Below are 70,286 nucleotides of genomic sequence, written 5' to 3'. Positions count from 1 at the left end.
CCTTACAGTGCTGTCACTCTGTCAGGGGTGAAGGACCACTTTCACCACAAACCCACAAGGCACCTTCCCTTCCCCTCACTGGCCATGCCTGGTGGGGGAGGTCACAGAGGTCTCCAGCAGTCACTCACTGTGGACAGTCATCAGAGAATTCTGTACCGATGGCCAGAGTAAAAAGGTGTCTTTGTGGGTAAGTATTTCCAGAGCATTACCCTGACCCTCCATCTAGGAGAAGGGCACTGAAATTCCATGCTCTGTAAGGCTCCCTTCCATGCAGAGGGAACTTAGAAGAGGAGCAGTGAGAACGCCTGGCAAAATGGGAAACATCTTTGAGGAAACCAAGGTGCTTCTGTCCCACTTCCTTGTTCTCATCTGACCAACCTTATGTTCCATGCACACAGGTAGGGCTGGATTTGTTTCCTTTCACTACACATGGAACTGAGAGACAAAACAATAACAACCCTGTTCTGACACAGTTATCTTGGGGAGTCAAAGCTTTCACCTATGCTTCGGTTAATGGGGGGAGGAACACTAGGAAAGGGGATATATTCACTTTTCAAAGAACGCTAGAATTAACTTCACCACTAAAAATGAATAGTAAGCACGATTCTCCACTTCTTCTCTCCCTGCTCACACAGAAACAAATGGTGCTATTGAGGAGTAAGTATTTGGAATTAATCAACATAAAGCCAATTCAGCACCATTTTGCTGCAAACTGCAGCAGCCTCATCCCCACTCTGTGCTGAGCAGAGCTGTGTCTCTCTACCACTCTGTCAGGGAGGAAATGTCAAACAGATGAAAAATTAATCAGTACCCGCTTTGAGACATTTTTACTCTGCCAGAGAGATATGAAGGTGCACTTTTGCAAACCAGACCTTGTGCCCAAGCTGTGCCAAGCACCCTCTGCAGGAGACCAACTCCTGATTTACACCCAGCACCTGAGTAACACCTGCATCATGGGCAAGCATTTAACAGCCCTCACCAGCCAGGAAAAGGCCACTGCTCGCAGGCATCCCCACTCACCACATCAGTCATTAAATACTTCACACAGAGGTCAACCATCCCCAACATGGGCCAAGCTCAGTGCAGAACACTGACAGAACTCCAAAACAAATAAACCAAAACCCAAATAATCTGGTCATTGTTTCTGTTGTCACTTAAGAGAGAACGAAAAAACCCTCCAAACTCTTCAATGCTCCATAACCTATAACACTGTGTGTTACATCATAAATGCAACTCTTGGATCTCTCTCATTCAGGTAAAGTCACTGAAAAGCCCAGGAGCTTGATGTGAGCAGTCAGCTTCAAATGAGATGCCTGCCAGCAGAGCCAGGGGTGTGGAGACAACATCCACATGAGCTGGTATGATCAGAGCAAGGGATCCTCCAAACCGTTTGGCAGAGATTTTAACAGAGCTGGGCAGGCACCAGGCAGGGCCTGAGTCACTTGGCAGGAGTCACCCACTATGAATCCCTGCCAGCAGTACTGGTCTGAGGGTGGAAAATTACAGGTGTGTTGCACATCAAGGCTGTGTAACAGGTCACTCTGAGGGGCTGTGCTGCAGCTGCTTCACCAGGTGTCAAAGTGCACCCTGAAAGTGTAAAGCCCTCAGAAAATGCGTAAAACAAGAAGCACTACACCTTCATAGTAACAGGCTAGAAGCACCCCACACAAATATCAGTGTGATCTTCCATGACATTAGCAGCTGAACTTAACTTTCATCAGGTGATGGGCTGTCTCTGTGTGATATCCCTTACTCTGAGCCCGTGAAATGAAAGGCAAATGCCTGCAGGGACTGCACTGCTCCTCCTGGTCAGCAGCAGCACAGAGGAGTCAGAACAAATGGCACAACACTGAGGCTGGAGTAGTTCCTGATTTGTACAGTTCTTTTCACAGTATTACATCACGTCAGTTCACTTCCTCAAGCGGATTTCCTCTCCAAGGTCTGGCACCACTGCCTTGAATACAGATTGCAGCATACAAACATCCCTTCCTTCCTGTCCTTCCTGATTGTTCAGCTACATTTAAATCCCACCTCTGCACCTTGCTAACTGCTGCCCAGACTCCCTTACTGTTGACTATGCCCTATACAGACTATTCTCTATGTTAAAAAAAAGAAAGTACAAAAGAATTTGGGAGAAATATCAGAAGGAGATAGATTCATCTTAATTACGATTTCTTGAGGCTTTCGACTTCCTAGTGAGGAGCATTTGTTGTATTCCCCTCTTCTATTTGCCAAGAGAGAAGACTGTATGTAGGCAGTTTCTCCAAATGCCTCTGTGTTGCTAAGGCAAACATCCTATGACAGCTTAGAATAAAGATGTTTTTGTCATAGCTGATCAGGCATTGTTTGGACAACTGAGGAGAAAACTTTTGTCTCTATAGAATAGTAAGTCTCCAACTTCATTTTTCAATTACTGTAGAAAAAAGAAAAGTGAAAGAAAATCCCTTCTCCCCGCAGACTACAGATGTAGGACTCACAGAATCCAACCACTAGCTACAGTCAAAACTAGATGTCTGCAGAGATCTCTGAAACTCTCCTGCAGCTGATTTGTACCTTGGCTATTGTTTCCTGATTACAGCTGCTTCACCTGCTCCTGCAAGTCACCCTCCTGTTTGGACTGCTGGGTCAGGCCGTCTAAGACATCTGAAGGCGTAAAATGAAATGAGACTGTCAGAGAGAAAACCTGCTACTGCAGGCTCCTCACGCTCCTTTACAAAGCTCCCTTGGTTTCCATTTCTCCCTTTGATACATTGCTCCAGAATCTCACTACAGGGTTGAAAATCTAATTTCCGGGCTAAGTTTATTAATAGCAAATTTGTACCACTTTGTCCGTGTGCCAGCATTGATCTTTATTACAAAGGACTTTTCTTCCCCCCTAGTACTTACTTGGCAATGAAGTGTTTACAGAGAAATGTCCCATTCTTTCCCAGGCTTTTTTTGGTAGGCAAAAAAAATTCCTCTCTTTTGGTTTTCCCTCATCTGCCAGGCTTTCTGTCCTTCATTCCTCCTCCCAGCCCTGTCCTGCACCTGCCCATTTTTGGGACTGAACCCCATGCAGAGTCCTTGGCACACTCCTGGCAGCTCTGTGTGAACTCCCTGTTTGCAGCAGGGCTGTCTCCATGAAACCATCCTACAGCCATGTGAGCCCCAGCTCTTCTCCACCACACATTCATTTGAAATCTGGAGCTTCTCTGGGCTCAGGCAGTGGTGACAGAAGGACAGAGTGTCCATTAGACCCTCAAATCTCAGACCTGTCCTACTCAGAAGTTCACAGCCTTACTTCCGCAAGTTCTGAAAGGCAGCTGAACACATAAATCCATGGAACTCTCTTTGCTGCCATGAACAATGGGAACATCCTACTCCTAACAGGGCTCAGTTTCCCTCAGGCTTCCCTGCCAATGAAACATCTGTTCCCTACTCATGGGCAAATTCCCTGCTGCCTGCATTTCACTGCAGCTTCCCTGCAGTTTTTAATATTACGAAGCTACGCTCTCTCCTAGATCCCAGCCTTTGCCTTGTCTTTCCAAGATCCACTTTCAGTATAAACCCAGGCTGGGAACAGTAGTATATGAAATCCCAGTTAAGAACAAGCAAAGGCATTCTCATACATGCTTAAAGAATCAATTTGGACATAGCTAGACTCAGATCTTAGCCTAGGAAATAAATTCTTCCACAGCCCAGATCTGCTCCTCCACTATGGATGCTTCTCCCAAGCTGAACATGTTTGTTTATAACAAACAAGCTGTTTCTGCAGTACTAGGTCATTTTCTTTTACCTACACAGTATAGTAGCTGCATTAAGACTGATACACCCTTCACCTGTGCTGAGATCCACACTGGAATTTGGTTCCCCAAACCATGGACTCCCAGCAGTGTCTGTAGGTGACAAAGGCTGCAAGGTAACCACAGGAATACTTTCCTCCAGAAGAGCAGCCAAGGCCCACCCACCAGACATCTCATTTCAGTGTAAAGCTGGACAGGAAAGGAAGCTCTGGTTCCATTAATTTTGTGGCCTCCTAGCCATGCAAGAATCTTCCCTGCTCAGGACATCCTGGGGTTTTAGGAACTCACTTGTGCTGAATGCTTGGGCAGCACTTTGGAGAAGCAAACAGGCACGGTGACATTTGGCATTTCCTGCAGGTGGAGGAGGCTCCATGAAGGAGTCCAGCAGGGAGAGCACGCTGTCCAGGCCCCTGTGAGGGGCAGGAGGAACAGCAGCTGAGCAGCACATTCCTGCCACGGGAGAAGGAGGATTACCTGAATTCCCTCACACTGACGGGATGGGCCACAAGCAGTGCAGAGCCTGGGAAGGGCAGCTGGTGCAGTGAGGGGATTTTCAGGACTTTCACTATGGAGTCTTGGGTTTAAGTGAGAACATCCAAGACTTCTCTACTGCCAGGGCTCAGGAGAGCAACAAAGAGGCCTTTGCTGGACAGGACAGCAGAAAAACCTCAACAAAACAACTTCTTGGGAAGAACTTCTTATAAGATCAAACCTTTTTTTCTTTTTTTAAGAACGTTGATAAAAGTTTCTGCCAAAGCTCTTTGGAACAGCCTTGCTTCTGGCAGCTTAGAATCTCCATTCCATAATTTCCAAATTTTATCTTTAAGAGGTCTTTATCCCACATGCATCATTATTACCTTGTCCCAACATGATAAAAACAGTGAAGTATTTTATTACTTTTCAGCTCATTAAGATGAATTGCTCTCTGCTCCATAATAAAAATGTTACCCAGTGTTCTAGATTAAGCTATTGCTGTAACGACAGTGCCAGATTCTCATTACATTGCAAACAAGGCAGTTCTTGTTCTAGGAAATGAGATGTTTCAATCATATTAAGCAGCTGCTGTTCTTTTACTGATTAAAAAAAGGTAACTATCTACCAATTTTTTTAGTATAATACATGTACTGTGACCTGCTACTAGGGTTTACTTAACGAATCAACAGGAAGCATAACCAGTACAACAACTTAAAATGGATATAACTCAAAGCAAGATCTCAGAAATTCCAGAGCAAAACACTTCTAAAACTCAGAATCTGGGACACAGTGTCCTCATAGGAAATTTTAAACATTATTTCATTCAGATTACAAGGAAATAATAAAAAAAAAGAAGTCAAACAATCTTTATAGCATCAGAACTTCCCAGGAAACAGCAATTCTGAGATAGACTAATGTGCCTTAATTCCAAGAAGCCTGAGCAGGATATTCTGCTGGGAACAAAGTCCAAGAGGATTTGGATGGAGGGAATTCTGCAGGGATCCACAGCACAAACAGGGAGGTTATTGCAGGGCAGGCACAGCTGGCCCCAGGCTGAGCAGAGCCTTGCTGGAGCACTGAGGCACTGCCAGACTGGAGAAGAAAGGAGAACGGGGGCTCCCGTCGCCCCTCTGCCCAGCGGCTGCAGAGAGCAGCAGGTCACACCTCGACAGGGAGAAGTGTTGTGCTCTGTGTGGGATCTACAACCCCATCCACAAGGGAGTGCCCATGGCTCTACTGGGTAAGTGCCCACAACTTCCAGACGGGATCAGGAAAATGCCCAGCATCAGAGAGGGACGGGGCCACTCCTCCTGCCTTTCCAGACTGCAGAGGAAGGTGCCAGCAAGCATCAACCCCTGCAAAGACGGGATTCTAAGCAGTTGTTTTGTGATCAGGACTCCAGCAGGCTACAGGACACTCATCTGGACACCTTCATCTTCTAATTTTTGTGCTCATGACTACCCTGACCTTAACCCTGTCCCTCCTTAGCAACAAAATTACAGAATTACTAAATTAAATACTTATTTTAATACTTAACTAATATTTTAATACTTAACTCATTTATTAACTTATTTTAATACTTAACTAATGCTATTCAGCTTGCACAAGTTACCAAGACTACCTCTCTAAAGACAAAATTTTCATAAAGTACTTATGGCCTTTTTCTTCCCCACACAGGAAACAGCAGATGGAAAAGCCAAAATAAATGAATAAGTAGCTACCTCCATACTGTTTGCTTTATTGCTGGTCAATAGGGCACACAATCAAGCCCTGAAGTGGAACAATGTATTTGCTGGGGTTTATTGCACAACTCAGGACCTGCATCACGTGCATGTGTGTGTTGCTGAGGTGGAAAAAGTTGTGCTGCTGAACAAAGGGCTACTGTCTGTCAACACAGACAGGACAAAAAAACCACTGACCTGGAAGTTAAAGTACAAAATCTACTTTCAGCCTGAGTGCCTGCTGCTCAACCACATTAAATGAAGAAGCCTTGTTTGAGTGGAGAATGAGCTTAATCTTCTCAAGCAGAGAGCACAAGCCAGCACCCAGCAAACCCCACCAGCTGCCAAATCACTGAAGGACAGTGCAAGACTCAAGTGCATTTTAGAGGATTTTTCTGTCACAAGGTTACTCCAAATTAACTGGCATCAAGAAACTTATCTATGCAAGCCAACAACATTGGCTGGGGGAAGAGTTACACAACAAGATACTGGCGGGGGAGTAGAGAAGGGAAAACTTAAGAGAGAAATGGAGCAACCTGTGATCAGTTTCTAAGCACTGCAGCAAAACAAACACATCACAAACTGCGAAGGCTCAGAGAAGGATTCCAGAGAGGCAGCAAGCTCAAAGGCAAAAGGTGTGGTGAGAAGGTCACTGCTGGTAAGTGGCACAGCAATCAATACAGGAGAGGAAAAAAGATTAACAGCTTAACAGCCTCTAGTCCCTGGAAAGACTTAAATCAATGCCTGGATGCTGGTTTCACAGAATACAAATAGCACACAGCACCAGGTGTGCCAACTGGAATGACTGGGATGACTCCACTGAGGTCAACACAGTTGTAACAGCTTGCTCTGGGTTTACATCTAGAACATCAAAGTACTACACAAACCTAAGTAATTAATCATCAGCCAAATATCAGGCCAGGAATTTTATAATAATTCAAGCCTTTTTCAACAACCCATGCAACTGTGTTCACATTTCAGACAGTCTCACACGAGTATTCCAGTAAGAACAGAGATGCTGGCAGAAGCCACTCTCCCACCAGCACTGCTGGGTATTGCAGCTCCTGCAGCACTCAGGCTGCCAAGGTAAGGACTTCATGGCCACAGGCACTGTGCTCCCAAGCTGATGGACATGTCCCACTGTGAGCATGCTGCACATGTACAAAACAGGGGAGACAAGCTGACCACCAAGAAAGGAAGAAGCAGCAGCTGAGGAGCTAGAAATATACGAAGCAGCAGGCATAAAGTGGGAATCAAAAATCTCCCACTGCTGAGGACATGCCTCGAGAAGCAGAGTTCTGTCTCCCCTATACTCACACCCAGCCTGGCAACCTCCATATAGAAGGAGGTTTATAGAAACTCAGGCCAGTGGCATCTTTGTGACACACTGAGAGTGCTCTGCTCTTGATGAACCAGAGTGCTGTGCTCTGGCCACTGCTGCTTGCTCCTGTGGTCCACCAGGAATCCATCCACACTGCAGAAGGGGTTCCACTCACTTGCTGAAGTGCATTGAGCAGAAATGCTCAGTTTGCCTCCTAAATACAACTTGCACCTTATAGAGTCCCACACTTCTACTTACGATTTCAGAGTGGCAAAGCAGGAATGTGGTAGCACAGGCCTTCCCTCCTAAAACCCCAGCTTCATTTTAACACACCCTTTCCCAAGAATATTGTTTTCCATAGATGAGCTTCATGTCATGGTTTCTTCACCTCTCCCATCCTCCATACAATCTGCAATGTGTGTGCCTCCAGCCATTTAGCAATGGCTATGCCAACAACACACTGTCAGAGTTACCTTCCTATCACATCTCAACACCACAGCCCTCAAAATCCAACATTTCTCTGGAAACAATCACTGCTTTCTGCTCTCAAGGCACCATTATCCTTCCAAGGAACAGCTGGGATGGACACTATTCAAAATACCAGTAAAGGGAGGGACAAGTACTGCTGCAGCTGGGTTGGCCAGAACTGCCACTAAAAGCATTTGAGTTCTTGCTGTGACTCTGCCATGGCTCTTCTTTTTCGCTGTGCCTCAGTTTCTCACCACACCTGTTGCCACTGGATATCTGGATGGCAAACTCTTCTTTGCCATGTTGCAAATTTCAGCCCAGAACCTGATCCCTGCCACAGACACGATCTCAGAACATCCCAGCTGTCACAAAAGAAAGGATGAAGTGTGAAACTACTTCTGTAGACCTTTGAAGCAAGTTGAACCCAGAGCAAACATTGAATGAGGCCAAGGCTCCTTCCTCCTCAGGCAGCAGTTTGTTCACACGCAGTGGTTCTAAGGCCTTCCACCCTGGAGTAACCTTGTGATGCTTATCTCTGTAATGCTGACAGGGCAGCTGCCACGGAAATCACATCAATGCCCACTCTGCCCAAAATGCTGAGATGAGCACACAAAACACTGAAGGGTGACCATTCAGGTGTGCTGGTGAAGGGAGCAGATGAAGCAGATCTCCAGACCTACAAGTTCCTGCTTAAACAAAACTACAGTTCTGACTTCAACCACACTAAGGAGACAAACCACAGAGACCACAGTATGTGGCAGCACTTCTCTGCACCTGTGTGCAGCACAGCACATTTGATCCTCGTGCACTGTCAGAGCAACATGAGCTGCTCTGTACAGCATGGACCTTCCCAGCCCTCCGCAGCAGCCCCTGCCACGCTCTCATCGCGCTTAGAGAGGCACCTGCTGCAGAGAAGTGACTGCTGGAGCTCTGCTCACTCCCCCATCCTCTGGGTTTGCACTGGAAAACAGCAAAGCCAATCTGGTTCATCACACTGCAGCAGGGTGCTGAATCCTGTCACCAAGCAGCAGATGAGATGAATTTCATAAAAGTGCCCTCTGTGCTCACCAGAGACTGGACCACACTGAGATTTGCCAGCAGCTGCCAAGGAAAAGAACATGTGACATGACCCTCCACAGAACAACATCTGAAACTTCTGACACTGAACTCAAAGCATCTCAAAACATCTACGGAAGAGGAAATTGCCTGAAAACTGGATTAAGTCTCTCTTGGTACCTCATTATCTTCTTGAGTGTGAGAAAGAAGCCTTTGTATTTGTTCCTCAGGACTGTAGTTTATTAAAACTTAAATAATTTCAGGTAATTTTCCCAGACAACAACAACAACAGCAGCAACAACAAAAACCACACACACAAAAAACCCCAACACTCCCCCCCACCCCCCCCCCCAAAAACCCCAACCCCCCACATAAAAACAAACAAAAACTGTCTAACAAAAAAACCCAACAACAATAACAACCACCACTTAGACAAAAAAAAACCCCTCGAAACTCACAAACAAAAATCCCACTCAAACAAAAAAAACCCCAGTTATTGCCAAGTTTTGGCTTGGTCTTCACTTGGGAAACAACTGCTCTATAACAGGGTGAGTTCTAGCAGCTTTATTATCCCACTCACCAGAGGAACAAGTATCACTCTTAACAAGTCTGAAGCACACACTGTAAGGTCCCCCTTTCATTTCACAAGCAGGGAGGGAAGGATGTGCAGGCAGCCTACAGAAAGAAGTGCTGGAATTCTTTGCCCCAGAAATGAAGACTTTGAGGAAATATGGGAGCAGACTACCACATGGAAGATGCTCTAAGGAGAGAGACAGCTGTTCTCCACCTTAGAACACCTCAGAAGTTCTCAGCTTTAGTCACAGCAGAGGTATGACAAAAGAAAACTTTTTAGCTTTTTTAGGTTTTTAGAAAGCACCAGGACAGATTGCACACTAAAGTCCTTACCAGCAATGGGAGCCTCTGGGTCAGGCTGGGCAAACATTTGTCAGGAATGATGTAAGGCAAGTTGATGCTTACTTGGATGGGGAAATTGGGCTAGATGACTGTCAAGTTCCCTTCCAAGCCATTTTGATATATGGCCCTACACTGAGGAACTGAGTGCTGGCCAGTAATCCACACATCCAGAGTCATGTGGGACCCCAGAGATGCCCTGTGTCACCCTAATGCAGTCCCTCTGTGTCTGTCAGTTCTCCTGTGGAAAGAGCCCTACAAGAGCACAGGCTCAGCAGAGAATACTGTAAGGATAAATGTCTGTCTCTCTAAGATCCTGCACCCCATATCTCGGGTGGAGACTGAAAGCACGGTCAGTGCTTGCACTTCAGGATGCTCACATGGACATTAGACCAGAACAAGAACAGGACAGATCTCTGACCTCCAGCCCTAGGGGGGCTTTGGGCCTCCTATTCACAACAGGAGGTACAACCCAATCCTGTGTCACAGCTGAGTCCCCTTCCAGCCTCCCGATATGAGCCCAGTGTGGAATTTCTGTCTCCCCAGCACAGGAGCTGGGGTTAAAGCCCCATGTGCAGCTGCACCTATACTCCAGCGCCCTGCTGACCCCTGCTCTCACTCCCCTTGGGCCTGCACCTTGCCCAGAGCAGGAGGGCTGAGGCAGGAGTGTCTCCAGCATGGACACAGCTAAACTGGGGCCGCAGCTCCATCTGCAGGGCTCTGCCAAAGCGGCTCCTCCTCGGGGAAGGGCAGCGTCACTCTGCAGCAGTGTGGTGATGGACGGTGGTTGCTGCTACCTTTCCCCAAAAAGCATCTTTTCTCAAGAAGCTGCTCGGTGGGCACACAGCAGTCACACAAGTTCACACACACACCCAGCTCAGTGAGGAAAGATGGGAAGGGTCTCCTGCAGAGAATGCCAGCAAAGTTTATTTTGCAGATTCACACTGAAGGGTCCAGGGACAGAAAGACCCACATCAAAGGAGTGCCCAGGGGTAAGTACGGGGTCAGGAATCAATGGTCTGCAAGCACAGGGGCGATATGAGGGCAGGGCAAAGGGCAGTGACCTACAGGGGATGTGGGGGCAGACCATCAGTGATACCACAGCCAGTGAGGAAACGGGGAAAGGAGAAACCTTCTCCAACTGAGGACACATATGAACAATAGAGGTGGGCAAGGCCCATGGGAAAAACAAAACTGAGGTAGATTAACCTAGTGCTGCAGAGCACCCTGGAGAGAACCTTTTTCCACACCCTAGGCAATGTGGCTTTCCTGAAGCCTATGGTAGATTCTTCCAAGGCATTGCTCTAGAAGTTTCCCTTCGAGGCTCAAGGGCCTCCACATCACCCCAGCAGATACCACACGGCCGGTAACCCCCAAAACACAGATGTGAGCACAAACACAACTGTGCTCCTCAGGGTCCTGAAAGCAAAATAGCCTCCCTCTGACAGCATTACCTCGGGAATCAAATCACCATTTTGACACAGTTCCCAAGACCCAGTAAATTCAATGTGTCAGATACTGGATAATGCAGAATGTGAAGCCTCAGCCTTTGTGGCTCCAGGGAGCAGCTCTGCCTCTGCAGAGCTCACATGCCCAGGGCTCTGCCAGTGTCAGCTCGGCCTCCTGCCCTCAGGGAGCACAGACACAGCCCAGGGCTCCACTCAGGCTCCTTAAAATTTCCACACAGCTTTGCAGTGCTTCTGTACCACAAGGAGCCCTGTGTAAAGCACCGAGGAACACGCTGTACTACACCAACACATCCCCTCGGATGTGAGTCCAACGAGAACGTCCAGCCTCCTGGGAGGAGCAGCAATTTTTCCTTTTCATAAAAGGTCAGCAGCACCATGTGATTTTCCAAGATACAGAACCACTATGCAACACAAATACATAGAAATGCAAGTGTTTTAGTGATAAATATAGGAATTTAACACTTGTCCTACTGGATTAGACCAACAGTCTGTATCACAGCGGATTTGTCCTGCACAGCGCTCAGACAAGGGATTGACTGATGCTTCCAAGAAAAAGCACACTGCTTCCTGCAGTCCAGCCACTGGCACTCCTAGAGGACCACCTAACACCAGCCTGCTGCAGGGGACCAGCCCACCCCCTAAAGAATGCAGCATGCTCTTGCTTAACATTCCCATCAGCCATGGACTATCCAGCTTTCAAGGCCTCCTGTAGAAGCAGACTGTGTATAATGCTCTGTTTCATACACAAACACCTGCCAACACCCAGAAGAAATCTGAGAACTAATTTTTTAAGATTTCATTTTGAAACAGAGTCTGACAAGCTGAACTTAAAAAACATCCCCAATTACTATTTTTAAAAAATGCACAACCACACAAAATACAACCCCTTTGACTGTACTTTGTACTCATGGCTCTAGGAGACCAGAAATCAGCTGTCCTGAAATGGTATTTCCAAACCTATGCTCAACTGCACTTTAACTGACCTATTTTTGTTCTCTCCTTCCCTACATTTCCTCTACTGTGTTTAATCAGGGTAGGTACTGCAGGCCAGAGAAGACTCACAAATTCAAATAAAGAATTACAGGAAACTGTAAACTACTGGGGTGGATGCATGTAGTATGAGATGTACAGTGGGTGAAAGGCAAGTCTGTGAACAGAGCTGTGAGTAGGGAAAGGTTCCAGCTGGAACCCAAGTGCTGGTTCATCAGAGAGAACTCAGGTGTCTGTGGGAAAGCAGGGCCAATGTTCAGGAGTTAAGGGGATGGAGGAAAGACACAGTTGAGGAGTAAGAGTGTAGAAGAGGCAGAGGGAAAAAGGAGCAGATGTATCAGGGCTCATACAACACCCTCTGAACCTGCTGCAGCCTTCCAAGAGACTCAGTCTGCTGCTGCGTGTCCTGCCTGATGTCTGGCTGTGCAGCCCCAGGTTGGCCTGAGCACAGCAGGGCCCTGTCTGGACCCTCCCACCCCTCCTGAGTGCTCACCTCCACTGGCCCAGCAGCTGCTTCCATCTGGATGGGCAGAGCAGACCCTTTCCTTGGCTTGCTTTCCTTCCTTCCCTGGCTAGCTATGGTCTGGAAGGGAACCTTCATCACTGGAACCAGCAGCAACAGTGAGCAGCAGCTTGGATTTAACCCTGCCATTATTTACACTGACATGATGTTGACTGCCCACTGAGGGACTCCCCTCGGTGCTGTTTCAGGCAGCCCCAGGCTGAGTCACCCTTCCCAAAGAGACAGACCTCAGCTGTTCCCACGCCTGTCAGCTGACTGTGTCCTACTCCAAACTCAGCTTGTCAAATTTTGTGCAGGTCATTTCACCTCCTGTCTTTCAACTCCTCCATCTGCAAAACTGGGGTAGTGACTCTGGCCTTCTCTGCAAAGTCTTGCAATTAAATGCCTCATGTGGAATTTAGGCATTTGTACTACTATCAGAGCAGTGTGTGGGTGCCAGATGTTTATTGAGGCCTGCCAGCATCTCTGAATAGTTGCAGTGAAATTCTTTTAAGGACCCTGACCTAAAGCACTGTCTTTATTACAATGCTTTAACTGTTTCTGGCAGCCTCCACCAAGTGTCAAGGGCTGTAAATTTAGGTGGTGTCACATGTGCACTGATCCTTCAGGGACAATCACTCAGCAGGAGTGGGAAACAAAGGCTGATTTGCTATTGGAGCATCAGGAACTCGGAGCAGAACCGCATCTGAAATGTGCACACCAGTTATGTCCTGTTATACTTGCAAATCCAAGTGCCAGTATGAGCCAGGGTTTGGGCTTATCATCCTATCTGGTCACATTCTACATAAATGTATCTCAAGATCAATTTAAAAAAATAGAATTCATTTCTTTCTAGGCCAAATGGGTGATCTGGCACGTTGAGAAGTTGTATTTTTAATCTAGAGCTGTGAACTCTTCTGTCTTGGGTCCTGAGATGATTAGGTCACTTTAGCAGAGCAGACTAAAATGTTTCATGCAGTTCCCTGAGGAAGGTGAAACACTTCCACATGCTCAGCTGAATTTCTGCATCTCTGGATGAGGTCTGTGTCAGAAAATAAGGGATCTGTCACTGTATGGAGAGTCCAACACTCTGGAGAATGGAGATCCTTTCACAAGGCAGAAGGAGTTTTCAACAAGCTGTTCAGCTGGGCTCAAGAGCAAAAAGCATCCTGCGAGGAGAGTTATGTCTGACACAGCTGTCAGCTGCTCTGTTTCTGGATGTGCAGAAACCTAGGCCTGTGGGAAAAAAGAAAGACCAGAGCTTTAAGTCTCACTAGGGACAATATGCCTCTACCTCCATCCTATACAAGCAGTAATTTTCCAATGACAATAACCCCACCAGAGCTAGTTACCCCATCAGAAAACTCACCTGTGTTAGAATTTCTGACTCAAACACTTGCCACGCTGTCTCAGGATATCAGAAGGCTGATACTACCAGGGAGCCCCAATTTTGTCAAAGATAAAAGGACACAAAACCTCTGAAAATGCAAAAGCAACAAAAGACTTACTTGCCACAAAAGTCCTTGTGAATGGCATGGAGGGTGAGCAGTAAGGATGGGTGTGCCTGTAGCCAGTGCTTCACCATATCTGGATGCCTGGGATCAACTTCCAGAAACACGCTTCTGAGAAGACACATTTGGGAGCAGAATTGGGGAGATGCCCATTTAGGTTGCTAAACTGATAAAAATGAAGATATTTCTTTCTGTATGACTCTGACCAGTGCAGGAAATGAAAAGGTCAGTAAACACAGTGCAATCCAACAACCCTAAACCAGACCATAGCTGTCCATGTAAGATGCAGATCCCAGCTGTCTCCTTTGGGGCAGGATCCTGGGGAGAATTCTCATGGTACACTGTGTGAGCAGTTAAAGCCTTGTATCGAGATGTAATGAGCCCTTCTGAAGCCCACCCAGAGATACCACCAGCAATGTGTTTCTGAACCCCCCAAAGATTTAAGGGCAGAAGGCAGTTTTTATGATGCAGGAACACTGAGCACTGGCCTGGCAGCCTGAAGTCTCTCTGTGTACAAGCAGTGAGAGACCTAAAGTAGAAGTCAGAACACACATGTTTCCACAGTAAATGTCTCCATAAATCAGTTATGAAAAAAACACCAGCATTCAGGCCTACATAGAACTGATCAAATTTCATCAGTTAGGGCACCAGGACCAGGCCTGGATGCTGCAGGGCTATTTCCAGGCTTTATGACACTGGCTCATTCCCCATGTCCCCTCCTGTGACAAAACAGAACCACCCCAGCTCACAGGCGTGGGGAGTGATGGGGCTGGTTACGGCCTAGGAACACAGCAAGAGACACATTTAGCAGGCAAAGGACACAGGCCAAACCCCATCAAATGCTCTCTTGAGAGCTCTTAAAACATCCCACACTGAATACTCCCTATAAATTCACCAGGCTAACTACAAGCTGTGTGTGGATCTCATTTCTGACCTCAAAAAACTTCCACTCCTCAATGTGGGCTCCACCTTATTAAACGAGCAAAAAGAGAAGGAAAAGAAATAATGTTAACAAACACAGGACCAGTCTCTAAAGCTGGGAAATTCTGAGGAGCATCTTCTGCTCTTGTGGCCATGCAAAGCGTGAGGAATTAATTCTGCATGCACTATGCCTCTCAATATTCCCATTCTTCCTCTCAAACCAGCAGATTTTCAACGACCTCTTTTATGGTGGCCAAATGTCAGGAATATTCACCAGGATGTGTGAATACCCTGGCACATGAACAGTACACTCAGAGTTTTGGGTATCAGCACGCTGACCTTCTAAATGGATCCCACATGACAGAGAATAGGAACAATCAGTCTTGAATATAAATCATGGAGAAATTTAACATTTAAGAAACTATCTCTGATTGACCTTCTTTCTCCTGGGATATTCAGCACTGTGTATACTGGTACAACAAAGAAGTTTGCCCTAATTAAAGGGTGGGAGGGAAGTGGAAATCATCATCCACCCTCAAAGAGTTCTCCATTGCTTCTCCTTCCATCAGTTACTCACCTTAGAAAGCTCCCCTGCTTTCTGCACTTTCTTGGCAAGTCTCTTTCATGTTCTTTTTGTTGCTGCTTTGACTTTCAAAGATTCTCACTTCACTAATGACCAGGAAATAGCACCAACAGCTAAGAAAAGGGCTCATAGCACTTTATTAATCAATTTCAAGCTAATTTTGCTTACACACGTGACATTTTAAAAACGGCTATTATTAACTCGGCAAATAAGGGGACAATTTGGCAATTATTTTTCCTTCTGATTTGTTTTCATATAGGGAAGTACAGAATTTACAGAAGAGGATGGATGAAAGACATGAAATTCAAAAGAGGGTAGTGCTTACCCAGAAACTTTCAGAAGAGAAGGAGCCAAAGCCAGAATTGTTTTGATGACTCTCATGCCATCATCTCCCCCATCCAAGGCATCATGATCCTCATAGCTGGAGTGTGGGAAGAAAAAGACATTTCACAGCAACTCCTGAGGCCCTTGAGAATGTATCACCCCAGAAAGGAAGGTGCACCTGATACTCCTAAACTCCAGTGCTCCAGAGCAGGTGACAGCACTCACCCCTTTTATGGGAAATACAGGGAGGGAGAAGGCAGCTACAACTGGGCTGGGAAACCCCACATTTATCACAAGCAGAAAACATCCCCTGAAGTATTTCTGAAAATTAGGAGCCAACTGTAGCTGGGATCTCACAGTTCCAACACATAGGTCTGTTCTCTCTAAGCTGGCCAAAGAGCGAGGGTGTTGTACAGCAATTGACTGATTTGTGCCAAACACCACTGTGGGCTTGATATTTTCTGAGCTTGAGAAGAGCTAGTTCTTCTCAAGGGAAACTCTTCAACAGTTTTCTTTTTTCTAAAACAATCTTGTGGAAACAATATTCCTTTCCCATAACAACAGGTGCTGTTTGCTATTCTGTTATTTAGCCAGTAAGAGAAGTGTCAGTCCTATCGACCAATAACGTGCCTTTTAGCGCAGCATGTTGTAAAAGGGCTGAATAAATTGTAAATAAAGTTTCTGATATCTACTGCCTTCTGACTAGAGTCAAGCATCTTTATTTTGTGTCCCATTGTGACATACCACTTCAGGCTGTGGCTAACCCAGCAGAGTCAGTTGGGATGCAGAAAGCTCAGCTGTCAGAACCTGCTCTGGTGCACACCTCACACAGAGGTGGGGCAGGACTTTCTCCTCACATGCATGACAATCAGTTTTGGATTGGGAACTTGCTAATTTCAAACTCTGCGTTTTTTCCATTTTAATAAATCTTTAAAACAGTTCCCTGTTGCCCCATGCCTGTAGGCAAGCCTGTAATATTATATCCCAAATAAACACACCTGTATTTTGCATGCGTGTATTACATTTGCATATTTTGTGTGCAATTGTGTGCAGTACAAGGAAGCAGACAGAAAACCTTGCTTCAAGGAACAGGAGAGGAAAAATCTCTTTGTCTGCTTACCAGAGGATTTCTGCATCCAAGGAAGCCATGTCTTCATGGAAAACATATGGGGGGTTACTGACTATGACATCTATGGGGCCCCAGAGCAGCAGCTGTTTGGCAGAACCTAGAAAATAAAAAGAATCACAGCATCTTCCCTATAAGCTTAGCGCCAAGACCCTGTCCAGGAAACTGTCTCCAGGCACATGTAAATGTGTTTGGCCCTGCTTTCTGATAATAAAATTTTATCCTATTTCTTTCTGCAGTAGCGTGCCTTGTTCCCTGTTCCAGGAGTGCAAGAGTGATACAAAGGAAAGCACAGGCAAAGTATCATTTTTTCACATCAAGAGCTAACTTAACAAAACATGTTAAAAAGCACAGGAGCTTAATGCCCTGGAGCTCTGTGCCCACCTGGATCTAAAGCAACAACCAGAACTCAGAGAGCCCACAAAGGCCTAAGTGGGAGCTCAGACTAGCTGTCCAGAACATCCTTCCTCTTACAGAGCTGCAGCAGGACCTCCAATGAGCTGCAGAGCCAGGGCCCCTCAGCAAAAACAACAATGCTCTTCTGCAGACCAGGAGCAGCTCCCTACACTCCCGCTGCTGCCTGACAGAGGCCAGCCCTGAATCAGACCTCGTGGAGCCACGTGAGTGTGGCACTGTCCTCAGGCAGCCTCATGGCACAGGGCTTTCAGCTCTAAGAGATAGCAGAGTGTCAAAAACAAGCGTCAGAAAGATGTGCTAATGAACCCACAGTGCTGCAGCTCCTGGCTCCACAGCTGCTAACAGCTAAGCACTACTGGCCTAACCGGATAGGCCCCACCAAATATTAGTTTTAACTGGTTTTGGCTGGCTCTGGGGAAGAAAAGGATCCTTTCCTGGTTGAACTAACCTAATTTCAGGTGAATAAGGTTGGGCATTTAATCTAAGCTAAATATATGAGCTCCCTCTAACATCAATGGAGAGACAGGCATGTACAAGTTTATCTAAAGCCCCCATGTCAGCATGGAACGATTTCCATTTTTTATATATTTGCCTCTCCCCAGCAACAGTAAGGAGCAGCTGGACTCCCAGCTCAGGTACAGCCTTGGGACACCTAAACCCAGGAACAATTCACTTTCTGATATAATCAGGGACTTCTGTCAGCTGATCATCTGCCCTGGAAATCTCTGCAAGGAAAAGCTCAACTGGCTCACTTCTTACTGACCTTTTTCTCTTTTAACTTCAACTCTCTTCTGCCCCCTTCACCCCAGAGTGGTCCCTTGGCTGTCTCACATGCCTCCCTCCACCCATCAAAGACACAAAGGGAAAAAGACAAAGGGGATTATAACAGTGAAAAGAGTTACTGTGTGAAACATCTTGGTGGATGATGTGAATCCTTTCTTGGAGTTGCAGCCTGTAAAATTCCAGATGCAATAGAAAGAAGAAAGATTAGGAGGTGTATTTGTGTTCATGAACAGTACATTCTACAAACAGATCTTTCAACATTGCATCATCTCTTATCTGACACACATATATTCACAACTGCCAAGACCTTTCCAGCATATTCTCTCCTCCCACCACAGTGGCCTCACACCCGAGTTCTACTCCCTTTGCTGAGGGCCTGTGGTCCTGCCCTATCAGGATACACAAGTCTCAGGAAAGGGAGGGATTCCTGCACTGTGTGCCGTGTGTTCAGGTGGATCTGGCACTGGGATTGAGCCAGTAAAACTCATATAAGCATCTAGAGAACACAGCTGGGATAAGGGAGCTCTGAAAAGGAGGCAGGATTTAAGCTGGGTTCAGTCAAGCAGTAACACAGCTTATCCTGCTGGCTTCTCTGCCAACAGCTACAGGGCACCATGCCACGGACAAGATCACAAAGACACAATTAAAATATCCATGGGGATATTTGAAGCTCTCTGACATGGCATTTATACTCCCTCATCCACTCTTGAGCCATCAAGCAATGTTAATAACCAAGACAATTTCCCCCAGAGGCCAGAGTTATAGTTTATCAAGGAGACAAAGATCTGGCCAGCTTTTATTATATCTATGAAAAATTGCAACAGAATTTGGTTTGACACTGACACACGAGGAGGAAACCTCTGCTCCCCATTCCCTGTAACTGGGCTAGCAGGCAAAGGGTAATAGTGAGGTGGCCAGTTTGGGAAGGGCTTGCTCCTACTCAGCCCTTCCGACTCACACACAAGCTGGGACTTGCAAGAAATGAAGAAATGCAGCCCAGTGCAGCCAGCACCAGAAGTAGCTGCCCCCAGTGCTGGCAGCAGCTTGGGAAAATAAGGATATGTGGGGTGGACAGAAATCTCAGTTAATGAGCACCTCTTGAGACTCATAGCTGTACTGGACTCCATGAGAAATAGCAACAGGAATTCTCTCTGAGATGGCTCTAATTAATCGTAGGGCCCAGCAGTTACTGAGGACATGGATGCAATCTGGGGTTCATTTGACAAAACCTACAGACTCAAAGCATACTGAGATTCCAGCTCTGAGGTCCCCTGTGGTTGTGATGGTCCAGAACAACCTGACAAAGACCCAGCTGAGGAAACTGAGCCACTAGGAAGGACAAGGACAAACATCTCTCTGACTTCAGCACAAGGTGCTTGTTTGAGCCAGCAGCTCTGAACATCCATCCTGCCATAGCACAGGGGTCTGAACTGCATGGGATCCAGCAGCACCATTCCCACCAAAGCAAACCAAGACTGCAGGGTGGATGCTGAGGGACACCAAGCAGCACATCAGAGGAAAAGTGCTACTTGACTGTTGTCCTGGGTTGCAGTGCAAGATGTGACCAGCAGTGTGTATTCTATTGCCATCTGTTGAAAGCAGCTGGGGAGGTGTTTCCTTTATCTCTTCTATGGCCCATTCCTCACCACTCACAGGGCAGGGGGGTGTCTTCTGTCAATGGGGCAGCTGTTAAACCAGCTGGGGCAGTGTTCTTTGACCCATCCTCCCTCCAGGGGGAATCTGCTGTTCATGGGCCATCCAGGCTCACTGCAGGGCTGAGACAATTCCATCATCCCACTGGGAGAGGCTCCACCCAGGGGGAGGAGCCAAACATTCCTACCTGGATCAAACCTGGGATTCAGAGCACCAGCACAGCCTGTTTGCACTGGATTCCCAGAGGGAGAGCAGACCCATCTCACCACCACTGGGCCTTCAGAGGAAAACTACAGCCTTCTCCAGGATCATCTCAGCTCCAACAGAGCCACATCTGTCACTGCAGGAGGACTGAATGGGACTGCTGCCAACATCCTGACCAACAGGGGGTCAGGCTGTAGTCTGAGTCTGCCAGTGTTTTCTTTTTTGTTTGTTTGCTTTTTCGTACTACTACATTTTTATTTTTAATATTCCTAGTAAAGAATTGTTATTCCGATTCCTGTATCTTTGCCTGAAAGCCCTTTAATTTCAAAATTATAATAATTTGGAGGGAGGGGGTTTCCATTCTCCATTCCAAGGGAGGCTCTGGCTTTCCCTGAGAGACACCTGTCTTTCCAAACCAAGACAAGACAACTGTGCAAGCACTTCTGGATGAGCAAGCACAGAAACAACTACAAAAATAATGATTGAGAGAGAAAGACTCAGGATACACTTGTCCTTACCCTCACAAGTGACAAACATTCCTACTTCAGTCCTGAGCTTCCTGAGTTCACAAAGAGGGGTAAGAGTAGCTACGAAAAAACCCTCTGAAATCCCTTGATGATCAGTATGTGAGTACCACTGCTGTATTTAGGCTGCTGTCTTTGCAAAGCACATTCACAAGCCAAAGAAATACACTCTGTTTAATGTATTTTTTTTCTGAATTGTTACACACTTTAGGAGTTCAACAACTAAACATTCTCTGGTTTCCAGTGGTGAAAAACATGAGCCCCATGTAGAAGTATTGAGGACTCTTGGTCTTTCTCAAACAACAATTTATGAAAAATTATTTATATGTGATCTTGTACCTATGTGCATTCTCCCTGGTGAGATCCACGGCAGCCGCCTCTTTATCCACGGCTATGACTCTGCTCTGGAACAGAAGAAAACAACAAACCCTACCAAGCAGGTGTTGTAACATCAAGATTCCTGAGCAGACATGCTCTGCCAAACATGCAAGATCAAAACTGACAAGGGACTGCTCACTCTCGGCTGCTGAAAGGAACAGCTCCTGAGGATTGCATGCAGGGCACAGGTGGGATCACGAGTGGTGTGTGTAAGGCACTAAGGTGACTGAAGGCTCTCTGCAGCACAGCCAGGGACAGATTGCAGGAAGGTCATGTGGTTGGATTTATCCTCCCTAGCACAGACAGGATCCCTCTCCACACTAACACAACCACTTGGACAGAGATTCTGGCATTTTTCCATCTGTTATGCAGACACCTTTTACCCAGTTACTCCACTGCAGTCCTTACACCAGATTCCCTGCCTGTACTGACTGCATGTAACTTAACTGAGTGTCAAGTACGGGAGAGTTCTCCAGCATAATGGTAAGAGACTGGGCTCCACATAGAGAGATTTGTTTGACCTTCAGTTCCACCTTGAGAAAACCACACGCCAAGGCCCAACCTGGTTTTGCTTTGCTCAATGTTTATTTAAGCACAGATGTTGGTAAGGATTTACAGAGAGGACACATGCTTGAAGCAACCACTTTGCATTTGGAGATGATGGGGTGATTTGCCATCACTCCTGAGGGGATTAATTTCATGCTCCCAGGCCACCACCCACACACATGAAGCTCACCCTTAAGGTGAAGGACTCAGCTGAGACCATAAATGAGAAGTTGCTGCTGTTTTCTCAGTACCTTAGTGCCAAATCCTGCCTCAAACACTAAGGAGATTACCCAGAGTGTAACTCCACTTAGCTGTCAGTGTGGCTACCACTAATTCTAATCAGTCAAGGCTCCTTATTTCCCTGGGCACAGCAGTTTGGGCTGGGAAAGGACTGTTATGAGCTACAGAGACAGACTGACACAGCTCTTTAAGTTAACAAGCAAGGAAAAGAGCATGAAGCTCTTCTCCTAGCTCAGGAAATCAGTGCAATTATTCTCTGAAGTCATGAAGCTCAAATATTAACCTTCTCAGGTCACTGGGAGGAGGAACATCCCTTCCATTAGAGGCATCAGCCTCTAATTCTTACACAGCAGGGCTTATACTTCTACAAGAGGAGGGGCTGGCCACAGCAATTCTCATTCCTGAGAAGGAACTGGCTGGTCTGCAGTTCTGAGGAGAGGGGAATACTTCTCCCTTGACCACATGCAATGTGATCTTGGATTCATTTCTCATTTTCTTGACCAAGAGTATCTCCATAAACATGTTACAGGCCACAAGAATCAGGGGCAAGCAGGGCTTTGGTAACCCAGATCTCAGACCCCTTCCTGCTCTTTAGATTCTGTTCAGAAGCTGTGGATTGTTACTAGGGAACAAAAGACTACAAAACACAAACATGGTTTGGCAGTTGTGGCAGTGAGATCTGCTTGTATTATTAATCCCACATACTGACACTGCTATGGTAATCCCTTTCCTGTATCATTTAATCTTTAGTTTCCTAGAGACAAGATCTTTTGATTCACAGCAAGGTGGTTTTTAGAGATGACTGCCTCATAAATTCAACTAATAGAGTGTGTCACCATGCCTCAGTCCCTCAGGCCAGGTTAGTATCTTAAACCAACACCCACTAGTGCTACAAGGCAAGGTGATTGTTAGTGAGCTGCAGTTGCTCAAGAATGAGCACATTCACTTTTTTCCATTCTGATTATGTCCCTGCTATTCCCGCAGACAGATGGGGAGAGGGACCAATTCCCAAATATCCCTCCTGTACCTACTAGGAGCTTACAGAGCCTGTCAGAGACTGAGCTGCCAAAGTTCCGTCAGAGAAGTTTGTGACATCTCAGTGAAGATGAGCAGAGTGGGACTGTCCTCTAACACAGGGATCTCTTACACCAGGAGCACTGAAGGGAGCTCACCTGTGGCAGTTTACAGAGCAGACTCAGAGCAATTGCTCCAGAGCCACAACCGATTTCCAGGATCACAGGATGAGGAACAGGAACTGGGAAACAGAGAGCTGAATTCTCACTTTTCTGAAATTCTTCCTCCACAACTAAAGAGACAAGATCCTAAGAAAACAAACAAACAGAATTACAAAGGGAGCTGTTTTGACTCACACCTTTGTGATCTGAGGACTGAAGTTTAAATATCTTGACTCTGTACCAAATAAAATGTATTTTCGTTGCTAATTTTAAAAACACAGATGGTAGTAGTGGAACTGACAGGCCAGAAGGCCCTTCAGCTCCATCTGCCCCACAGGATGCTTTGATTAGTAACCAAATCCTCAGGATACAATCTCCCACAGATCCTCTGAAATCTTCTAGCACTGTTGGGAAAAACAGTAACAAGATATCTGGAGCACATTATCTTCTGCAACACCATTTACTCCAAAATTTTGACCTTCAGAATTTGTAAGCTTCATAACTCAAGATTTCTATACAGTCTTAGTAGGTAGGTGACCAGGAGGCAATTGCACAGCTCCTAACAGCATCTAAACCAGTAATCTAACCAGCAGATGAAAAGTAAAGCAATGAGTGCCTAAATGATCCAAATGAGCAGCGCCCTGCATGGATTTCAGATTGTGGACTCCTACTACATTCTGTTGCTATAAAGTCACATGGAAAAGATTTTCATCCATGCTCCTGGATCTGTATGCAGTTCTGCCATTTCTGCCTCCTCCCTCATATCACTCTTATTTTTTAAATCCTTTTGCCATGTTATATAAAATCCAACACAGCAGGAGAGGTCTCAGAGATTTCTAACGTTTGTGAAAATGAGATATAAGAGAAAGCACACATGTGCCTCCCTCTGACTGCAGTATGAAGTTCTTTTGTTATTCACTGGACTCCATCACAAGATGGAAACCTTATGGACACCTTGAGTGCATCAGCAGCTCAAGTAGGTGCTCTCAGCTCCCTCCCATCCTCGTGCTTTCAGGGCACAACAGCACACACAGCCCTTCCTGCCCTAGGTGTTCACAGCATGGCTAGCCTTCTCCATTTGAGAGAGCTGCTCCTGGATCTCTCCCGTAAATACAGAAAGTCTAACAAACATTACAAAAAATAACTGGCATAAGCTGGAATATATAAAAGGAATGAGCCCTGGCAGGCAGGTCAGTTTCTCTTTTACTTTACGATGGCTTTTATCAGGAGCCTGAACTGGACAGGTTTGTGCATAAGGGCAGAAGCCTTTCCTTGGATCTCTCACCCAGTCTGGGGAGCAGCATAAGAGATGCCTTGAGCAAAGCTGCAGTATTTCTGCAGAGATTCATAGCTGCTGGCCATCCTTCAGGACTGGCCACTGCATATGTGCAGTAAGTGGGAAGGGAGATGCAAACAGGTATAAAAATGAAGCCACCAGGTAAATGAGCGTTGATGAGCCATCCCTGGAAACTGGCGAGTTTGGGAACTGATATGGAAATATATTCAGCCAGGGATGAGGAGTCACATCACGGTGTGCTGCCCTGGTCACCGTGTCATTACTGGCATTGCCCTCATAGAGGAGTTTTGCTAACAGCCTCCAAAATCACAAATTCCTTACTGCTTCTCTGAGATTCCTTTCCCAGACAATCATGGATGAAAACAGTCTCACAGGCTCCCAACTTGGAGGAAACTATTAGAGGACTCAGACAGCAAAAGGGAAAAATAAACACTTTATCTACCCACTTCTGTGAGAAGTGGCTTTGGCCATTCAAACAGCTCCAGATGAATCAGCCTGAAAACACTCAGGCACTGCAGACAGACAGAGATTGCAACCACAGCTGCTTTGGCGAAGCAGGTGAGGTGCTGAGGATTCCAAGACCACAGAAGAAAGGCACACAAAAAATTCTACTTGGCTATTAAATCACTTCTTTAAATACCAGCTATTTCTGGACGCTTACAAACATTTCCTGGAAATCTCCACAGTAACTCAGAACTATCTGTTCCCAGAGTAGTAAAAGTTACCGATTACAAATCTCCAAATGTGACAGCCATACACTAGAGCTATTCTAAACCATTTATTAACTTTCTTAAGGTTTATCATTAGTAATTTCAAGCTTGATGGATTTTAATGGAATGCCTACTTTACACATTCCACAGTGAAAGCATTTTAGTGTGCTTGCCAAAGCTCCCATTTAAACATGACTGATTTCAGGTTTTACCACATAAAATACAAATAAAATGAGCTGTTGATATCACTTAGGCTTTGTATCCTGCTTTCTGACTGCCTTACCTCATTGTCTCGGTCATTTCATTACATTCTTACCGAGGCAAAGACTGGTTTTCTCATAATACACATTTACCATAATAGTACAAAAGACATAAAAAATAATGGGACTACCTAAAGGAATGGTGTCATTTGCCAGACATTAGTACCTCACTACCATAAAAGGCTGAATAATTCTTTTCAACCTGATTGACAAGCAAAGATGATGTATTCTAACTGGCAAACAAATCAGGAAAATCCAGAAACCATGACACAGAGTATGTCCAGTCATCCCGCTCCATTGTCACTAGGTTTCAGGAATGATTAAATTATCAAAAATTGTTTTGAAACTGTATTAGTCAGATTCTTCTGAGTATTTTTCACCTTCTAGCAAATGATCCAGCCAAAATCTGTGCTTCTCCAATCACACCATCACCTCCAAAATATCACCACTGGAAACTGATAAATTGATAAATTACAGCACTTTGCAGAACACAGCTGCACCCCTTTTCAAATCTCATCTTGGGAGATAAAGTATTTCTGGCTGAGCATTACAGTGTTCACACAAAGACTACAAAATACCCTGCAAGTCAGACATTCCCAGCCTTTGCACAAGAATCCAACCGGAAGCACAGCTGGGGAAAAGCAACAAAGAGGCTGATGGTGCTAAAAAGAGGTGCCTGGGACTGGCCCAGAGGAACTGGGACTGAGACAACAGCAACTGGCAGAAGGCCGAACATATTCAGAGTACAAACGCCTGCTAATATAATGCCAACATTACCAAAAGCCATTTTAACCATCAGTTTGATCACCAGCTTTGAAGGCTGAGATATGAAATTACAAAAATTCCACTGGGAAATAAAATAAAACACTTTGTGACCCAATTCCATATTTGCCCACAGCATGCCAATCACTGGGTAGAATGAACCCTCAATTATAGAGTTATTAACATTCAAAGTATTGCTTACAGTATGAGTCATTATTGTCAGTTACAACCCAATCTACAACAACAAAAAAATCTGCTAATTCTGCCAGTGCTACAGGTACTGGCAGAATTACTTTCACCCTGGAGCCTGGTGTATAAACATGTGCATATCAGTGTGATAATTGTGTCAGAATGGGGAATGGAACATTTTGAATTTTGATGAATTTTTCTCCTCTAGTCTGAGCAAGAACGGACAAACAGTCCTTCCTGCAGCAAAAGTCAGTTTTGGAAAGAGTGAAGAGACTGAATGGCAAACAGAACCAGAAAGACTCTAAAATCCTCTGCCTGCTTTTGCTAGCAATAGCAGCAAGGTGGAAGGGAAGGAAGGTCCCCTACACGCTTTGGGCAGCCCCATAATGGAGCTGTTGACACCTGCATGCAGGGACAGACCACACATTTCATTCCATACATGGCTGAGCAGAGACAGTCAAACAGCCAGGAGGAAGAGACAGAAGTCACATGGAAAAGTGGATTCAGTAACCTCTGCTTTTCCTTGAAGCAAATCTTATGTATGACGATAAACTAAAACACAAAAAGTTTCACCTCAACATGAGGAAAAGACTTCTTTACATTGATGGTGACAGAGCACTGGAACAGCTGTCCAGGGAGGGCATGAAGTTTCCTCCTTGGAGATATTCCAACCCCATCTGGACACACTCCTGTGACACCTGTTCCATGTGACCCTGCCTTGCCATGGGGGTTGGACTGGATGGTCTGCAGAGGTCCCTTCCAAACTCAGCTGTTTTGTTGTTCTGTGATTACCTTGTGCTTGCATGTACAGGGGACACAACTATTTGCAACATAATTTCCAGCACTGAAGGGGCTCTCAAGCTTTTGTCTCTTAGCCAAACCACTCATAGGCTGTTCTCACCTTGTGATTCCAGGAAATCTTGCTTTACTGCCAGATTCACCCTAAGTTCACACTGTCATTTATTCGGGTTCCACCCTCCCAATCTTCTCTTTTGAGTGCGACAAAAAAAACTTAGTGAACACCTCCAGCCTCCCCTGAGCCTCTGCCTTACCTTTCCACTCACAAGTGTGGCTCCCCAAGGCCCCCCAGCACCCTCTCTGCTCTCACAGGCTCTTGGTGTCACCTCTGCCCTGTGGCCAGGGCTCTGGGCTCAGTGCATTTCTGGGAACTCAGCTGCACAAAGCAGTGTGAGGCCAGGGACTGCCAGCACCCAAACCACTGAGGCTGCACAGCTGCAGCCCAGGCAGAACCAGCACAGGCTGGGCTCCAGCCCCGAGACAGGGAGCAGGCAGCAGAGATTCCTGGGCTCAAAGGTGGCTGCAGAGCTGAGCACAGGGACAGAGCTGAGGGGGTCCTCTGCTACAGCACCCAGGAATGACCCATCATTTGTTTCTGTCATCAAAAAGGACAAACTAAATAAAACAAGAGGAAGTGAGGAACAGAAAAGGCAAGGGTGGAAGTCACAAACTCTTACAGCATTCTCTACAAGCACCCTTTTTCCACACCCCAGGAAGAAAGCAGGGAAGACAAGGTTCCAGGGCTAAGAGCCAGGGTAGCAGGAGACTAAATTCCCAGGTGAGTCAAGTGGAGCAGGAAAGCAAAAAACCCCCGGGAAACCCTGGTAATTTTCTCTCTGCTCTCACACACTTTCTGGATATGTTTCATTTATTTGTGTGCTTTCTAGAAACTTCTGTTCTCAGAACCCAGGACTTTCCATAGAACCTGATCCGCTATTAACCCAATCACCTCTCCCATCTTGTTTGCCCACTTGGCTGCCAATCAGCACATGACAAACACCAGGAAGCCAAGCTGGAAACCCAACTCCATGGCAATGGCCCTAGAAGATCCCTACCACATATCCCCCTTCCAAAACTAAGCCACCAAACCAGCCCACTGCTTCATGGGCGGGCAGGGGTTTTGTCCTGGGCTCTTCTGCCTGGCACCATAGCAGGAAAGAGAAAAATCACAGAATATTCTGAGCTGGAAGGGAGCCACATGGATCACTGAGTCCAGCTCTTAAGTGAATGGCCCACGTGGGGATCAAACCCATGGAACTTCCACTATAAATGTATGGGAATCAAAGCACCTGAATGACTCCAAATGAGCCACTGATCCTGAAAGAAAGGGTGGCATTAGGCATTAGCAATGACAGGCAAGCATGTAAAAGCATAACTAATACTGAGGAAGGGGTCTGGCTGTGGCCACACAGCAGCAGCTCCTGGTATCAGGGCACATGCCACGTGCTGCTTCATCTGTTGGAGCAGAGGCTGTGACAACACCCAGAAGTGACTTTACTAACAGGCAGCAACCCATATGTGCTCATGCCCAAGAGAAACTATCACAGCTGTCATGTCTAAATTTAGCCATGCCCGAGGGCAAGAGTGGATCCAAGTCACTGTGCACTGGCCATACCTCAGGTGTTCAGCACAAAGCTCTAGCCAGACACTACTCTCCAGAAGAAAGGTATTTTCTTTCTCTGCAGATACAGGTATTGATCACTGCCAGACGCAGCATCTGGACAGATGCACTACTCTAGCTTCCTAATCCATAGCTCTAGTAACTTGGATGTTTGAAAAGAGCTTGGGGGAGGAAATGGATTTTTTCTCCCATATGTGGGAATCTCCTTGAGTCTCATCTGTCACAGTCATTTTAGAGCTTGTTTTTCTCCAGTTCTAGTCCTACATCCTGTTTTCACCGCTGGTGAGCTACAGGACTCAGTGGAAACACTTGGAAACAGGAGGCTCTTTCAATTATAACAGGTGGATTACCCCCGCCCCCCTCCCGCTCCCCAAAATACAGGCATTTAAACAGAGAGATCTGTTGAGAACATATTAGAAAAGTCCATATAAGTTAACCTGGAGGACAGGTTTGTGCATGACTTAAAAGAACAGCTGCTGCTTTCCCTGCCTTCGGCACAAATTTTAGCTTTAAATTTCCATTTTTCAGTCTGTCCTGAAAATCAGCAATTTGGAATTCTCTCCACTAGCAGAGTCTTATTTTCTTGTATAGGAAGCCAGCAAAAACTACCACCACGGTTCATCTTGGCCAGTCAACCAGAAACAACTCTGTTTCTTCCATCATTTCCTTTTGAACAAGAAACCTGTCCGGGGAAAACATTCTGTCCTGATTTTCAAGTGGCCAGCAACAGACTCTTGCTACACTGTTTCGGCATTTAGTTACACTCCCTGTTGAGATGTGCACCTTTTCTTCTGGCCTGCATTTATAGTGCCTATTACACACTTGTTTGTGAAACTAGAGAGACTTCAGTTTTCAAATTTCTGCTGTCTGTGCCAGATAATTTACCCCTTAAGCTTGTCTTTGATGAGCTAGACAGTCTTCAACAACAAGGCAGACCTTTTCAACCCATTAATCCACAGGCTGCTTTTTCTCCAAATCTAATTTTCCCCTTCATCCTCAAGCAGTCAGTAACATAACTGGACACAATAGTTCTGCAGCTATTCCACTACTGCAATACTCATGATTTAATGCTGCTATGTGCACGTGGCACTCCCCTGTCCCACATGCAAGGATCCCATCAGCCCACTGGGCAGCAAAAAGTGGGCGCTCCTGGTCAGCCAGTATCCCTAAGATATTGAGGATCTCAAATCTTTCTCCAAGCCCTTCTGGCAGCACAAGTGCCTCAGCCACAAGGCACAGGCTGCTCTATTTGTCTCTCTCTACGTGATGCTATTAAACACTTGTGCCTAGCTCAAAGGGCAATCCAAATTGCTCTGCAGCAAGAGCAGGCTCCCTTCCTGCTTACCATTCCCCAGCCTCTGTGCCACAGCCCACCTGCAGAAAATATTGCTCTCCTCCAACACACTGATGAAGTATTGCCTATCATATGGGCAAAATCTCATCTGTGAGGCCACAACAGCAATGCTCCATCTTTAGCACATTTGCTTACAGCTCTGTTTTGACAGATAGCAGATAATTTTTGATTTATTAAATAATGCTCTACTGCATTTATGTTTAATATGCCTTATACAAGTCTACACATATTTCAAGAAAGGACCTTAATCTATGTCAAGACAGAGCACTATTAGCCTTCTCATCTCCCAAACAGGAAAGCCCATTACACAGAAAGGGGAAGCAGCCTTCCTTTGAAGGGACAACTGCTCAGAGGCAAAACTATGAAAAAAAGCCAATCTCCTGACTCTTGATTAATGGCTGTACCCACTAGACAGTGTGACCTTTAGATCTTTCCAAGAAGTATCCATTTGTGGTAAAGAAATTAGGGAAATGAAAGGACATTTCTGCATCAAAGGCTTCCTTTCAGCACTGATTGGAACAGAAAACTGCTTTGACATAAAAGACTGGAGAGAGAAAAGGCCCACCTTGCAATCTGTTTATTTGCATATACAGGTCAGGAAGGGAAAATTCTCCCTTCCCTGTGTGCTGGACCTTCTTAAAAGGTTAATGATTATGTTTATCTCGAAGTTAAACTTCCTGAAAAGTTTCTCTGAGCCAATCTTTGACTTAAGTGCTTTCACAGAACACCTCACACAATGAATGCCATTCCACAGGCAGGTGCAAGCAAACAGCATTGACTTCCAGTTTCAAGCATGCTACCATGTGAAATCTAATTTGGAAAACAAGCAAAAGAGCTTAAAAATCACAGGTAGAAAAAGAATAGACGGAGACAACTAAAAATGAAAAATGCTGTAGTGAATGATTTGTTATACAGCAAAACCCAGAGGTTTTCCTTTATGCTCAAATGAGCAGGCAGCATCGGAAGCAAAGAATACACTTTTCCCACACACAATACATGATTTGCTGTCACATGATGCCAGGGAGGTTAGACACAGACAGACTCCAAAGAGGATTAAACAAATCAGTGGGGGCCAGATCCATTAGCAATTATGAAGCAGGAGGGCCCCAAATCCAGCTTTGGCTAAGAACAGTCCTTAACTGCTGACTGTCAAGAGAAGGGACCCTTCCACACCCACCTTTTCTCTTGCCATTTTGCTACAGGAACCCGGATCAATAGGCGCGAGGCACAAAAGATGGCCATTTTTGTTCCCACCGGACAATTCAGGGTTCTCAGAACCCCCGGAAATCCCGGGATAACGGGTAGCAAACCGACCCGCCGGGAGGCGGGTGAGCGTGAGGCTGGAGCGCCCTCTGGGGGTGGCAGGCGGTGTGCTGCGTACCGCACAGCCCGCCCTCGGGGCACGACCGAGCCAAAACCGCCCCCAAGGAGCCACGGTGAGCATCGCAGGGCCTGCAGGCACCGCACAGGAAAGGAATGACATGTTCATGGCTGGCTGAATTCTCCTCCTCTTTGTCCTGTTTCTCCAAAAGCAAGGCCTTTCAAAATTTTAGAAGTTAAAAAAAATACTTGCTTTGGGAAGAAGTCTTTCTTCACCATTAATAGTGAGGGAACAGTGTTGAGACAGGGATGCCTTGACATTACAGTAATCACCTAACAAAGATAATTCACTGTGCAAAACCCGTAACTTTGGTCCAAAGTTTCCCCAGTGCAGAAGCCTGGTTCTGGTGCCACCGCAGGAAATCTGGGAGGATGCCAAGTTCCAAAGGCCCTCACAAACCCTCTCCACACTCGCAGCAGGCAGTCCAAAGCTTTCCTCCCAGCAGGCCAGAGCTGGAACAAGACCTGCTCTTTCCCTGCTTTTGGCTGCCTGTCCCCTCCCCAGCCAGATTCCCATGAAACAGAAGAATGAAGCCACATGTGCTGCAAAAACATTCCCAGAGGGAGAGAACAGGAGAGGGCTCAGCTACCAAAGAGAACTGAATAGATGATATGGGGGCAAATTTCACACAAGACAGAATGAAGCAGACAAGGGAGCTTCTCTCTCTGCATGTGTCTCTTTTCCCAAGGCCTGAAACAATGCTTGTGGTTTGGGTCATGCTGTGTTTAATTTCATGCCATTCCCAAGGCACTGGGAGCAAGAGTCATAACCCTTCTGTTGCAACCAGACAATAACATGTGTGTCATAAACATGGCTCCCCTTCTTCTCAGACTCGAATCAACACACAGGAGCACCTGCAGAAGCTACATACAGAAAATTAGGAAGAAAATTTTGAAGCTCTCTGTGTATCTGTGCTAATGAGTCCGTTTAGGGAGTCACATTTTCTCAGCTGAAAACAAGACACATGGCTTGTGTGTGCAGTCACAGATAAACTTGAACCTGGGATAACAATTAACTACTTCCTAAAGAACAAGGATTATTTACAGAAATTATCTTGTGAGAAGTTTCAGCATGACTGGTTTTAAGAACACTGCAGACAAATTCTAAACAAAAGGAAATCAACAGATGCAATGAACTTCAACACTTGTGAAAGCAGGTATTTACATTGCAGTTTTCAAGTCCAGTGAAGGCTGAGGAAAATTACTTTGATCAAACAAAACATAGACAAAGCCCAACCCAGACACATCACACAGAGTCAGAGATTACCAACCCTTCCTTCCAGCAGAAGGAAAGGATGTGGACACCACTTTGTGCACAGCTTACACACAGGACACAGCTCCTGGAAGCAGCACCAGTCTACAGCCAGGTCCTGCCAGGTGCTGCTGAATAGCTGGATTTTGTCCCTGTGGGTCTCCTGTCACAGGAACCTCCCCAGCACATCATAAGCAAACTCTCCATTGCCCACAGAGCTCCATTCCTGAATCAGTATTATAAACTTCTGGTTTTCTGTAATAAATGTGCTAAAAATGTGCCTTCTTATTAAGTTAAGTAACACAACAAATGAAGTTTTGCCAGAGACAAGGTTTGGGTTAAGCTGTTTACACTCCATTTTTGCACCAGGGTATGTTAAGTGGTTTCAAATGCACTCCAGTTTGGACCAGCACAGATGCTTTTACCAAAATCAGGCATGTGGGCTCAATTAACAACATTCTCAAGCACTGGCCAGCCCAGCTTCCACTCCACACAACAGGCCTTTGTTGTGAGCCTGGCACTGCATGGGGACAAACCAGAGCACAGCTCCAGAGGAAGCCTCACCAGCAGATATTTTGACTTGCAGAACATACAAGTTCTCTCTGATTTTAATGCTCCCATTGCATCCACAAACTAATTGGGATTTGAGGGTTGGAAATACCCTCTTGGATCACCCAGAGCAGAGATACTGTTGACAATAACAAAGCCAACCATTGCTGGCTCCAACTGGCAAAATTATTCCTCAGAGCTCCATCTCCAAACTCAATCACCACAGACTGATCAACCCATACCAAGCAGAGAGCTCCCAAATTCTCTGGACACAAGTGTCAGCATTATGATTTAGGGCCCAGCAGATTCTCCATGAGGTGCTGCTGATGCCCCAAAGCAAACCAAGACTCTGGTTTTACTGTTCATCCTCTCTGACTTGAGAGGGTATCTGTGCTGTAGCTAAATGCTCTGGAACCCCCTCATGGATTTCAGTAGCACCCTTTTACTCAAAGGCCACAACAGAAGTACAGGTTGTCTTTGTCCTTAAATTTTTGTTTAACTTTTGCACATTACAACAGGCAAACAGTTGAAGAAATGACTACTAGACTGAAACAGGTTTAAGCTTCTGGGACTTAGAAATGGATAAGAATTCATCTCCAAAAAGTTAACACAGGCTCCAAAAGAAAAATTCTCAGAAGGTAAAAAAACCCAAACTAATCCAAAATAAAAACAAACAAAAAACCCACCTTTTTTTGGTCCTAAATCCTAAACCCTCCTGAGGGCTAGTAAACAAAAAGTTTTATTGCTCAGATTGTCCATGTGCTGAAAGTGAAAGCTAGGCTACTGTCAGGCCAAGTGTCACCATGTATATCTTAAGCTCTTCCATAGCAGTAAGAATGCTGAGGAGCACAGAGTTTTAACTTGGTCATGTCCTTTGCCTTCTGATGACTGACAGTCACATTTAATTCCAGCCCAGTCAGACCTTACCTTTCAGTTTCCTGTATTTCTCCAGAAACCACCATGGAGCCATGAGACAGATGGTAGGTGCCACTTCCTACCAGCCAGCACGTGGACACTCAGGCTCTCTGGATTCCATTACTGTTTTCCTACTACTGCAGCGTTCTGCTGCCAACCTCTGGACAATCATTAGATTCCTGTATGCACTAAGCCACTGAAATATAGCAGTAGATGTTTTGAACATCTTAGGAGTCCTTACTATAGCAGAAATAAGGAAAGCAAAGCCATATCCTTCCACCAATGGCAGTTGATATCTATGTAATTAAGGAATACATCAGCTTGCAACATCCCTCCCTCTAAGGCAGGAGGCCAAGGTTACCAGCATCAGTTCCAGATCACAAGCTTTGAATCACTCCCATTCTAAAAGAAGTGATCTGATTTCCTCATCACTGCTGCCTCACAATATGTAAGATGCTTTCACAGCAATGCCCTGATTGTATTGTGTAACTCACACCCCCAAGCCCTCCCCCAGCACACTCCCCACATTCATACCTCTGTTTCAGGCCGTGGAATAAACACTGGGGGTCTCATCTTCAGGGTCAGGTCCTGGAAGTCCCACTCTCCAAGCACATACTGCACGGGCATCCTGCAGCAGGCAAAGGGAGCGTGAATGCTTTGGGAGTGCCCTGGGAGAGCAGAGGGGCTGTCATGCCATGCCTACCTCACTGCTAACCACAGCCCCTGCCCAGGGCCAGCAATGCAGCAGCAGTGAGCATGTGCTTGCTGAGGGAGCTCCTTCCCACAGCCCAGTTTGTTATCAAGCACTGGAACTGGGAACTACAGGTCAGTCAGCCTCACCTTGATACTGGGAAAAGAGATGGACCAAAGAGTTCTCGAGGCTGTGTCCAATCATCCAAGTGCAGGAAGCTGCTCCTCAGAAATCATTCCTGAGTGAGCTGATAGTCACCCATGACACAATGACCAGTTTGGTGCAACAAAACCACGTCTCGATTTTCCCTAGGCTTCTGACACTGTCTCTCACATCCTCATACACAAGCTGATGCAGTACAGACTGGATAGATGAGGTGGGCTGGAAACTGACTGAACTTTCAGGCTTGGAAGGTTTATTTCAGCAGCACAAGGCTAGCTGAAGGATGATTCCTAACAGAGTACCCCAGGATCAATATCCTGTAACACCTTAAGGATCTGGGTGAAGGGACAGAGCACCCTTAGCATGCTTGCAGTGACAGAGAATTAATTGGGAGGAGTAGTTAACAGACCAGATGGGTATGCACCTTTTCAGAGAGACCTCTGGAGAAATGAGCTGACAGGAGCATCATAAAATTCAGCAAAGAATAATATGAAATCATACAAAATCATATAAACTGGGGAGGAATAACCCAATGCACCAGTACAGGCTGGGGCCTGACCAACTGGACAGTGGTCTTGCAGGTAGACAAGTTGTGCCTCTCACTTGAATCACCATAAGTGACCACCACAGCACAGTTACTTGACATCCGAGCTGTCATCCCTCTGTTGCTGTTCTCCTGGCTGCTTTTAGGCTGAAGGAGAGCTCTCCAAAGGAACAGGTACAAGAGGATGCTCCTACCTTTGCAGCCGCTTGTGGCTCAGCTGCCGGATTTGCTCCTGCTGCAGTGCTGTTAGTGGAGTGTGGAGGCTCTTGGAATCCAGACTCTGAAACTGAAGACAAAGTCACTTTAAAACCTGCCCACCTGTAACACCACTAGGTGTTACGTGGGGTCGTTGGCTGGAGACAGAGAAACAACACAGCTCACCCACGGTCATCGACAAACAGTGTGTTTTACTGTTCAGAGCTTCTTTTTATAGGGGCTTTGAATTTCCTGGGCTTGGATAGCAAATTGGTTGGGATGTCTGCACTGCCCAGATCTCTGGCCAGTGATAGGTGTGCATCCAGGGTTGAATGGGGCTGGCTGATGTCTCTGTTTCTATCCTATCATCACCTTATCTGGGGACTTGAATACGTCTGAAGTAGGCGAGCCAAACTGAATTTATATTATGGCCAGATTTATCTTGTCCAGCTACAGACTGGCTGTACTGTGACAGGAGGGTCCTCTGCCACCCTGTCAAGGGCATCCTGCAGGGTGATACAGGATGCTGACAAACACAATTGCCTGGGACTGCTGGAAACCAGCTGGAGAGCAATCAGAAGAATCAATCTGCATGTTTAGAAACACATCCTTACAACTGTTCCTCTGCTACTTCTTGGGGTTTGCAAGAATAATTAAAATTAAGAATCACTTTATCATGCAAGTCAGGGTGGAAGTTTATGTTACACTTCAGCATCTGCAAAAGAGAGCATTTAAGAGACCCTTGAATGTTCTACTGGCAACAATACACTACTCCTCACCTTCTCTGCCATCTAAGGGAGGATAGGTTGTTCTACTCCCTCTAAATGAGATAAAAAGGTAAGAGATTCAATCAAACTAAAAAAATGAGAAGCACACACAGACCTTATTCTTTTCCTATTACTTAACTGTTTTTGCTCCCAGGACAAATGACACAATATATTGACTGGATTCTTGTGCTTCGGGGATCCCATTTGTCTCAAACACCTTCTGCCAGTAGTTGACCATATCAGTGGCAGTCACGAGTCCAGGTCCTGCACTGCAGCTCTTCCTCCCAAACAACTGCTTTGGACTGAGGACAGCACCTTTACTTGGAGTCCCTGGCCCTAGCACACGCTGGGGTGGGAGGCTCAACAACTTTCTGAGCAGTGGATGGATGAGGCATCTCATTGTGGTGAGGTTTTTGGCTTCCACACGTGTTCCTCGTTGCCACCTACTGATGTGTCAGTGCTGAGATTCAGTGACCTGACCAGTCCGTGGGTTCTCCACAGGGCAGCATTTGCAGCTCTTCTAGACTAGAAAACAAGGCAAGAGAAAAGTGTGAATTCCTCAGGCTACTAAACAACAGGTTCCCCTGTGACAGAATGCAACTGCTTGCCCTAATCCCAGCCCACAAGCACAAAACCAATCAATCAAACCACACCAGCAACAAAGGACTCCCCAAAAAAAGATTCACGTGACAGCCAACCAGCAACCCACTGCAACCCAGCTCTTCCCAGAGCAGCCAGCTCCAGAGGTCAGAGGCCAGCCTGTGCCCATGGCAGGGCAGAACTGAGCTGCCCACACACAGGCACAGCTCTTCTGCCTGTCCTTGGTCCCAGAAAGCCAGTGACACACCAACCTTCGGCTCCAGTCCTTGACTCTCCACCCCACAGCTGGGTCACCCTGGTTTCCCAGTAGGAAGACCTTCAGTCTCTCCTAGATTATTCCTTTTATTCCTCTCTCTGTTCACAAACCACAAGCTGGAGGTTGGCAGGGATGCTCCCAGAAGACCTAGACTTCATGGATCAAGGGTCTTTCACACTTTCACATTGTCACCATTCCCAGAGGGCAAGCAAAGGAGTACAGAGCCAGAGCTGAACTGCTAAGAGCAGAGGAAAGAGAAAACCTCTCAATGTACTGGAGGGAACAGAAACACTTGAAAGATGCAAAGGTCAGAAAGGGTAAACTCTGCTAGAGGGAAGTCGGTCTCTTAAAGGAGAGAAGAGGCAGAGCCAGACAGAGGGAATAAAAACAAACAAGATGACTGCAGGAGACAAAGGAAATGAAACCTTACAAAACAGCTGCTGCATATCACACTTGGAACTGGGTGAGACAAACAGAACAATCACCACATCTTCCTGCTGCGATCCATGAAAAATGAGGGCCCCTCTTTCTGACTCACAGTCCCTGGAGCAACTATGGGTTTCCCTGAGCACTCATTGCCATTCCTCTATTGATGGCTGCTTTTCAACACTGTCTCAGAGAGGCAACCTCCTCTACTCAAATTTCTCAAAAAAACCACCACACAAACAACTAAATACCCCTCCTGAGGGCTGGTGGCTGCTCCCTGGGAATGTTGCTGCAGGAAGAGCTGGGGAGACCAACTCGGCTCCAGCCCGGCAGATGCTGGCACCACAGTCGTGCTCCTGCTGCACAGGGAAACCCTGAACAGTCAGGCCTCCACTGCCCTCCTTTGGAAAATCGAACACAGCCCAGAGAAGCAGCACAAGGTCTGCTGCAAAGATTGTCTCACCTGCTACCTCCAGGCAGGGTGGATGCTCTAAGAGCCCAAGGATCCCCTTTTTACCATCTGCATTACTCTCAGCAGAGAGACAAACAGCCCCCACGAAAACCCGCCTTTATGTAAACTCTGTCAGCTACGTTATTTATTTGGGAAGCTTCCCACATCAATCTTGTTTGCAGCGACAAGAGAAACACTAGAAGAATAAAACATTAACAACTTTCTAAGGGAGGCAGACAAGACTTTGATTCGCCATGGCTGAAACAATGTGCACAGAATAACAGAACGGCTGGGGTTAGAAGGGGCCTTTGGAGATCATCCAGTCCAACTTCCCAACCAAGGAAGGTGACACAGGAACATGGCCAGGTGGGTTTAGCATATCTCCAGATAGGGAGACTCCATGAGTCCCCTGAGCAGCCTACTCCAGTGCCCTGCCACCCTCACTGTAAAGAAGTTCTTCCTAATGTTGAGGTGAAACTTCTTGTGTTTTACTTTATGGCCATTACTCCTCCTGTTGTTGAGCATCACCCTCTTGACAAACTCCTTTGATATATTTACATGCATCAATGAGATCCCCTCTCACTTTTCCCTGGACTCAAACAGCCCCAGCTCCTGCTGCCTCTCGTAAGACACATACACCAGACCCTTCATCGTGTTTCTTGCCCTCTGCTAGACCCTCTCCAGTGGCTCCTGGTATTGTCTCTCTTAATAAAGGACACCAGCTACTGACGTGTAGTCCCTGCATAGTACTTCTTCGTACAAATACCTGTCTGCACACAGGTAGGAAGCAGATTTCCTTCCCCCTCTGCAGTTGCGTGGTTTGGTCCTTTCAGCCCCAGCTCCCACTCCCTGCAGCCCCACACGTGCACGGGTGGCAGTGGAAAGGCCCAGCCACTCTCGGCCCTGCCCCACTCACAGGCTCCAGCAAGGGCTGGAGCTCGCACCGCCCAATTCCCGTTCCAGCTGCAGTCAGTGTCCGGCTGAGCCAGCGCCGCACATCCCCACGGGCACATGGGGCGGGCGGCCAGGAACTGCCGACCCGCGGCGGTCAGCGGGCCATAGAAGCATGGCCAGGAGCGAAGCCGGCTCCTCTTCCAGCCTCTCAGCTCGCCCTGCACACGCAACAGCATGAGCACGGCCGGGGGCTCCCCTCGCCTGCGGGGCAGAGCGGGCCCGGGGCTGCTCTGAGGGGAGCGCGCGCACAGCGACGCCTCACCTCACGGCTGACGGCGCGGCCGGGGGCACAGCCTGCTCCCTCAGAGGCCGGGAGCCCGGCCTGCTCCCTCAGAGGCCGGGAGCCCGGCCTGCTCCCTCAGAGGCCGGGGGCACAGCCTGCTCCCTCAGAGGCCGGGGGCACAGCCTGCTCCCTCAGAGGCCGGGAGCCCGGCCTGCTCCCTCAGAGCCCGGGAGCCCGGCCTGCTCCCTCAGAGGCCGGGGGCACGGCCTGCTCCCTCAGAGCCCGGGAGCCCGGCCTGCTCCCTCAGAGGCCGGGGGCACGGCCTGCTCCCTCAGAGCCCGGGAGCCCGGCCGGCTCCCTCAGAGCCCGGGAGCCCAGCCGGCTCCCTCAGAGGCCGGGAGCCCGGCCGGCTCCCTCAGAGCCCGGGAGCCCGGCCGGCTCCCTCAGAGGCCGGGAGCCCAGCCGACTCCCTCAGAGGCCGGGAGCCCAGCCGGCTCCCAGTGGGCTGGGGGCACTGGGGGCACAGCCAGCTGCCTCGGGGCCCGGGGCCGAGGGAACAGCCGCCTGCACTCCCGCGGCAGAACCGTCAAGCAGCAGCCGCGCACGGAGTCGCTCCTGGCGCACCACCGGCCTGCCGCCGCGCGTGAGTGACAGCCGCGCCGACCAATCACGAGCCGGGCTCCTCTGGAGCCGACCAATCGTGAGCCGGGCCCCGCTGGCGCCGACCAATGGCCTGGGGCGGCGTGCGGGGGGCGGGGACAGCGGCCGTGCGCGCGGAGCCGAGCGGCGCGGCCCGGCCCCCGCGGCCCCGGGCGCGGCCCCCGGCGGCCGCTCCGCCCGCGCCCCGGGGGCACCGGACGGCTCGGCGGGAGCGCGCAGTAAGTGCCGGCCCCGCCGCCCCGGAGCGGGGGGCGCTTCGGGGAGGGGCACGGTGGGCCGGGCCGCGCCGCGGGGCTGTCCGGCTGCGCCGTCCCGGCCCTCCCGCGGGCACTGCGGGGCTGCCGCGGCCTCTGAGGGGCCGGGCCCGGCGGAGCGGCGGCAGTGCCGCGCGGGGAGCCGGCTGTGAGCCTGCGGCGGGAAGGGCCCCGTCACCCGTTATCCGCCGGGAAAGTTCTCCTCGGGGTGCGGAAGGAGGGATTTCCCGCTGGGATGGAGCCCCCGGCAGCGGTGGGGACACTGCCCGCACGGGCACGGGGCGGCCGCTGCTGGCAGGGGTGTGTCGGAGGTCGGAGGAGCGGTGGCATTGCTGGGGACCGCGGTGGGATGGGACCGTGCTCCGCTCGCACAGCGGGAGGGTGACAGCCGGGGAGCTCCCGGCACACACGGTCGGGGCTTCCCTGCCGCCCCGGAGCCTGGTCGGCTCTGGAGAAGAGGTGGGGGAAGCCGAAAGTTCGCCCACTGGGAAGCCGCATCCCGTTGCCAGCAGCAACACAGTGTCACTTGCCTTGCTGAATTACTAGAGATACTTCATCTTGGTGAAGTAATGCAGAAACTATACTCGTTATTATTCTTCATCCAGAGACTCTCTGATCCATCTTCATCCCTGTGACACAAATCTCTGCTCCTGTCACACCTAAAATGAAACAGCAGCACAGAGAGATTAAAACCAAGACTTTAGAAAAGGCTCAAGATGGGCCCCAAAACAATTCTCTGCATCTCAGAAGTGAGCAGCACCTATCAAGAGATCAGTTTGGAAATGGTGGCTTGGGAGAGAAACAAGAGCGTTCTCTTTTGCAGACCCAGCAGAGCCCAGCACAGAGCAGTCCTGGCTGTGCGAGGAGCTCTCTTGGTGCAGGCAGTGGAACAATGCCAGCTGGCAGCAGCTGAGGATCTGGTTCCTCTTCTGTTCTATTTGTGCATGGACTATGCTGGAACCTGCCCGTGAAAGGTAGTAGCTGTCTGGTGGCCCTACAGCTGCCATCAGAGGCTTGGAGTGTTCCCAGCCTGCAGATCAAACTTCCAGCACCAGAATGACAACTGGGAAAGGAAGGTGGTAGGGAAAGATGATCCATCCCAGCTCTGCCGTGAAAGCTGTGGGCCCTGGGCCATCCTTGCTCTCAGCCTCCCTATCTGAGTGTCTGCAGCCTGGACCAGGGGAGCTGGGGAGCAGAAACAGCCCTGTCTGGAACTGGAAGGGGCTGTCTCAGCCAGGTCAGAAACCTTTGACATAGGACTGCTTTCAGAGCTAGGTCTGGGCACAGGAATCCTTCAGCATGAACAGGATGCCAAGAGCAAGAAAAAGAGCCTCTATTCTCCCTTGACCAGATTTTCAGGTGGCTCATTTTAAGCCAGCCTTTTTGGTTTTTCCGAAGTGACACCACATTCAGCTGAAGGCCTAACCTGTTTTGGTTCCAAAATTTAGGAGCTGTTCAAGATCTAGAGCCATACTCTGCAATGCCCTTGGGCCTCCTTCACTCCTTTCACTTAGGCTCTTTTTCCACCTTTTATTTCCTTGGCAGTGGCTTTTTAAAAAATGGGTATTATCATTATGGAAAGCTTCCCTGAATAGCACAGATGGATTCTGCCTGAGCAGCTGCTCGATCTACTCAATAATTCCTTCCCTTTCTCTGCTGGGCTGTCACTGCTGCTGCTGCTGCTGTTATTGTGACACTGATTCCAAATTTGCCATCTTTGTGCCCAAGTGTCCACTACACCTGAGCTCTGCTGTGGTCAGTAGTGGCTGGAGAAGTCCAGGTGCCCCATGGTTTAAGCAGAGTGCAGGACTTAATGGTCAGTGAAGGACACAGTGCCCTTCAGCTGCCATGAACTCGTGACCCAGCACAGTGTTAGGAGAGACCAGAGCAGAACTGTTATTATTCACTTTCTTCTGAAAACTCCAGGGAGTTTCACAGCTCCCACAGGGACTTGAGAATTCCCTTTTGCTTCACGGAGTTGTTTCCAGGGGACCAAGACAGAGCCTGTATGGCATTTACCTGCTCAGGGAGCTGCAGGACAAGTCGAAGTGACTACTCCAGCTGCTGAGTGAGCACAGCACAGCCTGGTGCTGCTTGCCTGGGGTGGTTTCTCTGCTCCAGTTGTTAGTGGCAGATGTTGATCACGCTGCTTCCTGCAGTTGTGGACAGCAGCAAGGCACCAGAGTATGGAACTGCACAGTAACCTTGCCTGGAATGGAACAGAGTGGAGCAGAACAATGGCCTGTTTCTCTTTGCAGGCACATCTTTTTCTGTTCAGAGCTCACTAATCCCTCTGTCCCAGCTGCATTCCAGCCCAGAGATGTAATGTCTGCTCAGCTGCAGGGAAGTTACCAGAGAACTGCTACAGAAGTTCTCAGGTCAGCTCAGTTCCAGAGGTAGCTGCATTTTCAGGGAAGTAGCTGGTGATCTCAAGTTACATACAGTGCTCTTATAAACAAAGTGTGCAAATACTTTTTATAGGCTCATCCCTTGGTGTTTTGCAACTCTTAATCATTTGCACAATGGAAGCATGAAGCAATTAAAGCCTTTCGTGTTCTCAGCATGAACAGATCTATCAAATTTCTCAACTCCAATCCAAAATTGGACTAATTTTAAAATTAATATTGATAATTGCCAGTGCATGACTAAGCTTGAGTGGGTGCTTTCATGAGGGATTGAGAAATGCTCGGTGTCTTTAGATGGAGGACTGATACAACCCACCCTTTCCAGAGCACATGGGATGAGCAGCAGAGGGGCAATGGATAGTGCAGGGACTCACCACAACAGGGAACGCCTACTTTGGGTTCAATAAAAAGCATCCTGAGATAAAGATGCCTCACAGCTGAGTGTCATTTTATTGGGTATGTTCCCACTGATAAGGGGGTCAGTGCAACTTTCCAAAAATTAAAAGGAAGAGACAGAAGCAGGAAAATGCTCTATCTTGGGGCAGACAGAGACCATGAGGTGCAGCCTGGGACACACCAGAGACAAGGGTTCTGAGGTTGGCCCCCCCACAGATCTCCAAGTTCCTGCAAGGAGGCAGAGTTAAAGCAGTGAGGGGAGAGTTATCACCAACTCCAAGTGAATCAGGCATGATTTTGGGGGCTCTCAGTACACTCAGAAAACGTTTCTGTTATTTTGAGCAGGCATTCAAAAACTCTGCTGGTGAACTGGGGAGCTGTGTGAAGGGCTGTGCCTGTATCCAAGAGCTCTGCACTGTTCATTTGTTCTCATTCTCTCCTAGGCTGAGTCCAGTGTGGTCCCTGCCCTGAAGAAAACCCACCAGAGGTGATGCTGCAGGAGGGGTCTCACCTGAGGGCCCTGGATTGGAAGGGCCGCTCTGCACTTCTGTAGCTGATGGGAGAAGACAATAGCTCAGTAACAGGAGCTACCAAGAGCTGGCAGCATGAGTTACAGCTCACCCTCTGTGCATGACTCTGATCACAGCACCCCCACCACGGCCAAGCCAGACCCAGGGACAGCTCTGGATGTGACTGTACCACAAACACCCACCATAAGCCCTGAGACTACCAGTTTCAACAGCACCAAAATCCCAGATGTGGCCAGCACTGGCCCTGGCATGAGCACCATGCTGCTTTCCTTTGGGATCATTACTGTGATTGGGTTGGCTGTAGCAATGGTAAGAGAGCCCAGCTAAACATTCCTGTCTCTTGAGGGTGGAGGGTGGCTAGAGGTTCTAGGAATGATTTGCACTGAATAATTTATTTGCATTTTATTAAAGTCTCACCCAAAATTCCTGGGGACTGATAGTTCCTGAGATTCCTTTCTTTTTAAGGCCTTTATCAAGTGCTCCAGTATTTCTGCAGTCTCCCTGAGGTCTGGTCTAAATGGGAGGTTCAGCAGGCCTAGGAACAATCGTATGTAGTATCAGTATTTGTTTTTAATAGCAATAGGAAGTTCAATTAAAAGGAAAAAAAAAGCAGATTCCGTTCTGACTTGTTATCTGGAACAGCTGCATTGATTTAAACCTCCTCTTGGGCCCCACAAGAAAGTTTATCCCTATTAATTTTTCAAGCACACTGTTGAAACCATGTCTGTGGACATGGGGTAATTCTTTTTGAATTAAAGTAGCCTGAATCCATGTCAGCAAGACTCACCCTGGACTGCTTTTCCAAGGTCCTGCATGCTGGGTATCAGTCCTTGAGTGTTCGGTATGTCACTAACCTTGCCATTAATGCTGTGGGCAGAAGCTTCCACAAACCCTAGTTCTGGACCCACCTTGGGCAGTGCAAGGGCTGCAGCTCTCCTTTTATGTAACCAGATGGTTTCCCTGCCCACAGAGAAGGTAGCAGCAAGCTCCCATTCCTCATACAAGAAGGGCTTCACTAATACAGCCATCAGAGGAGCCCACTGCAAAATTTCATTGCAGGCCCCAGGAGGAGTTTTTCCAAAAGCCCCTAAGAAAACCTGGAAACAGTCAAAAGTTCCCAAGAGCAGTGTTCATAGTTCTCAGAACAAGGCTGTGGAGGCCCAAAGCTTCCCTTTCTTCCCAGCACAGGCTGGCAGAGGCAAGTCCCTGAGCATGCCCTCCCCCTTTGCTTCTTCCCTTTGTTCTGGGGAGGAGGCAGCAGCACTTCTGCTCTGTAGGAAATCTACACATGAAAACCACGAAGGGAAGCTTTTCCATCTACTCTTAAATTGCAACATATGTCCTGCAGCCACAGAAATGTGCTGACCTACACCTGATAATACACCTAATACTTACTCCCACTAACACACCTAATAACAGGCCACTGAGCACTTAGTGTCAGACATGATGTGCTGCCAAGTTCACAGTGGTGCACATGAAGTGCCATTTTCATTGTCACGTCTCCCTTCCCCCACTTTGGTGCACAGTGACACCTCTTTCCTGTGTGCCCAAAATTTCTCTTCTCAGCTATTCCCCATCCTGCTGGGACTGCTGTAATGATGCTTCTTTTTCTCCTTCAGGTTCTGTATATCAGGAAGAGGAAGAGGTAAGTAAGATCTGTTATTGGCTGAAGGGAACTCGGTGCTTCAAAATGCAGAGCAAGTGCAGGAGGAGACGGGGAGATGGGGACAGTGTAAGCAATGTCACTGAGGCTGGGATATGGCACTCCTGGGACTGGGCATCCCTCTGACACCTGAGTGTCAAAAACCCCACAGCTTGGGAAGGAGAATAAGGCCAAGCAGGAGGAGGTCAGGGATCCTGCAACTCATCACACTTCACCTGTGAGATGCATCAAAACAGAGGAGAGGGTTATGGGTGTATAAAGAAGCTGGGAACTCCATTGGGAAAGGTGTGGATCTCAGGTTTCAGCCGTTCCCAGATTCCTGTTTTCTCACAGCCCAGGCAGTGACAGCAACTGGCAGCAGCACAGTGCAGAGATGCAGCTTCACCCTAGGAGTTAATGTCTTAATTTCCTTGCTAAGCTCCTGGCTGAAAATAGAGAGGAGAGCAGCACACAGGGAGAATCGTGTCTTGATTCTTCCGTCTCACAGCAGGGACTCCAGTGAAGATCCACAAGGTACCTCCTCCCTCCCTGACTTCTTGAGGCAGACCTGGGCAGGCCACACACGTGCTGCTCCCCAAAATTTCCAATCCCCGCCTCAAGGTCCAGGTCTGGGTGCTGCTGCAGGAGCAGTTAATGCTTGGCCTGTGAAAGTAGGCTGGAGATAATGGTCGTGCTGGTAAGCCCATAGAGAAGCAAGGGGAGAATGTGTCATCCTAACACTTGCCAAAACAGATATTTGTGGTGACACTGCCAGTAACTGCTTGTGTGTTTCCCTTTACTCCAAAACTCAGCTATAGCCAAAGGCAGGACTCAGTGTTTTCCCAGGAGACACCCTAGCCATCTCTGAGGAGACCCTCTGAGTAATAATTCATAGCTCTGTCTCTTGGAGCGACCATACAAGAGCAGAAACAGTGTCCACAGACATCAGCCCCCTGTGAGAATCTCTTTCCTATTTTATATTTGTCGTTTATTATTTTCTGTTTAATTTTGTGTACTTCAGCCCCAGAGTTAAAGTACTCTTAGGCCACTGGAGCTTGAAGTGAACTGCTGCTGGCAGAGTGTGACATGGCAGGATAGGCTGGTGTGGGCAGAGGACAGGGAGAAGTCACAAAATGCCAAGTCAGTATTTTCCACTGTTTCTTTTGTCCCTCTACATAAAGCCTAATGTTTTAAGGTCTGCAAGAACTTAAATCCTGATTTTTCTGTGTGTAAATGCCTGCCAACATAGATCGCAATTAATCCCTGTAACTGCGTTCTGGGTGTCTTCCAGTCCTGCCAGCTGTGTGTAGTAGTTTCCTTAGCCTCATCCAGCAAGAGCCACAGGAGCAGAATCCCTGTGCAGCAGGAGAAGCAGCGTGCAGAAAGCCTCAGCAGCGGGGTGGGGAAGCAGCCTGAGCCCTGTCCTTCTCAACCAAGCCTTTCCCTCCCACGGACAGGTTGGAGAAGCTACGGCACCAGCTCATGCCCATGTACAACTTTGATCCCACTGAGGAGCAGGATGAGCTGGAGCAGGAGCTGCTGGAGCATGGGCGAGATGCAGCATCTTCCCAGACATCACAGAGCAAGGTAGGCAGCAACCACCACGAGTGTCACTGCAGCCACTGCTGCCTGCACTGCTTGCTTACAGGGCCAAGGAGGTTTTGTAGAGCTGCAGTAGGGTAGGGAAGCCATGTGAGACCTCAGGGGGACTTCTCCATCTCTGCCAGCCCTGGAGACAGGAACTTGAGCATTTTAGAGTGCTTAGGGGGGACTGAGGAGTCAGGCAGGTCTTTGGCAGGAGGCTCTCTCCTGCCCAGTGTAACAAGAGGCAGCAGAAATTGGAAAGAAGGGCTTCTCACCACTGTTTGGTCCAGCTTCACAGTGTCGTCTGTTCCTTTTGTCACCATCACCACACAAAAAGCTTTTTCAGAAGAGCCAGCAGGGATGGCTGGAACAGGTGTCCCTTACCCAGTGACACAGCCTGTCCTTGGAGCATTCCTACCTTTCCTTTCATGCGTTCCTCTCCAGCTGCTCTGTGTCACCCATGTCATCTCCTGCTTTTCCCATCCAGGAGCAGGAGTTCTCGGTTTCCACTCAGAAAATCTGTAGCAAGTTTGGTGTGGGCAGAAAAGGGAAGAGGAAATAATAAATACAACTGTAATTATAAAATACTTACCTTGAGATGTTCTCAACCTGCTAAAGAGCACAAAGGAGACGTGTTGGAATATGGAAGATAACCAACATATGGAATATACCAGTTTGGAAAAGCAGGAAACGTAATGTATTAAAAGCAAAGGATCAAGTAGCACATACTAGGACAACATCAGATCCCTCTATTAGTCCACATCGGGGGCTTACCTGGAGGTAGCAAAGGGGGAAAATTCTAAGGCCAGAATTAACCTCAGCACAGTAAAACCAGAATCATCCTCTCCAGGGACTGGCCAGCAGGATACCTCAGATCCCTCTTGCTGATGCTTGGGAAGCACAAGAGTTTAGAGATTGAATGTAAAAAGAGAGGGAGAGTCTAAAACAACAGCTCAAGTTCAGGCAATGGCACATTTCCAAGCCTTCTTGATATCTCAAGCCTTTTCATGCTGCTTCGTGTATATAAATAGTGAGACCCAGTAATCCAATGATGTGGGGATTTTAAACTGGCATGGATGTGCTGACTTACTCTCCAGCCTGTTGTATTTTCCTGTCACAGCCTTGTTAAAGCCTTGTTAGGCAGGCAGCCTCCCCTGGAAGGGGTGAATTGAGTTCCAAGCATGCAGGCTGTGCCTGAGCACAGCCCTGAGCCAAGGCAGCCGTGCCGGCTCTCAGCTCTGCTGCTCCCCTGCAGGTGCTGCTGACGAGTCAGGGAGCCCTGCAGAGACCCAGCCGCCTTGTGTTCACCGACGTGGCCAACGCTATCAACGCATGACCAGGACCTGCCCTGCTCCCGGAGCCTGCTGAGAGCGAGGAGGAGGAAGCCAGCAAAGCAGTGACTTCCCTCAAGCACGGCTGATCCACTGAGCCCAGCTGGTCACCTGTTGGTTTGTGTTACAAGTGGGCACAGCAAGTGCCATCACTCTGGGAAGCAAACCCTTTGTAAGGGCAGTGGTGATTTTCCGGTGTGTTACCACTGAAAGGTCTTTCTGGGCTGGCACTGCCTGACACCACCCACCAAGCTTTGTGCTTAGGAACAGTGCCTGCTTTGTGTAGATTAACGTGTCAGAGCACAGAGCTGTGCTCTCTGGGTCAGGGAAGGAGACAGGACACATTTCAGAGACCTTCTTCACTGGCTTTGTGTGCTCAGGCCCCAAGGAAAGCGATGGATGAGTCTCTGTGCAGTGAGCACAGCTCTGGCCAGTCCTGGGCAGGGACTGGTGGCAAAGCCTCTTTGAGGCAGGAGAGTTGCCTGCCCCAGCTGAGAGGTGAGCTGGGAGGACACAACCACGGGATTATCCCCTCCCAGGCCTGTTGCTGCTGATAAACGTGACACCAGGGTAGTGTTGAAGCACAGGGATTTCACTGGCCTTAAAACGTGAAACAGTGAACATTTGGCTGATAACATGTTAACTGAGGAAGTGGCTGAATATCCCAAATTAGAGCTACTGTATAGACAGAGGGTATTCCACCCAGCTAGAGGCTGGGACTGTCACTGTCAGGCTATGTGAGCCCTGAGCTAGGAATGACAGTGCTGGGGCACAAAGAGGGGTTGAGCAGAACTAGGGTTCCAACACCATTTATCCCCTCCTGCTTTGGCTCAGGGAAGTTTCTACAGTGCAGAGTGTTATCCAGGAAAAAAGATTAAGCTTTGAAATACTTTCTTTTAAAAAAGGAAACACATGTATTGGCTCAACAACAGCCCAATGTCTGCCCCCAGAGTTGACTAACAGCTGGTTTGTACTTCCTTACCTGCCAGGACCTGCAGTCAGAGCCTTCTCTTCTTCCTGCTGAAGGGAACACAGAGCTTTGCATTAGCCTCTGCTCGAGTTACCTGCTAGGAACAGGTAGGTGGGACTAGACAGGTAAGCCAGGGGTTTCCCTGGAGCCCTGAAGCATCTTGCTGCCTGTTCATCCTTCAGGGCTGCTGGAGGAAGAGAGTGCAGAGGGGTCTCTGGCCACCTTGGCACGTGCAGTGCAGTGTGGGGGCCTGCTGGCTGCAAGCCTTTTGGTGGGCACTGGCCCCCAGTGCTGCAGACCAGCACAGCAGCCAGGGACCAGCATCAGTGCCCAGCCATGCCCTGATCACCTCCTGATCTTTGTGTGCTTACAGGCATTTGTCCGTCAGATTTTATTACATCCACTGCACCAGGTAAAAGGGAATCAGGGCAAGCCAAAATCTGAATGCAGATCTAAAGCTTTATGCAAGGAGTTGTTTCAGAGTGGCAATTCAGGTATCATGTGCTTTGTTTCAAGTTTGCCAGTTAGTTTTTGTTCTCCCAAATACTTTCTTTTCTTCTCCTGTGTGATTGTTTTTTCCATATTAATTAAATGCAGACTCTTTCCTGGGCCCTTTTCCTGCCCCTGACCCCTACAGGGCACAGCTCCTTGCCAGCATTCCCCATTGACACAGCTTCCCCCAGGGCTAAATTGGTTCAGTTTTTCAGTATCCAGCTGTCTTTTTAGAACTAGGGATTTCTGGGAGCATATGTGGGGTTGGAGCACGGAAAAGAGCCCAGTCCTCATTGCCAGGAGATCTGGCAGGAGACACTCCCAGGCTGCTACTGTTTGCCCCCAGGGATGCTGCTGGAAGGAAGGTGCATGGGTACAAACACTCAGTGTAATGCAGATTAGGTCCTTAGAATTTGGAGTCTGTCTGTGGGTATTCCCAGTGATCAGCTGAGAGACAAATACCTCCCAACACACGCACACTTCCCAGCTCCTGCAGGTGTTTACTGAGAGCAGCCACACATCTGATTTCTCCCTTTGCTGCCTGTCCCCCTTCCATGCTCTGCATCAGCACAGGGAGGCACGTGGCAGTAGGGGTGCCCTGCTGTCTTAAATTGCAGCATTTTCCCCAGAACTCTTGGGATTGGGAGTTCAAGGTTTGTTTTAAACTCAACAAAAGGCAAGTGTGAGCTGAGGTGTTTCCTCAATGCCTCAGCCCAGTGTGCTGCAGCACAACAACAAACACACCTCCAGAGGAATGCTCTTGAACCATTCTCCCTGTGATGACTACCCTTAAAGAAGTGCAGATAATAAGACTAAAAGAATATTATGGGTAATTGCTGGGCTCATACTGGAGTATTCTTTTAGTTGCATAGCACCTCCTCTCAGTTCTTGGATGTACAGTAGCAGAAGCATTATGATGTAATTTAATTCAAGTGTTTCTGTGTTTTAAAGCATAGAAATATAATTAAACTATTTACATGAAAGTCTAGTATGATTGTCGTTTTCCCCTGTCATTTGCATTTCCCCACAGAAACTGCTAGGAGTGTATCCCCTGCATCTGCTGGTAATTTGTGTGCAATGAATTCCTCTGCTCTTTTAAAAACTGAACTGAATGTGAAAAACTTGGAAGGGGAAGCTCTGTGGGTGTCAGAGTTTAGCGTTCCACAGCACAGAAACTCAGATTTCTTCAGAAAGGCTTGCTGGAGAAGTCAGGAGGGCAGAAACTTCCAGCTGCCAGTCCTAGGCCTCCAGAGTGCAAAGAGAAATCCCAACTTCTCCTTAAACTGAATTCCTGTACAAGGGGGTTCATCAGCTCACCTTGCCCACACCAAGGGGAACAGAACATGTTTCCATTGTTGATACATTTCAGATCTGCTGCTGCCTCATCTGGCCCACAGCCCCAAAATTTGGGACTAGTTAGGAAAGCTGTCAGATGAACTGAGGAGGCAATGCACAGGCAGTGCAATGAAAAACTAAATAGCTGTACAGCCCACAGAACAATACAGGGGAGAAACAGACTATGGAGGCTTCTGGGTGTACACATGAAGCAGAACTGGCTTGTGTTCCAATCAAGCCTCCAAGACGCACAAAAGGATGGAATTAGGCACTCACACTTGGGCTTAGGAGCCTGTCTGGTTTTCTCCGTCATCCCTCCTGCTCATTATTTCTTGTTTTCACATCAATCTGGGGCTGCTCCTGAATGACCAAGTTTTTCCTGATAATCCCCAAAACTCCAGGTCGAGGGACACTCACTCACCTTGTCCAGTGATGTGTATGTGTGCTGAGAGTGTTGCACAAGGAGGAGGCAAAGCAGGAGCCTGAGGGGCTTTTGTTTAAACCTTTATTTAAAACAAACTTCAAGGCTAATTTGCAAGTTGCCAACACTCTCTATGCCTTCACCAAAACAATTTATGGGAAACTTCCAAACTTTGCTAGACAACAAACTTTGCTCACCTCCTGTGGTTTAACCAACTGCTGTGACCTCTTATTTTTGGCCAAGTCAGACCAAAAATGCCTGAGCTTAAAAATACTTGACATGCACTTGCTTAGAGGTAGGTTTGTTTACACAGAAAAGGTAATTAACTAAATGGGAAATAAAACCATTTATAGTTTCAAAAAAGACAATCCAAGTGATCCAGTGTGAGATCCTAGCTCCCTGAAGATGTCTGGAATTCTGCCCACCTTTCACAGGCATTGACTTTCATTCTGATTCCCTGCATAAACATGGAAGCTGAAGTTATGGACTCAGGTTTCGACTACACACAGAAGAGCTGGAAGGCTGTTTGTTCCCTTTCTGCACTTGCATTTTTATGGAAACAAGCTCTTTACTGTGTTTTTTCAGCAGAGTGGTAAGAGGTAGCAAAGACTAGGATTTTTTTTTTTTTTTTAATTTCAAGAGAAGTACATTGCATGCACTTCCCAGAGGAATACTGCTAACCTAAAGCAGATGGATTTACTATCTAGCCAATACAGTTTGCACCCCTATTGCATGCCACCACGTGTGAAAGGACTGACTGATGTCACAGGAAAAGCTTGAGGCTCTTACAGATGTAATCCCTAATCCATTTAGAAGCTGAAGTTCCAGTCTCACACTGCAACAGCTACAGCTCTCAGGTAGCAGGGGTTAATTAAACAGGCAGTAAAGCCATGCAAACAGAGTACTGAACCTGCCAATTCCACTGAGAATCAGGCACAGAAGTTGGTAAAATATTTTGGTCTGTTACTGGAGTGAATACAGACATGAACTGCAGCTGAACCTGTGTGTGCACTGAAGAGCAGCAGAATTGAGGGGAGCACCAGCTGCACCTTCTCATGTAAGGATCAGCAGTACAGATTCACTTGTGTCATGTCCCACCTGGAGTTACCCCCAAGCAGGAGCTGGGGGGGTCAAACTCCTCCTTGTATCTGGCAGCACAGCTCATCCTATAGCCCAGGATTTAGGTCAGTCCCTGTGATCTAATCCATTTAGTCCTTGATTTCTCTGCTGTCTGGTAGTGGAGGCACAAAGATTATCTGTGATGCAGTTTTCTGCTGTGACTACCAAGCTCCATACACAAAACAGTACCCTTAGGGCAAACCAGACACCACAGAGAATCAGGACTGGGACTCTCATCACTACTAAACAGAACTAATGGAATCATCAGTACTAATCTAGATGGATTGGACAAAATTATCCAAAAGGAAAAAAAAAACACTCTCTCCCCATTATCTCTCCAATCAGCCCTTCTTCTTAATTCTGCATACATTTTCTTGTGTTAAATAAATACTTGCCAAGGGAACGGAACTCTGATGAAAAGATAATAAATGAGTTCAATATATACAGCCATTTCATGGGTTTCTGCTATGCACCACCATAAATTTAAAGCCAATTATGTTCTGTTTAAATATTTAACACTGTAAATCTAGCCAATTTTACATCCTGTCAGAGATAATTGAAATACCTACTTTGTCCCTTTAACAGGCAGGCAGAACATCCAGGAGATGGAAAATAGCACTGGGATTTCACTATTTGCAACTGGATATTGGAAATACCCTCAATTCCTCAGAATGTAACACGTTCAGCTCTGACACCAAAAGCACAAATCTGCAGACAGTGTGCAACAGTGCAGCCAGCAACAATCTCAAACCAACTGGCTACTGCTTGTCTCCCAAAACTAAACTACCAGCAGCTTTTATTTGCATAGTTGTGACACTAGAGGACCCCACACGCGCACGTTAGGGACTGAATTTAAAATAATTTAAATTGAATCCTGAGGCTCTGCAAGGAAGCAACTTTTGTATAACTGGTTCTTTACAGACACTCCTTTCTTTGAAAGGATGAAATGCAGTGGCTGTGACTAAGCTTGTAAGCACTGTGCACTTGGAGCTGCCATCAGACTCTGGGGGAAAGCCACCAGGTCAGGAGAAGTTATAGGAGAAGGCCCAGAGCTGATCATGTTAAGATAAAAATTTCATAATCAATCCCTAAGACATCAGGGTGCAAACTTTCCCCTAAAGCAAGCAAGCTACTGGCCACTGGAACAGCAGCACAGTGCAAGCTGGAAATGCCATGAAGGTTTTTCTTTCTGAAATAGTCAAGAAAGTACTCAAAGGCTGTCTTTCAGATGCAGTTCCTAGGGGCAACACAGCAAAACTTAACTCATGGCACTGTTCCATGAGTCTTCCAGAGGTGATATGGCAGACAAGCTCAGCCATTAGCTGTGCATGTAGATTTCTTTTCCTGTATCTGTATTGCTAAGTCAACTTCTGTGGAAATACTGCTCTCTGTGGCAGGGCAAGGCACCAGGTTATCCAATTATTTTGAAGAGAAATTATTATACTCACAGAAGATATACTATGAACTGTAAAAGGCATCTCTCCAACAAGGCATTTGCCATTTCTTCCCCTAAATCCTTGTTTGGATGTTTGTGGTAAGCAAGTCCACAGGCAACAGGAGAGAGCTTGGCTAACATTTTCACAAATTTAGAATCTGAAATACAACATTAAAAGTCCTGTTTGATTTCCAGTCCTCTGGCTTCAGCAAGACAGGAACAGGTGGGACATTACTGATCTGCAGTAGGGATGTTACTCAGACACTCTCCTAAGACCAGTGGTTTTGCCAGGCCTGGAACCATCTTCTCCAGTGATGCCTAAAGGAAAGATCACAGGAGAGAGGGTTAGAGCTTTGGCTCCAGGAGCCCTGCTGCCCAATACCCCTTACAGAGCCAGTACAAGGTTGAGACGTAACAAGGATCCACTCCCCCAACAACCAAAGGTCTTCACAACAACATTCCCATTGCTCTTGTACCAGCTCCAGGCTAAATGGAGCTCCTGACACAAATGGCTTTCCTGGCAGCAGGGCTCAGCATGAGGCTATTGAGGACCCAGAAGTGACAGTCAGTGTCAAACTGTCTGGTTTCTGCTCTGCAAACACTCATCAACCACCTCTGCTGACAGCACTTACATATTTCTTCAAATCCTCATTTGACACCAAGTATCCAAAGTGCCCTACCCAAGATAAAACACCAGAGAGCAGATGTGCAGACTGTCTGGAAATGGTGTGAGTAGGGAATGTTTCTGGCTACACAGGCTTGCTGTGATCTGTGCCTCACCTCTGGCTTTCAGGAGAGCTGAGGTGACCATTGGGGTAGCAGAGGAAACACAGCGAGACAAAGTTTGTATTTAAAAAGAATGCGGGGATGGCAAGACAGACAAAAAGGAGCAAGATCCCAAGGCTGCTTCTGGGCTTTGCACTGTCTCTTGGAAATTTTACCATAAACCAACCTCTTTCCCCTTCACACCTACACTCCATTAGCCAAGAACAGTTATTCAGACAAACCACATCTGCCACTGTGGCTTAGGAGCCTATGAGATGAGATTCATCAATCCTTCAGTAATAGTACTCACAGAAAAAAACCCAAATGCTTCCTGACCCAGGAAAACAGAAATGTTAATGCTGGAGTTGTGATTGGCGGCATCTACAGGTAGCAACACAACAGAGCCTCATCCATTAACAAACTCCTGCCTGCTCTGGGGTAACCTGGAGTCCCCCATAGCCTTGGGAAAACCAGAGCTAGATCCCCAGGCAAAGGCCATGGGGAAAGAAACCCAGCTGGCTTTAAACTCCCCACTGGAGGCTTGCAAATCTTGCATATTTTTAATTCAGCTCTGCATGTATCTTGATTTTTCTCCATAACAGACCTGAGAGACAGAGAGTCAGTGTTTATTTCAGCAATTCATCTGAGTGCTGAAGACACAAAGCCCACAGCAGATCTTTTCCCCACTCAGAGTTGTGCAGTGTACAACTTGCAGGATGGGCAGGCACTTGTATCCTCCCATCCTCCCCAGTGCAGCACCCCAAAAATCCTCACCTGGAAGGAAAAAACAAACCAGCAAGGCCCTTAATGACCAAAGCTCTAGCTGTATCTACAGCAGATCATCATCATGAGATCACAGACTCCTGCTAACAAGTCTCAGAGCACTAGGCTCCTGCATCAGTAGCACGAAAATTTGCAGGCATATAATGCCCCAGTTAAACCCAGACCCATAGAATGGGTTAATCCAGAAACTATCTGTGCAAGCTGCTACAGCTGCACTGTGCCTACAAACAAGCCTGAGGACCTACAGTTCCCAGTGAGCCAGGACAGCATGCTTCCCCTTTCCAGTCAGAAGTTCTAAGCCATGATTACCACTCTATCTCAAGCTCCTGAGCAAATAACAACTTCAGAACTTTTCCAGAGGATTCCCTGGTTTCATACAGTTATCCCCACTGATATCCTGGCCGTGTTTTGTTCTCACAGAAGTGCAGATGTTCCCCAAGAGCAGAAGTCCCCTCTCCACAGGGCACACACAGCAGTTGGGGCTGCACTATCATGTTCTGCACGGCCGTCTCCCAGCGACCGCAGCATCCGCTGATCCCGTCACATCTGCTGCCACCTCACTGCAACAGCAGGGACGTGGATTCCTCCTGTCGCTGCCCCGGGCCCCACTCAAACTGAAAGGAAGCAAGTTCCCGCACTGGCTGTGGTTTGGGGTGATGTTAAACTGTACCAAAGCCGGGCCGGAGGTGAGCTCATCCCCCGTGAGCCTGCGGCTCTGCTGATGTCAGTGCACGGCTCCGTGGCAGGAAGTGATATGGGAGCAGGAGCCCCAGAGGAAATTGAATTGAGCAACCGAGGTTAACTCCTCTGGCATTTTATCATGTGGCATTTCCACGGACTTTCCAAGAATCCAGGGCTGGGCTGGGCTGCCCAGTGTCGCTTTGTGCACCAGTGGCAGGAGGGAGCAGCCACGGCAAACCAGGCAACATCTGCCTCCTCTGGGCTCCTGGCCCCTTTCCCCTCCAGGGAAAACATTTCATGAAGAGCTTCTTACAAGGCCCACTGAAGGCAGGACACAGATGCACACAAGTTTTCCTGGAATCTACCTCAGAAACAGTCCCGAATGGTATTGACTCAGATTTGTATTTTTGCAGGGTTCAGGCGAAGGTTGGGATGGTGCATCTGTACATTCCTACAACAGTGATAACAGTTATCTGGCATCTCATCTCAGAGAAACTTAGATAAATTGAAGCCTTCTACTGGCCAGTGCCATCGTTGTCTGTGCTGCTGAGGCACCTTTGCCAGTGCCAGCCACTGTCAGAGAGCTCTGCCTTAAAGTACGAGCCAGGAAGGAGAGAGAAGACCATGCTGGAAGCATTCTGGAGTTAACCCAGAGTACTCAAATGTCCCAAATACCAAGGGATCTTCTATTCATAAAGTTTTTCAAGTAAGGCAAGACATTAACAGCAAGCTATTCACTTTTACACAGCAGCCTGACAATTTCACTGAACTGTACCTGTACCAGTGACCAGAACCTCAGATGTGTGACTTCTTGGAAAGAAAGACAGATTTTCTTCCCTTCCTGTTTTTTTATCTCCACTTCTGCTGAAGAAGTCACAACTGAATTAGATAAAAGGAATGTGCCTGGCAGCCTTCCAAATGCTCCTGTTCATAGGATTTACCAGAAAGACTGCAGCCAGTACTAGAGCTTTGTGGGTTTGTGCATGGTTTGCCAGTGGCTCCACTGTTTAGTCTCGTATAATTATGATTATCTAATTTCAAACCTTGTGTGGCCAACTTCAAATTCAAGTCACTGCTTTCCAGAGGATTTCCTCCCTGAGACTCTCCTTCTTCTTGGACCACTGCTTGAGGCTACAAAGAAAAACACCAAAAATAAATAAGCCCCCCCGAGCAAAATCATGTATTGAAAGACAAAATTGCAAATATGCAAAGTAGATGGATTATTATTTAAACAAGACTGTGCAGCCCTGACAGTACATCCATTTGCTACCAGCTCCTACATCCAACCATAGGCAAGAGCACACACCAGAGCATGTAATGTCCACACACCTTCACAAGTCTCTGAACAGTTGTCAGAATCCATAATAAACCACCCCATTACCAGCCTTGTGAGACATAGCCCAACACTGAAAAGATCTGCCCGTTATGCAGCTGTGGAGACTTTTTTCATCAAGAATATTTTCTATATTTCAGGTTATTTCCCTGTCTTCACCAGTAAACATTTTGTCTATTGACAGTTAAAACAAAAATGATTCTTCCTTCTACTTTGGTTTTGCTCCCCCCAAAAATTCTTCAGCTGTTTAATTCTGAACTGAAACATGAGAATACTTCACTAACCAGAGTTAAAATGACACATTTTGAAATGTTAAAAACTCTAGGTCCTCTGCTTGTCTTCGAGATTTGCCAGTGCACAAATGACACCAGCAGAATTCACTGGGTAAGGTTTTGTTCTGTAAGACACGGCCACCTCTGCCTCTGATGATTTTTCAGAGCTTGAGGATCCCAGTTTGCACAGCTGGTTGCTTTAAGCACTGGTAACACAGACTTCTCTAATCAGTGTATTCAAATAATTTAATATAAATGGGCTTAGGAAAAGCAATGGTCTTTCAGTGAGAGCAGTGTGCCGAACTAGACTGTTACCTTTGCTCCTGGATTGCAGAGAACAAACAGATTTATGGAACAATTCCCTTGTCTGGGAAGTTCTGCACAGGGTTTGTAAAGTTTTCCACTATGCAGGAAATATCTGCATCGGCAAAGTCACTGTCACATTAGAAAAGACTTGTGATCTCTCCCATATCCTGGCACTTCCTTGCTGGTGAACATTTCCTTCCAAGCCTTCTGTGTGGTCCTCACAGGCTGCTCTGTCCCTCTGGTTCTGCTGAACCAGAAGTGTTCCTTTCCCTCCTGACCATTCCTGTGCCACCACGGCTGTACAACAAACCTGTGGATTCCAGCAGCAAGTGCACAGCTTGGGTTTGGATCTAGAAATTTTTGTGATGCACACTAAATAATAGTTTGTGGCCCTTGTAGGGTTTTTTAATCACTCCTAATGACAGCTAACATACCATTAATAGTTCACAGGACTGAGTATCCTTATTGATTAAAAGTTTTTGTCTTGTTTTCACACCTGAAATGTTTTATTCGTAGCTCCTGATTCTTACTAATCCTTTGTTTGCTGCATAAAAGAGTCTCCTGCTGGCAAGACTCAAAGTTTCTCCATTTGTCAAATCTATCTTTTAGCTTTAAGTTTCTTCTTTTGAGACAAACTGACATGCTAAGCAATTGCTTCAGTCTTTCAAGTCTCCTGGGAAGACAACACCTCTCTGTAATAAAGGATGTAATCTCTGGTCTGACATGCCAAGCCTGAAGTGGAAGTCCAGTATGTCTTGAATTAAGTACAGCACTTCCCCTGGGCTCTCCAAATTCTTCAGTAGCTGAATCCTGGAGGCCATCAGGAAGGCAGTCAGAGCTTCCATAATTATTTCCAGGCTACCAAGGCTGAAAGAATGTTGTGGCAGACACAGAGTCTGAGAAGGACAAACACAGCTGAAAGCTCCCCAGGATCTGTGCCTGGAGAAGAGGGAAAGGACTGAACACCGTACTCACCCACTTGCGGGGCCTCCCTCTTGGCCTTTTCCCAGCAGGAGGTTCTGCCTTTATTGAAAACAAAGGAGGAAAAATATTGTCAGCTCTCAGATTCGCTGGGCATTGTGACTAAACCACTGAACAGGCCAAGGTGACCTTTATACAAAGGTCTTGTCTCACAAGTAGCAGAAAAAGCTAAAGCTGGGGATAGAAGACAGTTGAGGAGGAAACACCTGCCTGACTGCACCAGTTGTGATTATTTGGCAGTGGTGGAGGAGAAACACTGGGAGGAAACTGCTGAACTGGTAGCGGCAACACAGGAAGGCTGTGAGGCGAGTAAGGACTAAAACCACAATAACTGATTTGTCCAACAGTGGCAATTAAAGCTGAGCTGAATTAGGGACAACTTTCACTATCTCTAAGCTGAGGGAAACATCCCTGCTTGTCTCTCTGGTGGTGCTTCTCTCCCCAGTAAATGAGTATAAGCCACTTCCTCTCACCGTTCCCCCAGTCAGAGCAGTCACTTTCTTGCTTCCTTTTGGCCTTCCTCGTGGTTTCTTCACTGGCTGAGATTCCACAGCATCCTGGGGGGTAATAGCTGTGTTTCCACCATCCTCCTGGGATAAAAGGAGAAAATCATTTAAAGCAGGATGATCCCTGAAACAATTTACATTCTCTCATTCTGGTTGGCCTTAGACTGTCTTACCCCACTAAGAGTACCCAGATCCCTAAGGTTGTCTCTGCTTTTCCAGCTGTGAAGTGCATTAGAAGATGATCAGCAATACTTCTACCTCTTTGTCTTTTGGGCTGGGGAAATGAGTAAGTTGCAAGAACTCTGCCAAAGGGACATTGCCTGTTCTATCCAATTATTGGTGCAGAAACAGAGGGTGAAGACATGTGAAAGTCTCCACCATTGGAACAGAGACCTAGTCAGCCCCTTTCACACATGTCCTGGCTGAACTGTCACTGCCTGTCACATCAGAGGTGCCTCTGAGGCCAGGAGCTGAGGTTTCCCAGGGTGCAGATCCTGCTGCTGTCCTGGGTAGCCCCAGCGTGTACCATAGAACACCTCTCCTTTCCCCGTCCTTGTCAGCAAACAGTTTTCCAGGGCTGCCTGCAAATCCCATCAGGTTCCTGCCATGGCATCCTCAGGCAGCCTCTTGGGATGATGATGTACCTGTGTCTCCTTCTTTGGTCTCCCCCTCTTTCTCTTCAGGCCCCCAGTCAGTGCAGATGAAATGGGATTCTCTGGCCTCTCGTTGCTCATGCTGGCACTCTCTACTGTTTGCAGATTATAATCCAACAGGCTGTTTTTCCTGGACAGGGAAAGAAAACTTGACTCTTCTATTTTGCTTTATCTTGTTAAGGATTCTCCTCTACCTGCAAGGCTGAAATGATAAGAAAGAATCAGACATGGCAGCTTGCTATTGTTTTCATCAGCTGCCAGAGTTCAGGACCCAGCAGGCATTTGGGAGCATAATGGCTCCATAAATATTCTAGAACCATTCTTTTACCTGGCTATTCCTCAGCTTTCTGAGGCTTTTGGCCAAAGGAGCTGAATTGCTGCAGGCATAGACTATGCTGGTATCTGCATTTACCTGTCCCTGTTTTATCTGAACTAAAAAAGACAATGTCTGCAGCTCTCTAAGCTCCACTCTGTGGAGGCTTCCTCTGCACAAAAAGGAAGGAGGTGGGAGATGAAGTGGTGGTGCTGAGTTATAAATGCACCAGTCAAGAGTAAAGCTTCCTTTGGAGCTCCTATACTGTGAAATACCAATGCTAATCCTGAGACCAAAATCTACAGCTAAGAGAGCCTTACATGAGGATGCTTGAGAGATCAAGTCCCAGGGTACAAACTCTAAGAAGTCTGGCTATGGAGCTGCTCCTCAAGAGTTTGTTCTTAGTCACTGTTTGGAGAGATGGCCTGACCCTGTTCAGTGCCATCATGGTCCTACATGAGGCTCACTGTTTTCTACAGGACAACACAAGCCCCTAGACCTGGATTTTGCTTGGATCTTGAGCACTAGCTTGTCTGCTGGAAGTTTGAATCAGCAGGTTGGTCAGCCTCCTCCCTGGCCCCAGGCTCTGTTTAGTGCCTGCTGTGGTTGGAATGAGCCCTCATCCAAATTGTTTGCTCTAAGTCATAACCAAGATCACAAGGTGTTTGGAGCACATAGGAAACCTTCCCTGCTTCTGCCTGAGATTTCTTCTCTGGCTTGCCTGCCAGAGGAGGTGGAGGTCTGACTGTGAGCCTGGGCACCTTCACATCCCAAAGCAGGGAGACCTTGACCAGAACCTCAGGAGAAACCTGACTCCCAAGCACATTAGGAGATGTGAGGGTCACTGAAGTTTTGCTTGCATGTGAGTCAAAACCTAGACAAGGATCTGAGCTCAGTCCACTTATAGCACCTCCAGACCTTGGCTTTGCTTTCCTTCTGGCACACAAGGGAGGGCTCAAGAGGATGGGAGGGAATGAGGAGACTGAGCTCAGCTGGACAGCGGTCAGCAGTGCTGGCTCAATTATCTTTTGTCAGTAGTTCTTATTGCAAAATATACAACTGAGAATAGTGCAGTTAGGAAAGTAGCATCATTTATTGCTTAGGAAAGCAGGAGTATCTCGATGAATCATGCATTTCTACCTTCTCTGCAAAACCATCACCTGAGAATTTTTTTGGTTTTTTGCAACTCTTCACTTTACCTGTTTGATGTCTCTTTTCCCGCCTGTTAAATGAAAGATAACAACAGCAAGCATAAAGAGCTCTTTTCCCCAGCCTTGAGCACTGCTGAGTCCCCAGGCCCCTCCAGCAAGCTCTACCTGAGGCAATAAAGGCACTACTAAGGGCACAGCTGCACCACATAGAAGAGTGTGACTTTTTTGTTCAAAATAATGCTGGAGGGCAGCAGCTGGGCTCAGTTCCAGTTCATGCATGAGCAGCCCTACAGAGAGAACTCCCTGGATGCCTGTTTGTGCACACTGCTGGGCCCCAGCTCACAGGTGCTGCTGCACACTCAGCTTTCCTATCAAACCCTCTGATCAGAGGGTGATGGAAAGACTACAGCTCAGGTCTCTGAGTTCAGGCTGCATCTGGAGGAGAGGCAGTTACAGAAAAAAGATTTCTTTCTACTTGCAAGCCATGCACAGTTGCCACCAAGTCCCTGAGAGATAAGCATGAAACACTTGCAGTATCGTTCAGAGAAGAGCTGTGCTTTTACAGACACAGTTTTGTAGTCTGATGAGATGTTCAAGTTCCAAAGATGAGAGGACCTTAACAGAGGATAACAAATATTCTACCCTCTGGCCAGCTACAGTTCCCCGAGCCTGCATTTTCTAGTCAGAATTGGGGCCCAGATGGGCTGGTGTAAGCATGTAGAGCTGGCTGAGGCAGGAGGGGGTCACTGAGGCTCTGGACTGCCCTAGGGGAAGAGAAACCCTAGTGCCTCTTCCCAAAGGCAGGTCTAAGCCAGACCCAGCTCACGTCAGACAGGTCTGCTCCTGGATCAGCCCAATGTGCTGCAAAGGTGGCTTGAAGCCTCCAGAGCCTGAGCCTTCCCTCAGCTACCTGTGGAAAGGGAACAGGTATCACCATAGGAATGGAGAAGTGTGAAAGTGCTGTCCAAGCCAGATTCCTGAGCAGAGATTACAGCTGCTCATCTAGGGGAGGCTGTACTGATGGGAGGGTGAAGTTAAGAATTTTTATTCTATTTTCCAGTCTCAGCTTGCATTCTTTGCTTGGTCACCACAGGCTGGACACACAGAATCTGACAGTGTCACTGACAGATGCAGCAAGGACATTTCCAACCTTCACTCCATATCCTAACACAATGTGTGCAGCCGTGACAGACACTGAAGCCATTGCTCTCTTTCTGGCACAACCTCTCTCAAGAGTTGACTGTAAGTGACACCTGCATGGAACCCAAATTTTGCAGGTCATTATTCAAGTGGGAGCAACCACAGTGCACAGAATTCATCTTTCCCCAGATGCAAGCCTTTAACATATCTGGCCAGCTTTTGACAGTCAGGACTGCAGACAAATGCCAGAGACTGCCAGGAGATAGCAGTTGCTTTGTACATCTCTCTTCCACCTTCCCATCATCCACCAAAGGCACATCCTTGAAGCCTGGTGTGAAAAAAACACACAAGCAAAACTATACAAGCATCAGCCCTTAGGGATTTTGTCAGCTTTATATGACTCAAGCAAGATGCAGACAAAGCAAAAGCACCCACTGCAATTTTACTTTAAATGTCTCAACAACTTACTGTGTATACATATAAAGCCCCAAACCAACACTGAGTTGCACTGTATACCAAAAACCAGGTACACCTTCCAGGGTCACTGCATTCCCTGCTGGGATTGGAGCCAGCAGGGTGAAGCCTAGGCTTACACTGTGTCCACAAGGGCATAAGATCTGAAAAACCTATCCAAACGTTTGTGGGCCTTAGACTACCTTGATGTCAGCCATATACACAGCTTTGCCAATGGCACAGGGATTTGAATGCACGGTTTTGGCAGTACTGAGACCTCTGTGTTGCAGAGATGTCACTTAAAAGAAAGCCTCGTGTCCCAAATGCATTCTCAGGCACCTGGCAGAGGGCAGGGAATCCTCACAGCCATAGTACTTTACACCTGATTTAAGTTCTAAGGTGTACAAAGCCAGTTTTTCTCATATCACAAATTCTCAGGAAAGAAAAGCTCCTCCTGGGGTCAGTGCAGTTGTAGCCTAACACAGAGTATTGAACAGTATTCTTGAGGGACTTTGCCCTTTCCACAGACTGCAGAGGAAGCCTTGGGGAGGAGGCCGCTGACTTGGGCAGGTAAATTAAAGGGCAGAACCTCTCCCGTTTGTTTCCTCAGGGAGGTCAGATTTTAGGCTATGTCCTTGGGACAGACATGGCATGACACGGGGATGCTTGAGACAGCGCACTAAACCCCCTAAGCCACGTGCAATTCATTGCCAGAAAAATGCTTCTCTGGCTGCAGTGCTCACTCACAAAATAAAAGCTTTTACAAAGCATAATAGGAGTGTGATCTGCATTATAGCCTTAACTCCATGGCTGTCTCTATAATAACATGAAAAAACATCTCCCAAGCACAACTCCCACTTAGCAGCACAGCGCCATTGTGCTGCTGTCATGTGTGACAGCAAACCCAGGGGAGCTTCACTGCCATCAACGTGTTCACTCTACTCCCTCTGGTAAAAGACAGAGGGAAACATTTGGCCCCAAGTTGGCATCAAGCCGAGGAGGATAAAAGACTTTGTTAGACAAGACATCTAAAGAAGAGGACTAAGAAGGCCAGGCAGGGAGAGAACTCTCATTCCAATAACTGCAGCAATAACGATTTGTGCTTGTATTACCAGAAATTACTTTCACCTTCCGAGAAATCAAATGTGCACATCTTTTCAGATCTTGCAGTAGATCAAGATATAACACAGCTCGTTGTGGTTCCCCATGGACACTTCTACCAGAAAAGCAGGCTAGCCAAGCACTGGAACAGCTCCCTTGGGAAAGTACAGTGGCAGTAACACTCTGGCAAATGTGCCCTTTCTGCCAGACTTTTCTGTTAAAAGAGGAACTTAGGGGCTACTAAATCAAGTTTGTGGCAACAGAAAGTAACTGCCACTGTCTCATAAATCATTTCTCAAAATTATAACTAACCTCTCTAGGTGATTTCCCTGACTACTTAGAGTGACTAAGTCTAAAGCTTCTTTGATCTTGTGCTTAAAAGGCTTCTAGTTCCTTACCTGTTCTTTTTTTTTTTAATAAGCATTTTATTATCACTTGTTATTGCATCACCAAGTCCTTCAGCAGCAACATTTCTCTCTCCTCCACTTTTAAACTTCACCAGATTACACATCTCCCTCATCTTGCCTAGCTGAATAAAAGCACATTTGTTTCTTAGATGTGACCATATCTGCTGATTATTTTGGTTGTCATTTATACCCTTTCCAATCTGATCTCAACACTTGGAGTATGAGAAAGGTTCTTACTTTCAAAACTATTTTCAGTGAACACAGCTTGACGAACTTCACATGAATCTGAGAAGCATGGGCTAAGCAACACTTCAGTGGGGAAAATTCAGTTCTTGAGTAATGTTAATAGCATTTGCTTTCAAAATGATTCAACCAGCAACCTATTCCACCACCTCCAGCCTATCCTGACTGATCAAATACCGAGGTCAGAAGACGAAAACTATTTAAATTTACAGAGGACAAAAGATACAGGAACCATACGGGCTTCAGTGCTTCACATCAGTTCTGGAGACTTGCTCAAAGTTGGAATGAGAGTTTCTGTAGCTCAATAGAGCTACATTTCCAACTTTGTTACAGACTCCTCTGTGGCACCCTAATCCAAGTGCCCTTGTGTGTCTCAGCTCTCCATCCACAAAGTGGTGTGTAGCTCCTGACTGCTGGGCTACAGTGGGGATGGGGCTGAGGGCAAAGTGCCCGAGTGAGGCAGGCAAAGGCCATCCTGCCTGGGCCTGTTCTGACACAGCCAGCAAAGGAGGGACAGGAGCCCATGGACTAAAGACCTGTGTGCCAGAAAAAAGGGCCAGGAGCGCTTTTTATAAACATTAGAGACATGCACAGCTACATCGGAAAGGGCCGATGATTACTGAGTTTCCGGCAATGACGTGGACATGAACAGGCACTGTTCCCTCTCTCCCGACTCCTCGGTGCCCAGCACCAGCACAACATCAAGGCACTGCAAGAGCTCTCTTGAACAAGCCTTGCCTGCCAGATTCCCTGTCCAGATACCTAAGCCAATTATTGCTCTGAGAGGCACCTTGTTCACCCTAATCCATACCACAACTAGTCACACCATGGTTCTGCTGTAGTCAGCCTAAAGTACTCCCAGTTCTTCCTCAGAAAAGTGAGACTTTGCATTTGCTTGTGCATGAGTCAAGCCACACATGCAGTCCTGGCTGTGCTGAGGTCCTGTTTGTGCCCACATGCACAGGATTTTTGGTGAAGGTTGCCACAGAATTCCACAGTGGAGGTTCAACCTCAATCCTACCTCAGCATCATCAGCTTCCAAGCCCTGTCAAAGCCCCAGGCTTCTTATGGTTAGAGCAGGCAAACCAAGGAGGCAGTTAATGAACCCAGGAAGCCATGGGAAAGCACTGTGGGGACATCAAGATCAGAAAAGAAGAGATATTTGTAATCTCTGCCCAACTCTGAACTTGAGAAGTCATGTAATCTTTCTACGCTTCACATTTTCTCTCTTATAAGATTATGGAATAGCACTGAAGTATTAACATTTCCCTCAACCTGGGGTGGAGGGATTGAGGATTAAGTAATTCCTTTTTGCAAAGTGACACTAAGAGCAGCAGAGAAGAGAGCAAGGCATCATTAGAGGAATGCACCAGCAGCCTCCCCCATGTCGTGTCTGTGAGCACAAAGGAGATGCGATGGCAACTGAAGAAATACAGCTCAGGATTAGCTACATCCTGCTGAGCAGCAGAACACACCCTCACCCTCTCTCCCCAGGAAGCTGAAGGACCAGTTCCCTGCCCTGGGAACCTGGCACAGAGCATGTGGGGAGGTGGGTTCCCCAGAGCACTTCCCACTCACTCCCAAACCCCAGCAGGCAGGGGACACGGCTCAGCTCACTGTCTCTAGCCAAGGAAACCCTTGTACCACACCCAAGATCTCAAGTCTTGAGGCCTGAGGTCTGAAACACTTTTCATTCATACTCAGGACATTTCCAGCACTTCTCCCAAATCAAACCGAATCAGTGAGACTCCTGTGTGGATTGTAGACTCCTTAGCGTCACATGTTATATGCCTCCCTCAGGGAATTTGTCCAAAGACCCAAATGTTTTCTAAAGGACTCTTATCTTAAAGTCTCTGTCCAGACACTTCCATCAAAAAGCAAGCACCCCAAGCACTGCAGAACTGGAGAAAAACCCAACAGTATTTACAGAACAGTAACAGGAAAAGTAAAAATCTGTGTTTACTAAGAATTTAAAAATCACAGTTACTTAATTTGAGATAGCATCAGCCCTTTTTCCTCTACAGAGTACCTTGTACAGCTCAGCCACTGACATCTGCAAAGCACTGTCCACTTGTGCAAAGCCAGGAAACGGCCCTCTGCACTTCCTGCCAAGGACTGGCCTTGTGGCACCTGGCACAGGGACATTTGAGGCAGCACTTTCTGTACCTTAGAGTGCTTGAAAGTGGGCTTTCTCAACTACCAACCTGCAATTCATTAGTCCCCACACCTTAATGAACCCCAGCATCTCGCAGAGGGGCTCTGCATACGTATTTCAGATGACGCAGTAAGAAAGGAACAAGATTTACCTGTTGAGAAGTTGGCAGCACCACTTGACTCAGCCCCAGCAGAGCTAGCAGTGAAGGCAGGAGAGAAGCAGAGGTATCCAGCAGCCGGGAGCCCCCTGCACTGGTGAGAGGCAGCTAGCCCAGGTCTCTGCACACACTCATCTCAGGAGCCTTACACCGAGCCCAGCGCCGTGGGTTGCGCTCCCGGTTTGTGATATGGAAACAGCGCGAGCGCTGCCGGAGATCTCCTTCTGATGGCAGCTCTGAGCAGTGCCTGCAAGCAAAACCCCGCTGCCCTAGACCCGCCTGGAACCACACACTGAACCCCAGAACCAACAAAAATCCCCAACCACACCACTCACAACAGCCAGCTTCTACGTACTGGCCTGATTACTGAAAATAAGGCCAGTTTCCAAACGTGAAATGAAGGATCTGAATAAAGGGTACAGATCATTCAAGTACTTCCCTCTTTACAAATGCTAGAGAGAACCACGCTGACCCTGTTTTATGAAAGAAACAAAACCAAACCAAAACAGAAACCCCAAATGGGCAGCCCCAGCAAGGCTTGTGAGGATAAAGTGGTTATTAATCTGAGTGCAAAATGTGCTCAGGGCATTTACTTTAAGCCACAAATAAAAATGGGAAGCTGAGCTCAGTTGAGCATAAACATATTTAGAAAGGAGATGCTGTATGGCTCTAAGTCACATATTTTGTATTAATTCTGTGAACAACCATTAGTTCTCACAAAAGTCCCCAAAAGTATTTTGCAAAGGAAAATGCAGACTTTTCATGACTGCCTTGATGTATTCAAGACACCTATATTGGAGGTTTTTGGGCACATCACCATTAGCAGAACCATAGACTTAAAATATCTCAATCTGTACCTGCACAAAACCCATTGCAGTATCTTAAGAGACAAAATCTGAAGCTTTTCTTTTTGTCAAGTAGTAAATTGCTTACAGTGACAGTACCACTGAATAAATTGAAGACAATTTTTTTTCCTCAGAGCCATCCATACAAAAGGTTTGCATCACTTGAGCTCCTCAGTAACTTCTCCAAATCTAAGTACAGCACCTAAATCATTTACTGCAGTCTGGAACAATACCAATCTTGACCTTATAGACAGGGAATGATCTTGTCATTAAAGCTGTTCACAGTGGCTCTCGAAGTGTGTCCAGTCCCTGGGGCTGCCATGTGCTTTCCCTGTGACCTCAGGAGCAGCATCTTTTCTCTGCACTCCGTTTCCCACGCACATAGTGTGGATAACAAACCAGGTTATTAATAAACCAGGTGACATCAGGCTTATTTAGACACTATTTACTTTGGGAAGAGATTCATTTTCCACCATGTAATTTAATGTCTTAGGCAAAGTGGCTCAAGATTTTGTTTGGAGCTCCAAACCACTAATCAAGCAAAATCAACATGAAACGCCAAGAGAGCCTTTGATCTTCCCTGAAACAATGTCTAATCCAAAAATCACTAAATAGTGTATGAAATAAAGTACCTGAAAATTATTGTGTTAATTTAAATGCATATATGTGATTTATCAAATATCCTTCTGCATATGCACTACTGTTCCATATGAAAATATGCTTTTTTCATTTTTAATGACTTCTAAAGGTTTTTTTTAATATCACTAGAGGCTGTAAGCATGCTGTATGAACATAGTGTAATCATTATGACTGAGTCAGAATTTGAATTATTACACTTTGTATGAAATGAAGAAATCTGCATTTCATACAAATACCTCCCAGCAAGTCAATATTAAACTTGATTCTGCAACTCTAAACCAGAGATGGCTGACAGTCCTTAAGTGCTAAAGAACATTATTAACATTCTAGAAATTAAACTTCCAGTTAGGAAATGTCAGATACAAAATTGAAACATGGAGTCCCATTTAATCTTTATTGGGCACATATTGGAGAACAGTGTCTTTAATTTAATATCCACACTTCATAATTTCTTAAGTATTTAAGGCTAAGAGAAATGATTTGATCATTCTGTATATAAATGCTTGACATTTCATCATTATTCTTGGACTGAGCCCAAAAATCAGACAGACAGAACCATCAGTCCCAGAAAATGTTCCTGAAGACAACCACAGAATCATTAAGATCTGAACATACCTCTAAGATTGTAAAATCCAACATTTGAACAAATACCTCCATGTCAACTGAACCATGGCACCAAGTGCCATGTCCAGGTGTTTCTTCAACACCTCCAGGGATGGTGACTCCACCACCTCCCTGAGCAGCCCCTTCCAATGCCTGAGAACCCTTTCTGTGAAGAAATTCTTGCTGATGTCCAACCTCAACCTCCTCCAGCACAGCTTGAGGCCACTTCCTCTTATCCTACCACTGGTCATCTGGGAAAAGAGGCCGATCCCAAGCTGGCTACCACCTCCTTTCAGGGAGTTGCAAATAATGAGGTCTCAAGGGATGGAGAATGTACAGCTGTTCCAGTGGCTAATCCCTCTAAACAGGGTGCCTAATTTACAGTTTGGTTTGTGCTTTCAGATTGCAGGTGCTGGGTCCTATCACACTTTTCTCAGGAAAGCACTCAGCTTCCCCTGCTCAGTTATCAAGTCCACTCAAACTATTTTTCTGAAAAATTAAGCAGAGATCTTTAAGTCTCATACTCTAAAGCCTTAAAAACCTCCAAAACATTGTTGTACCCCTCTCCTCATCTCCAAATATTAGTACCTTTAGGAAGTGGGGTACCAAAGCAGTGTGCCCACTTCAGGAGCAGCTCTGAGCCCTGTTAAACCTCTGCTGTGGTTTAACAGCCACAGATCACAGGAGTCCTTTCAGAACACAACATGACATTTTCATTTCACAAGCTGTCCCTTCCATCCAGTAAACGCTGCTGTTTCTTTTCACTCTTTGGCCAGTTCTTCACTGCTC

At 47.1% G+C, this 70,286-nt stretch overlaps 3 protein-coding genes and 1 long non-coding RNA gene across 5 annotated transcripts; 2 read left to right on the top strand and 2 right to left on the bottom strand.

Moving 5' to 3' along the window:
* Positions 1-4,733: 4,733 nt before the first annotated feature.
* LOC136366063 (uncharacterized) lies at positions 4,734-5,982 on the top strand. The gene is made up of 2 exons (XR_010744460.1): positions 4,734-5,496; positions 5,934-5,982. It is a non-coding gene; the product is annotated as an uncharacterized lncRNA (long non-coding RNA).
* Positions 5,983-10,643: 4,661 nt separating this feature from the next.
* Positions 10,644-37,014, bottom strand: HEMK1 (HemK methyltransferase family member 1). The gene is made up of 10 exons (XM_066326878.1): positions 36,666-37,014; positions 35,759-35,850; positions 34,702-34,795; positions 23,078-23,227; positions 21,081-21,145; positions 18,480-18,529; positions 17,155-17,260; positions 16,036-16,131; positions 14,204-14,317; positions 10,644-13,931 (listed from the first exon to the last, which is right to left on the bottom strand). Exons 1-10 carry the CDS (start codon positions 36,924-36,926, stop codon positions 13,895-13,897), a joined length of 1,065 nt encoding a protein of 354 aa, XP_066182975.1. The 5' UTR covers positions 36,927-37,014; the 3' UTR covers positions 10,644-13,894.
* A 3,790-nt stretch (positions 37,015-40,804) lies between these two features.
* On the top strand, positions 40,805-50,683 carry C11H3orf18 (chromosome 11 C3orf18 homolog). Of its 2 annotated transcripts, none has more exons than XM_066326876.1 (6): positions 40,805-41,324; positions 42,609-42,728; positions 43,595-43,990; positions 44,741-44,879; positions 45,301-45,326; positions 46,781-46,878. In XM_066326876.1, the coding sequence occupies exons 3-6, from the start codon at positions 43,757-43,759 to the stop codon at positions 46,823-46,825; spliced, it is 444 nt and encodes a 147-aa protein (XP_066182973.1). In that variant the 5' UTR covers positions 40,805-41,324; positions 42,609-42,728; positions 43,595-43,756; the 3' UTR covers positions 46,826-46,878. The 2 variants fall into 2 exon arrangements, with proteins under 2 accessions (XP_066182973.1, XP_066182971.1); XM_066326874.1 differs by lacking the exon at positions 44,741-44,879 and adding an exon at positions 48,163-50,683 and having other exon boundaries at positions 41,195-41,324; positions 46,781-46,910.
* An 843-nt stretch (positions 50,684-51,526) lies between these two features.
* Positions 51,527-67,782, bottom strand: LOC136366061 (high mobility group protein HMG-I/HMG-Y-like). The gene is made up of 6 exons (XM_066326877.1): positions 67,405-67,782; positions 60,282-60,492; positions 59,605-59,721; positions 59,126-59,173; positions 57,283-57,370; positions 51,527-54,328 (listed from the first exon to the last, which is right to left on the bottom strand). Exons 2-6 carry the CDS (start codon positions 60,369-60,371, stop codon positions 54,264-54,266), a joined length of 408 nt encoding a protein of 135 aa, XP_066182974.1. The 5' UTR covers positions 60,372-60,492; positions 67,405-67,782; the 3' UTR covers positions 51,527-54,263.
* Between the last annotated feature and the right edge of the window lie 2,504 nt (positions 67,783-70,286).

This window comes from Sylvia atricapilla, chromosome 11 (genome assembly GCF_009819655.1).
Source record: "Sylvia atricapilla isolate bSylAtr1 chromosome 11, bSylAtr1.pri, whole genome shotgun sequence".
NCBI lineage: Eukaryota > Metazoa > Chordata > Aves > Passeriformes > Sylviidae > Sylvia > Sylvia atricapilla.
Note: the sequence above shows the minus strand (reverse complement) of the source record. Positions and strands in the feature narration are given on the sequence as shown.

Bases quoted from the DNA above. Each gene is read 5' to 3' on its own strand.
- HEMK1 (XM_066326878.1), bottom strand. From the start codon at position 36,926: ATGAGATGCCTCATCCATCCACTGCTCAGAAAGTTGTTGAGCCTCCCA. The intron at 17,261-18,479 runs GTAACTCTTTTC...TTTATTTTCTAG, and splicing joins CCACCAAGATGTTTCACACA to GTTCTGCCAAACAGCTGCTG. The intron at 14,318-16,035 runs GTAAGCACTACC...GTGTCTTCTCAG, and splicing joins TCTCTTCTGAAAGTTTCTGG to AAGCGTGTTTCTGGAAGTTG.
- C11H3orf18 (XM_066326874.1), top strand. From the start codon at position 43,757: ATGAGTTACAGCTCACCCTCTGTGCATGACTCTGATCACAGCACCCCC. The intron at 43,991-45,300 runs GTAAGAGAGCCC...TTTCTCCTTCAG, and splicing joins TTGGGTTGGCTGTAGCAATG to GTTCTGTATATCAGGAAGAG. The intron at 46,911-48,162 runs GTAGGCAGCAAC...GCTCCCCTGCAG, and splicing joins CCCAGACATCACAGAGCAAG to GTGCTGCTGACGAGTCAGGG.
- LOC136366061 (XM_066326877.1), bottom strand. From the start codon at position 60,371: ATGAGCAACGAGAGGCCAGAGAATCCCATTTCATCTGCACTGACTGGG. The intron at 59,722-60,281 runs GTACATCATCAT...CTTTTATCCCAG, and splicing joins GACCAAAGAAGGAGACACAG to GAGGATGGTGGAAACACAGC. The intron at 54,329-57,282 runs GTTTGAAATTAG...TCTTTCCTTTAG, and splicing joins TTTGAAGTTGGCCACACAAG to GCATCACTGGAGAAGATGGT.